Source organism: Paroedura picta, chromosome 8 (assembly GCF_049243985.1).
Source record: "Paroedura picta isolate Pp20150507F chromosome 8, Ppicta_v3.0, whole genome shotgun sequence".
NCBI classification, from domain to species: domain Eukaryota; kingdom Metazoa; phylum Chordata; class Lepidosauria; order Squamata; family Gekkonidae; genus Paroedura; species Paroedura picta.
In genome coordinates, this window is record NC_135376.1 from 34009525 (window position 1) to 34080780 (window position 71256).

A 71256-nucleotide genomic window follows, 5' to 3' on the forward strand; every position below is an offset into this window, starting at 1 on the left:
AGCCTTTTAAACCTCCCAGCTGGTGGGTAGACCAGGCAAGCTGTTAAGTTTGAATAGCTGTGAGCTATTATTGGTTGGTTTTGCTTTCCCCTACTTGGAAATGGGGGAGGCAATGAAATAGACAAGTGAGGTGGATCATAGACATTTAAACCTAACAGCTGACAGATGAACCTGTCCTGCTCCAGTAAATGTTCAAGAAAGGGCCTTCCCTGAACATTGGTTTGGGGGCTATGAATGAGGCCAAGTTCATGCTGAATTTGGCTCATGAACCGGTTCATGCCCATCTGTCTTGAGAGTAACAGTCATGAAATCAAGATTCTAAAGAAATGTGGATAAATTTTTGTAAACATGTAGGATTGTACTGCATCTATTTGAATATTTTATCACGTTTTATCCTGGTAATGGATGGATGCAAACACAAGAAGCCTGCTGGTTCAGGCCAACATTCCATCTGTTTCCCCTACTGTTCCCTTGAGTGGCCAACCAAATATCCTCACAGAGACCGAAATCTTCTGTTATTGCAGGGAATTGCAGTTAAGAGGACCAAACATTAATTGCCTAGCAGGAGGGCAGCAAATAGCCTGCAGGAAGAAAAACACCACACCAATATTTTTGGAAAATAAAGGCCACAGCTTTATTTACTCCTAGCAAGGAGAGTTGGCGTGGCATGAGGAAGAATCCTACAAAGAACCGGTCAGCAGACCGTGGATAATCAAGGTCTCAGATGGCGCCCTGGAGAACCAGCCTAGGCATAAGCCTATAGCATGGAAAGCTCCTTGCCATCTAAAACCCACACCCCAGGGAGGTGGGTTGACAGGGATCCATCGGACGTAAGACTCTGTCTGTCTTCCTAAACCACCTGGCAATGCGAGCCTGCCTACCCAGCCGGGTTGACATTTTGCTCGCATACGTGCCGATCTCTTAAAGAGACCCCCAATGACGGAGGAGAAACAGATATGCAAACCTGTTTCCTCCAAAAGGATTCTCCCCATGCCAACCCTCCGCTGTGACAAAACAGTATAAACCCTAACAAATAACCTCTAAATACATTCATTCGCAAACAAACCCGAGAAAAAATGGGGGGAGGGGGGGCAGCTTCTCGCAGCTGCGTTAAGGGAGGAAAGAGGCCGAGCACGCTTGCCCGGCCCCTTAAATAGGCGTCGGAAACACCCACTCCTCCCCCGCCCAAGAGGTGTGATGCGCCTCTACAGCCTCATCCAGAGGCACTTGCTGTAAGGCGCGTCAGAATAGACACGCCTTTCTTTGCTGCCGGCTCGCACCTCCGCGCCAGCAATGGAGGAGCCTCAGTGAGTCCTGGCTCTCATCATGCTTTGTGAAAGAAGGCCTTGGCACCTTGAATTCAATCCGTCATTTCAGTAATCTTCTAAACTCTTGAATTAGCTGGAAATTGCATTTACTGCAATTTACTGCACAGATAAGTATGGATGCTCACATCTCTAGATTTAAATACTTTAGAAGTAAATAATGTTTCTGCTGGTACAAGATGGAGAAGATGCTCTGTTTGCCTTTTTAAAGAGGCCTTGCCTGGGAATTGTATGACCAATAAGAACAGAAAAATAAAAATGAAAATCATGGATACAACTAGTAGGGCAATTGGGAATGATAATCCTTCCTGTTGCGTGTGCCAGTGGACCATCTAGAAGGTTCCAGCTCAATACAAGCAGAAGGGGAGGGTGACCAGTGGTAAGAGATCCCATAAGTCATAATTTGTATATTTAGTTAAGTGACTCCTCTCAATAAATCAAAATCAGCAAAGCAGAGGCTCCCAGAGGTTGGTCTGTTTTTGTTTTTGTTTTAATCTGGGGAAATCCTCAAATTTTGAGGGAAAATATGAAATTCTCCCCAAAAGAAAAACAACACTACATATACATTTCAAGATGTAGGGAGGGACAGGAGTCTTTAAAAAAAAATGGACAATGGGAATGAGGAAAAATGGGTAATTAGAAGGGTTTTGGTGGAGGTAGAACACCTAGTGAATGGGATGGTTGAAGGGGGGATCTGAGTTGATTAGCTGTTTAAATATGGAATGGAGGTTAAAAATCACAGGCACAGCAAGAGAGATAGAAACAGAGTTCAATAGGAGAAATAGGATGGGATTCTTCTCCTGCATGAGTTCTCACACATCTACCTCTTTAACCAGATACAAGTGCAGCCTTTAGGCTAAAAAGAAACTATAAAGGTAACTACTTAAAGTCTCTTTTCCAAAGAAAAAATGGATTAATGTAGTTGTAATTTGCTCTTATTGTACGAAAACTACATATTCTATTAATGAGGCTTCAGTCAAGGAAAGAACAGATATAACAACAAATTTATTATCTTTGGACATGCTGAAGTAATTGAGAGAATTGCTTTTAAAAGACTCCACATAGATTTCAGGATTGCTGGGATATTTTGATCTCTCTCTCTCTCACACACACACACACAGAGTAAATTCCATTTAGAAGGTTTACAGAGTATAGATGCCACCTAGTGCCCAGATATATGTATTTTTCAGATTCAGTGGTCAAAAATTAGAGTAGTCCTCATAACTGAAATGCTATCCAGAATGCATGAACTAAAGCAGACAACTTTCACACTTGTGGAATCTACGTTCAGAGCAGTTTTCAAGGTTTCGAAGGCCCTTGGCCAAATTAAACTCATGGGCTCACTGGGCTTCCATATTAGTGGATGGGCAGAGTGGGAGTATCAGCACACATGTCCCACTTGTGACTGGACACAGTGACTGCCCCAGAATGAGGAGCACTGTTTTTATAATGTGTCTGTCTTCTTTGATGAGCAAAGGACCACTGTCAGTGGCAGGCCCTGCACACAATCACCCTTTTTGTCTGCTAGATAAAGCACTTGTTTATAATCGCCCATTTTATCAGAAATGATAGAAAACCATACACCACACTAAATTCAGTGAATTTCAACAGCTCACTTCTGGATTCTTTTTTTTTTAATGCCTTCAGCAATTAGTAGATTTGATAATTTCAGGATACATACAATCTGATGGAATTTGTGGCAGATAAAAACCTAAAATCTAGGTTTTATGTGTGCCGATTCTACATTAAAGCTTCGGTTAATAAACTGTTGAGGACAAGACAGGCCAAATAAAAAACTGAAAATCAAGGTTGTAGTGCTGGTCTTCTGAGCACTCTTGAGAGAACACCCCCAGATTCACTGGCTGGGTGTCTGGATGCTGTGATAGAACGGTTCCAGCACAGCCATATGATGCTCAATCCCAAGAAAATGGCAGTCCTGTGGCTAGGGAGGAAATGGCTGGAAGAGGAAGTCCATCTTTCCCATCTTGATGGAATGCAACTGACAACTTCATGCTCCATCAGGAATCTGGAAGTGAGCTTCGATGCCTCCCTTACAATGGAGGCTCAGATCATGAATGTAGCATACCAGGCATGTTTCCATTTTTGCCAGGCAAAGATACTAGCTCCCTCTCTGACTCCAGAAAACCTAGCCAGAGTCATCCATGCAACCACCTCCAGGCTAGATTACTGCAACTTGCTCTACATGAAGTGTTTGTGCACAGGAGAACTCATAACTTGATTAAAACTTTGTTGGTCTTAAAGATGCTACTGGACTTAATACTACATATATTGTTCATAAAGTGACTAGGTAGCTAATGGTCAGGAACAGAACACCATGGAGTTTTAAATATTTTAACTGTGATTTCAGAATAAATGTACATGCAATGTGTATTGTGAACCACCAAGCCTACATGCAGGGAAGAACAGTATATAAGACCAATAAATACAATAAATTACGGTGCTCTCCATGTGCATACCCAGTGGAGTATGTGCAGCACATGTCAGTTAAAAAATGGAGTCATGTGTAATGAGTATGTAATGTGTAATTACGCCCTTGACATAATTGGGTGCTCTCGGGGCCTTGAGGAAGATATGAAGTTGACTCCGTTCTCTTCCTGCCTACCCATACCAGTTCACATCTGTTTCCAACCTAGAAGATGATTTGGTTCTTTATATGCCGTTTATCTCTACCAGGAGTCTCAAAGTGGCTTACAATTGCCTTCCCTTTCCTCTCCCCAAAACTGACACCCTGTAAGGTTGTTGAGGCTGAGAGAGCTCTGACAGGGCTGCTCTGTGAGAACAAGACTATCAGGGCTGCGAGAAGCCCAAGGCTGCATGCAGTGGAATTTGGAATCAAACCCAACTCACCAGATTAGAAATTGGCACTCCTAGCCACTACACCCAGCTGGATCTCTCATGAATTAAAAGTGAACCAAGGAAGAAAAATATTTTTAAATAAAAATCAAGAAAGAGCAAAAAAATGTGGTGAATTTTTGAAAACCAGATTCAAACCCATATACTTTAGGTGTATTTGTTGCGTGTGATATTCCAGCCATCCTTATCTCAGGTAGGAATTAGCAAACAAAATACATACAAAATTCTTTTTCTGCTGAAAAGTAAAATATATTCCTGATAGCCGGTAGCAATAGCCGTTGTTTTTTAAGGACTGTTAAAAATATTTATTTGCATATGAATAGTCTATGGAGCAGCATCTACATAGCAGTAACAAGAGCCTAAACACAGGTTCTGCCTTCATTCATTCTAGTAAGTAAACTGTTGACCTGCTCTTGCCTCACGGTTATAACAAACTACACCACATCCAGTCAAAATATTCGTCCAATGCTGCGTGACTGCTAATTGTTTGACCCATGATACACAGTAGAAATGCCATCTGCCAAAAAAAAAAAAAAACCCTCCACACAATAACTGTTCTAACCTTTCCGGCAAGAACATTAAATAGACATTACAACTTCTGGAGAAAGAAATTATTTTAAAAATACCCTACACCCTACACTGCTGACAGAGCCACTTTCTACCTGAAGGAACTGTGCCAAAATCAATGCTTAATATAAGGCATGCTTAATGAGAAAGCTTGTGGATTACAGTCACACACTGGGTTTTCTAAAAGCTTCTCCTGACAGGCTATTTAAATTACCCTGACCTTAAAGCAAATTTTCACATTAGGAGCTTTTATGAACACAGTGCATCAACAGCCCATCTGTGAGGTTGGTGAAACAAAAGTCATTAGACGCCGTCTAATGCAACTTAGCTACACAAATCAGATTGCTATTCCTGCTGAATAAAAGTCAGAACACTCATCGGTTGGTGCTCAAATTCAGGCCATTTGTTTAATACTAACAGATGCCCCAGCCCTCAACCCCACTAAGGTCAGAATGACAGCAGCACTTTCAAATGATGGTCAATCAGGCCAACTTAACCTGGTTGAGATGGCTGCGACTAGAACAGTTGCCTAGTCCTTTGCCCTTCACTGTCATGCCAATTTCTGGTTCCAAATTTAATGCACTATATAGATAATGAAGTCCTGATGAAGTCAGGTGTTTTCACCATTTATGGTCCTGTTTCACTGCCTTTGTTGCATCCAGATGACAGTAAAAGGCTAAAATAGGTTTCGCTTCTATGCACAACCCCCCGCTATCCTCTCCCTGAGTAGACGCTTGCCAACTTTTTTTTCCTGGCAAGACTGCTATGCTTTGAACAGCTGTGCGGTTAGCAAAAATTAGCAGATGAAGGCTTTCTAAGCAGTAGTGATGCAGCGGTGGGGGGAAACAATGTTCTGTGCTGAAGCTCTGCTTGTCATTCAGCTGCCAAATTAAAAAAAAAAAAGACCCTGGAGCTTTGCCAGAAATCTAGCTGGCAGCCTACTCCAACCGTTTGGCCCCAAACACTATTGGCATGACACGGGAAAAGTGGAAAGGAGATTGTAAGATCAGGGCAGGCACAAAAAATGCCATGTTGTAACGTCCTCCAGCCATGCTCAAGTTTAAATTTGACAGATCCTGATCTGGAGGCACCAGTTTCTTAACAACTTCAAGGGAATGAAACATTATGCATTATCTTCTTTAAAGCATAGGCTGCACTGGAGTTCATATACCCTTCTTGCTGGGCCTGCTGTTTTGCCACACAGTAGGTAGAGATGTTCATGAGTCCACCAGGACCATTCCTACAGACTCTCCCCTGCCTCTGAGCTGTTAAAGGAACAGGTTTGACTTTTAAGGCTACAGCTGCACACTTTGCATTGCATTAGGAAACAGTTATGTTTGCTAAGTAATAATTGCTAACTAATAATTGTTGGATTGTAGTTGTCATTAATGGATTTTATGGGGGGGTTAGAATGTTGTAACCCGCCACGAGCCGCAAGGGAGTGGCGGGCAATAAATCGAATACTAATACTAATACTAATAATAATAATATGTTGCATAAACTGGAATTAAACTATTTATTTTTCCCTTCCAACATGTAGACATTTTCACTGAACAGTGTAACAGCTGGCTGGGACTAATAATTCCTCTAATATTAACTGTTTAATTGATTCAGACTAAGCTTTTTTTGGGGAGGGGGGTCTTGTTCATTGTGGACCATATTTTGTGTTAAATCCAGCCAATTTTTTCACTGAGCCTTTCCCAATTCCCCTCCTTACCACCATCCCAATCTCAGGTGGAGTTGGTTCATGCACAAAGGTTGGCCAGAAAGAATGCCTCCTGCTTTTTCACCCCCCCCCCAAAAAAAAAAAAAAAAACCTGGATTCAACCATAGTGTTTTTTCTAACATTTCAAACAATTCAATTGAATCCCCAGGACTCAACAGGGTCATTGGTTTCTTATCTCATTACAAAGACTAACCAAATTCAGCTCTTGTATCTGCATTCATTACAACCCCGTCGTCATTTTATTTTGTTAGGGACAATAAGGCTGCAATGTTATGTAATGATATATGTATGTAATGTAACTTGGAATCTAAATCTCTGGTCTTAGGACAGGAGACTGAATCCAGCACAGCTGGTCACTTGTTGGGATGCTTCCATGCTTGGGTGGAGACAGATGGGGCTAGCAACAGTTCTCTTTTAATTTCTTCTATTCACAATGGGGAAAGCATTAGCCATTAATCACTAACCTTAATATTTTTATTTCCCTTGTGTTTTTGTGAATGGTAATTGAGCCTGAAGGACTGATAACTGTTATTCTAGCTAGATATTATGCTGAATATTAGTGGGATATATGCACGACACTGTTTCCTCATTTACTCTGCTCTTATATCTTCGCTGTGATGATCCGTATTTCATTGTCTGAGGAAGTATGCATGCACATGAAAGCTCACACCTAGAATAGCACTTTGTTGGTCTTAAAGGTACTGCTGGGCTTAAATCTTGTTCTCCATTTCAAACCATTTAACACGAAATCGATCAGTACATCTTAAATGTAGAGATGAACAGGACTGCCTTCCATGTAATACATTCAGGACCAAGGTATAAAGATGCTATATCCTGTCAACTGCAAACTATGCGGTTACAGAGAACTCCAGGCTCCTGCTGCCATAAGACTGAACATTCAGCCAAAGTACAAGATTAGGCAGAAGGTGGCCAGAAACAACACATTAAGATGTACTCCTTAAAGAAGGATTGAACAAATTCATCTAAAGCTTTGCAGTCAATACAGTACTTTCATCAGTATATAACGATTCTGGAAGGAAAGACTTCAGCATCACAGTATTTACGGAAATGCCATAAATATTACCTTTATTAAAAAGATCGATAAAAGGGGGAATTATTAACAAATAATTCAAACTTGTGTGTCCTGATATTCAAAGGCAATTTCACTCTACTTAGCCAGCCAGAATTGTCTTCTGGTGTGTTATCATTTGTGAAGCTCTCAGAAGGATGGCTGGTTACTACGGAAGGCAATGTCCTGGATTAAATCCATCTTTGGTCTGGTTCAGCAATGATTTCATTCATATTTCAAAGATAAGCAATTGCCAGGAGAAAGGTTTTCACCTCGAATTTCTGACCTTGGTCTGCTTCTCATTTAAAAATACTGAAAATCAAACATTCATACTAGGATCAAGGAACTCTTTTTAGTACATTGTAGCATAAAAAATTTAGTATGTATTAATTTCACTTTCAGTGGTCAAAGGACTTCATAAACATTGTGAAGTAGGCCATAGGTCAGAGGCAAAACATCTGCTTGGCATGCAGAAGATCCCACATTCAAACCCCTCCAATTAAAAAGATCAGGTAGCAGATTGTGTGAAAAACCTTCACCTGTGGTCCTTAACAGCCACTGCCAGTCAGAGTTAACAATACTAACCTTGATAGACTAATGGCCTGACTGACTATAAAGCAGCTTCAAGCACTGTTGTGAAACTAAAGCAGAGCAGTATTACTTCTTGTGCCCCCGAGAGGCATGAGTGGGTCAACTAGGTGAAGGGGGGGGGCAGCAACATTTGACCTCCTTAATCTTTGCAACTATGCTTTGTCAGCCTCCCCCCCCCAAAAAAAAAAAAAAAAAAAGAGGAGAAATTATCTGGAAAGCAACAATAAACCTTTGTTATCTCCAGTACAACAGAAGACTCAGGAATGTGTTTTAAGTGTATATAGGACCATGAGGAGTTATCTTTTGATTGAACTCTAGTACCCTTCTGATTACTCAAAGCTGTAGCTTCTTCCCTATGTCCATAACTCTGAAGGCAGGAAGATTCAGACTCTTTGCTGCTGTTCCTAAATAGGTTTCCAGAATTGGGAGATCATTGCTCTTGATGGATGCAGGCAGGATACAAAATTATAAATTGTACAGGGACCAGATGGTCCCTTCTTTGACCTGGATGTTAGCTATATAGGCCTCCTCTCTCTCACACACACTTTCACTCACACACCAGCTGTCCTTGTTCAGTCAGCTCCAATAATCATTTAACTCCAGGTCTGAGGAAAGATAATGGCTATTCATTAACAATGCACAAAGGCAGAGGGCTGGGTGAACAGCACATCCTATTCACCTTGAAGGCCGGCTCCTCTAGAGAATAGGGCCGAAAGTCTGCCTGATGCACACCCATATCTAGCCAATCCAGAAACAGCTGAGCTCATCACCTTCACTCTTGGCTCTCTGCCTGTATCAATGCTGCCTGAAGTTCAGCAGGTGCAAAAACGCCAAATTCAGTCACAATGCCACCAGTAATCAGATCATGAGGGGTGACATCAAAGGCTGGATTCCAGACGTCAATACCTGTGGGGGGGGGGAGCAAGAACAATCATGCTACAGACCAATTCATTTAGCAGTTCATTAGCCCAGCTAAACCAACTCCCCATTTATTGTAAGTAAAACAAAGGTTTGGAGCCCCAGTTCTACAAATTGGAGACATCTCATGAGGGCCAGAAGGTACATGCTTCAACCCTAAATAATCCATGGTCCAAAAATCAGTGAAAGAAGTTTAGAGTGCCATATAGAAAGGATGTAGGAAAGAACTTCCCTTATAGCCAGGAGTTCTAGGTAGGCAGACTATTCCTGCCCCTAAACTTGGGCAATCTGTTACCACAAAGTTAATGTTTCCTGAGTGACAGGATGTCTTCCTAGGAGAACAGAAGTGCCCAACACCTTTCATGCTATTCAAGTTTCTGATGCATCAGAGGACTCACAAGCCATCTTGTTTTGATTCAAGCAGCCGTAATGCAAAAACTGTAGATGCTGAACCAATAAAGCCTGGCATGTCTGTCTGTTAAATCAACAAGGACAGGGTGGCTGATGACATTCTATTAATCTCCCCACTTTTTTGCATCACCCTTCCAATGCTTCGGTACCTGGTGCTGCAACCCGTACTCCATTGATATCTGTCAGCTCCTGGCTTGGCCGCTCCTCAATAGCAATTTGTCCTCCATGTTGCAAACTCAGGTCGCACGAGGTTCGAGGTGCTGCCACATAGAAAGGAATCCCATGGTGCTTTGCAGCAATAGCCAATTGATAGGTGCCCACTTTGTTGGCAGTGTCTCCATTCGCAACAACTCTGTCTGCTCCCACAAATACAGCTGGGAAAAATAATAATAATAAAATTAGAATCCAAAGTTAAGATGCAGTTCTTTGTGTTTGCCAGGGCCAAATTATGCACCAAGCCTAGTAATCTGAAAACAATGATAAACAGGAGGGCTTGCAGTAGTGTAAAAAAATTGGGACTTCCCCCCATTGTGGAGAACACATCATAGTCATACTGATTCCTAGACATGCCTCTAAAACCCTGAATCAGGTAAATGTTCTCCCATCACAAAGGTCAATATTAGGTCAATATTCACAGATTGCCACAAGTGCAGAAAACTAGCAGCATACAAAGCCTGAGAATTTTGGGAACTCTATTTGACCTATTATGCACGGAGGGGAAGGTCACTAGTTCACCCTTGAAATTCTGCAGTCTGGTCAGGCTAGCAGTAGAACCAGAGCCTCACTGAAACAAATATCTACTTGATCCCTCTCAGCCCCCAACACTTGCTGAGCTGATAAACAGATGAGAAATTTCCTTCTCAAGACCCTTGGCCTCCTCCCTTGGCAGCCAGTCCATTCTTTGCATATATAGATGCTATATATGTACTCCCCACGGCCATGAGTTTCCCCGTTCAAGAACAAAGACCAGCTTGGAGCTTTCATCCCTCTCTCACACACACGCTGCCTAGGTTTACAAGGCTACTGTGAATATAAAATGGAAAAGAACACGTACAGCACCTTATTTATTTAGCATATTTCTATATCCTGCTTCAGACTCCTGCTCAAGGCAGCTTACTATTTCAAAGCTCAATATTGACACACAATCCTTTCTACACAAGACACATCAAAACTATGCATAAATCTGAAGCAGACCATTAGAAAGTTTATCAAAAAAGGCCTAATGAAATGCCTGGCATTTATCAGGAAATAAAGGTGTCAGATGAGCCTTGGGAGGGGAAGGTATCCAAAGACAAGGGGCCAGTACAGAAAATGCCCTGCTTCTAGTCACCAGCCACCTTACCTCTGAAAGCAGGGCCACTGAGAGCAGTGTGAGACACTGTGCAGTACATGAACTACGTTGTGTAAATGGAATCACCATCGCTTGTGGAGAATAGTGCACATACAATGGCAATGTGACTTTTGTTTGTTTGCACATGGAAATTATTTTTCCCCCAAAGAGAAAACAGATTTCTGCTTAAGGCAGAAGGTATGTTGGGAGCTGCTGTGGTGTTGAGGCTAAAGAAAATGAGCTGTGGCCCTGGAGATTCTTGAATCAGATCTCACTTCTACCTCCCACTGCAATATAGGATAATAAATACTGGCCTTACAGGTACACTGCAAGGATTAATGAGCTAGCATATGTGAGGAGCTTGAAGCATTGTAAAAGGGCTAAGTAAAATTCTATTCTGGCCAAACACTGTATTACAGTTCACCCTAGGCCCACATGTCCTTTCCCAAAGCAGCAGGCATGGTCAATGACCAAGGCAAGGAAAATAAATCCAGGTGAGTAAAGGGCGCTTGGAGACCCTCTCTCCCAAGCTTTGGGTCACCCACAGCAGCCATCTCAAATTATTTCCTTCCCAAATGCTGCACTTATGCTACTGCCATTAACAGCTGCTCAGAAGGCAAACCTCTCTCTGGAGACCAGCCCAATTGCTACACACTTGTATACGAGGTTGATTACTAAAGCAAGCTGCCCCCAATAAATTGCTGGCACAAGAAACAGTATGGAGACTGCTTAGCAGCCAAGCAAGGAAAAGTAGCTCCAAACTACTCACCCGACACCTTTTTCTCCTTCATGGTCACAGATGCCATGCTGTCAGCAATGAGCGTGGCAGGGATTTGCTCATACACTAACTCATAGGCAGTCAGGCGGGCCCCTTGATTATATGGCCGGGTCTCTGTGCAATAGACATGCTCCAGATGACTCATGGCATGCAGGGAGCGAATAATGCCTGCAAAGGAAGAACCATAAATAATAAAGAAAGAATGGGTCATGTGGGTACAAGAAGAGGAAAGCCAAAACCTGATACCATTGAAGGGATGACAACTGCACGGTTTCAGCAATACAGCTTGAACTCCCAGTTGTATATTCAAAGAATTTGCTTTGGCTCCAAGGGGAAATAAGTGAAGGAACTGGGAACTAAACAGCATGGAAGCCAAACTCCAAAGAAGTGCAATGGTGCTCCACTGTTTTTGCACTTGAATTTGGGAAATGCCTATTGTATACCTGGGGGTGTCACTTACCAAGTGCAGTGCCATAGCCAGCAGTGGCCAGTGAGCCTGTGTTGCAGTGCGTCAGGACCACCACCTTGTCCTGTTTTACTCGCTGCAGGAGGTGGCGTGCCCCATGTTCCCCGATGCTTCTGTTGTCTTTCAGGTCTTTCTCCAACATGGCTTCTGCCCAGCTGATCACACTATGATGAGACAGGGAGATATTTGGCATATCTTTAGTCAAAGGCCAGCCTGTGTTAAACACCATGACTTTTCACTGATGGCACTACGCCTTTGAAATGCCTTCTCCTTGCAAAATTTCCTGGCTGGTATCTATTCTGCTCTCTTTTAAGCATCAGATTGGAGCAATCCTGGGTAAAAATGCTTTTTACCCAGGATTTTAACAATAGGTTCAATCTTTTAATTTTTTATTTACAATCCAATTTTAGTTTGAGGACTGCTCCAAGGTTCACTCGTGATGCCAGATGTGTTATGCTCAAAGTTTTTATGTATTTTTATGCTTCCAGGCTTCACTGACTGGTTGAAAGTGGCCATTAATTTTAATGATTTTATATTTTTACAATTTTCGCTTGTGAGTCTTCTTCAGAGAGCCAGTTTGGTGTAGTGGTTAGGAGTGCGGACTTCTAATCTGGCATGCCGGGTTTGATTCTGCGCTCCCCCACATACAACCAGCTGGCTGACCTTGGGCTCGCCACAGCACTGGTAAAACTGTTCTGACTGAGCAGTGATATCAGGACCCTGGAGACCCAGGTTCGAATCACCATTCTGCCAACAAAACTTTCTGGGTAACCTCAAGTCAGTCACACACTCTCAACTTAAGCTACGTCATAAGTAAGTTGTTGAGGATAAAATGGAGGATGCTGTGAGCATAAAATGGAGGCAAGTAGGACCCCGTTGAAAAAGGCGGCAATGTAAAATTAAGTAAGTAAATGATGTCTATCTGTACCTGCCCAGACCATAAAAGGCTCCCCACCTCCACCCGCTTTGTCAGGGAGTTGTTATGGTTGCTAACGCAACCCAAATAACACCAGGAGCCAGTATGAAGGAAGGAAAGCAGATGACCGGGCAGCGAAAAATAAGGGGATGGGATTTCTGCTCCCTCATTAGTTTTCACAGGTCACTTCTTGTTCTCACCAGTAAGCTGAGGGAGAGAAGAGGAAGAAGCAAAGGGAATCCACACCTTTCTTGCAGACTCTCAGCAGTAACCCCGTCCCGCTTGGCCTCCTGGCGGACAAAGCAACCCAGTTCCTGAGCTGCCCGGGCCATGTTGACGGCTGTTGGTCGAGCGCTCACTAGGTAGTCCAGTGACTCTAACACAAAGTTTTCCAGATTGCGGACACTCGCTTCTGCATTTCCTTTCTTGTGCAGCTCCACTGCCAGGCTCAAACAACCTACAATGGCAATGGCTGGAGCACCTCTTACCTAAGAGGGAGAATGAAAGCATTTAAGGTACAAACAGCATTGGGAAACCAGCAAGTGCCAGACATTAGGGCTTATCCAAAACTGACAGCAACAGTTAACTGAAGAAGAAAGCAGGAGCAAGGGAGCATGGCACTAACTAGGGACTGTAGACCTCCTGCTGAAAAGACCTGCACACAAGAAATGGAGATATGGGTGATAGGCCAAGAATAGATGTTTCCAAGAATGCAGGCTGATATGATTAGAGGCAAAATGGACAAGATCATATAAGAACAGCTTATTCCAGGCCACTGACCAGTATCTCCCATCAGAAATGTGTATGTGCGGCTGAAAATCTTTTTGATCCTGCCCCTTAGAAAGAATATACACAGCATTTATGATGCCAGGCCATTCTGTGACACACAAAAATGCTGCACAATTTCTCTGATACAGAAGAGTAGGAAGTTTTTCAATGTTACTCATCCAAGGTAGGGCATGATATAGGGAGCTGCTTCCCAATTACCTCTATGTGGGAAATGTACTTTTATAACAGTATGCTGGTGTAGAGGAGACCCAGGCTGCAATTTCTACTGAGCCAACCTAGTTCATTGGAGATACCAGTATAATCACTTTTTCTCTGCCTGTCCCACCTCGCAAGGTTGCTGTGGGAGCAGAACAGGGGAGAGGAAAACCACAGACGCCAACCCAAGTGCCTTAGAGGAAGGGTGAGATAAAAACACAACAAAGAGCTTCACCTGTCCACTTATAATCATCTAATGATTCTAATCGGTTGAAATATATTTGTTCAACAGATTGATTGGTTTATGTGAACAAGGAGTTGCAAACCAAGCATTTTGGCCACAGTGAACAAAAAAATCTAGTTATCCTGTCCTCTTTCCAGAGAGATCTAGCTCTCCTCAATGCTTTCCTTATATCCTTTCCTACCTTCGCTTCAAAGTTTGGCCACATTCCTTTACCTTACTCAAAAGCCCTGTTCACAAACCACAGCAAAGACACATACATCTGTGTATATGGTGTATACTTGAAGCCCTGTTCGCATACTAGAGTAAGTAGTCATTCAACCCACACATAGGAGGACAGGGCATTTTCTAAGGGCCAATATGCTTTTGACCTTACAAATGAAAACAGGGACCAGTTCCTGGATAAAGGTGTGGCTTCAATCCCATATTCAGTTGTACAAGTGTTCAATGCAATATGAGAATTACTCAGCACAAAGATAATTAAAGTGTATGTTATGCATATATTGTGCACGTGTTTGTGAACAGTGATCCTTCCCGTTTTATATGTAAACTGAATTAGTATTGTATTACACTGCGTGCAGGTACAGCTGAACACGTGATGCTTTATTCACCCACTGCTCTCCTAGTTTCCTTTGTAAATTGAAAGTGTGTTGTCTCTTGTCTACTAGCTTGTGTGCACACAAGCGTGAACAAGGCTAAAGTCAACCCTGAATCCACCACCTCTTCCCCCCCCCCCCCCGGTCGAGCTCCTTTAATAGCATCACTCATTTACATTCACTGGACTCGGGGCTGTTCCTATCTTGGCCGTGAAAGCGTCACCTGTTGAATTACTGCCCATCATGCAGAACTAATACAGCGGCAACGCTTGCTTTACGCCAGTTCCCCAGCCCCAGGGCTGCACCTTCATGGCCAGGATGGCTTCCCAGCCCTGCCCAACGCCGCCAATGTCTTCGTAGAGGCTCTGCTGGGGCAGCAAGAGCTGGTTGAGGATTTGCAGGGAACCCCTGCGGTAGCGGATCGCCTCCAGACTCATGGCCGCTCGCTCGCTCGCTCGCTCGCCCTCCCTCCGCGGTGGCCTGAACGACGCAGCACGCCCAGCCGAGCAGGCAAAGCAAGGGCCCACGTGGCCGCCGCTGCCTTGTGACACCGGCTTCGCAGGGTCCTAGAGGAATCCCGTTCCTCGGCAAGCGTCGTGATACGTGAGATCGAGGGTACAAGTAAAAATGGAGCCGTGAGGCATCTTGAAAACGAACAGATGCACGAACTTCACACACAGTGAAGTTTATGCTTCAAGAAACCCGCTAGTCTTTAAGGCGGCAACACAAAAGATTCCTACCGGCATGAATTCAGTGGCACCAATGTTTTCTTCCCGCTTATGGCGACCCTATGCATTAATGTCCTGCAAAATGCCCCATCATTAACAGTCTCGCTCAGATTCAAATGGGTAGCTGTGTTGGTCTGAAGTAGCACAATAAAATCAGAGTCCAGTAGCACCTTTCAGACCAAGAAAGATTTATTCAGGGTGTGAGCTTTCGAGTGAAGAGTGCTTGCACTTGAAAGCTCACGCCCTAAATAAATCTTTATTATTCTTGCTCGGGTGTTGCAAATTGCAGGGACGGCCAAACTGGCAGGGGCTCCTGGGAACTGTAGTCTATAGACATCTGGAGAGCCATAGTTTGGTCGCCCTTGGCCTATAAGGATGCTAGTCCGCAGGTGGGAACCTAGCATCCAGGAAGTAGCAACACTGTAAAAAACGATACGGTGGCGGAAAGTGGCATGAAATCTCTGCTGGGCTACAGTGAACCTCATAGGGTTTTCAGGACAAGAGATGAACAGAGATGGTTGGCCACTGACTGTGTAGCAACCCTGGTTTCTCATCCAAGTACTAATCGGGGCTGACTCTGCTTAGTTTCTAAGTTCTGATGAGATCAGGCAAGTCTGCGTCATCCAGTTCAGAACAAAAGTAATATAACCACACTGATAAAACAAAATATTAAAACAATACATTTAAAACAACTAAAGCAATTGATACATCAACCAACAGAGTGTTCCTTCTATGTCCGTGCTCAGATTCCTCCAAATCTCTTCAAAACAATTCTGTTCTACAGTAAAGTGACCAGATTGTCCCACTTTTGAAGGGACATCTGGGGGTACCTGGCAAATTGTTCTTATGTTGAAATTAGATATATATATATATATATATATATATATATATATATATATATATATATATATATATATATATATATATTACAATACTCTTTTTGTGTTCTATGTGTTCTCTGAAACTTTTTGTTGCTCCATATAGACCAATTTTTTAATCAAGAACCCCCCCCCCCCGGTCAATGGTGTCCCGCTTTACCAATGTTAAAATCTGGTCACCTTATTCTACAGCCTCACCAGGAGCTGAATGATCACGCTAAAGAGCTCTACAGAAACCAACTGTGCTGTCCAAAATGGAGATAATCCTTCTAAGACAATTGAAGTCAATGGGTTTAGACAGATGTAACTCTGTTTAAGATTGCATGAAGTCTCAAAAGCCTATTCTTCCAGGCCTGGCACAATTTAGTTCTTGCTTCATTGCATTTACTAAATCATGGTTAAAATGATCAAGAATAGAATAAGCAAAGCCTACCATTGCAGAGCAATTTTTAAAGCATTTTTCATTCTCATTTGAAGTGTCAAAATCTAATTACTGTATCATAAAGCATGTACTGGTTGATTACAGAAAAAAAATCCAGCTGTTTTATTTTTTTAATAATCAAAGCTTATATTAATGCGGTAGCTCAGTTGATTTGACAGTGATTTTGAAGGAGGCATATGTTACAATTCATGAGCAATTTACTGGATTATTTCTAGAATGGTACTGCTCTCTTCAGTGGGATTTTATTTAGTTTATTTTGAATTGGGCTCACAAATATGCAATTGGGAGTGTTTTTAATCTGTTGCTATGATATGAAGCAAAGTCATTTTTTCTTACTGTCAGAGCAGAGGTTGAGATCAAATATGGCTCCAAAGGCCACAAGCGAGCCTCCTGAGTACAGGAAAGGAGTCACAGTGCTAGAGCACATGTTTGGCCTAGAGAAAATCCCTAGAGCAGTGGGTCTCAACTTTCCTAATGCCGCGACCCTTTAATACAGTTCCTCATGTTGTGGTGACCCCAGCCATAAAATTATGCAAGTGTTCTTTCACAGAAATTAAACTGAAACTGACCAATGGCGTGAAGATCCATTGTTCATTGTTCATGATTGAATATAAATTGTTTTTTTTTTCAGGGGTTTCTCAGTTCAGTTCTGCCTCTTGTCCCACCATGCCGATCTTGCTCTTTTCCACTGCTCCAGACAGACGAACGCTCTATCTCGATCTACTCCGCAAGGCTGTTGTGTAGATGCCCCCCCTGGCCAAGCTGCTTGCCCTGCTGCAACCCCTGTGAAAGGGTCATTTGACCCCCAAAGGGATCCCGAGCCCCAGGTTGCAAACCACCCCTAGTGCAATTTCAGACATATTTAATTAAAAGTAACTCATCTAATTGAGCTCAAAAAGACTGCTCCCTGGGACTTGGGTGGATGTTGCCAATCAGAGTAGACATTACAGCCTTGTTGTAAGGCTGCAGAATGAGCCTTAGAATCACATGCAGAATGAATTTTCAGGAACAAATAAAAAAAAATCAAGGATCACCGATAAATGGATTAGAAATCCAGATGGTCACATTATGTTTATCTGTTTGTTTAATTCCCTGCCATTCTATTCTGCCCTTTAGCAACTTATACAATCATTATATTGATATAACACATTTACTGGGCTTTTTTTCTTGTCCAAATGCCAATCCTCAGATGTCACAAAGGGCAGGCTGCAGTAACCAACTCAAAGAAATACATTAGCGAGAACTAATTACGTATTCTTTTTGTGCTGGAGTAACATAGTATTTCTAACTTGTAATTCCTGGATGTTATCTTCTGGATGCTTAGTCCAGAGGTTCAGGCTAGCAATAGAATGGCTTAGCAGATGGACAATGGAATACATAACGTTTCACATCTAGATCAGTCATTTGAATTCCATGCAGATCTCCATGATCTGAAAGCTGTTACCATCTGTTCAAAATGGGTTAGTCAAGTGGATTAATATCCTTTCACTTTGGACCTGTTGAAGGACAGATGCCACAAAATCAGCCATCACAATTAGCCTGCTTGTTGAAAGAAATGACATGGAGGCGACAAGCCAAATAGGTCTATAAAGTGAACTAATCTCACTTCAAACCTCCCACAGGATGTCCAGTTCGTACAATTACCACCGGATGGCAAATAAACATGCTGTATCTGAGACTGATTTGTCATTGTGCAGGTGGCAGAAGGGACAAATAAAATGAAAAATAACATATATCATAATCATTCTGTTTATACTAGAGGTCAGTATATGTCTTCCTGAGAATCCAGCTCAGAGTATATTCCAGCAGTTAAAAACTGTTCAGTCTTCAGATGTTTGTTGCTAGTTGAGGTAGCTTTTCTAAAATGCAGCTCTAACAAGACTGACTAGGCCAAGGTCAACCAGCTGGTTGCATGTGGAGGCATAGGGAATCAAACCCAACTCGCCAGGTTAGAAGCTGCTGCTCTTAACCACTCCTTTGGGCAACCTTCCCAGTACTTTGTCTGTGTTAAACTGCTCTTAATCAGGGTTAAACATAATTCTGTCAGGAATAAACCTCTGTCAAATCTAGACTCAGACTCATCAGTACAAAACTCTTCTCAGTCAAGGTCCTTCTCACCATTCAACTCTTAAGTCTTTCTCTGCTCAACTGATACTGTGTGTGTGTATAGGCACAATTTGCCCCTGAATTGGCAAATATTTGAAACTCAAAAGTCCTGAAGCTATATAAGTTGAGACATTGAAATATGTCTAGGCTAAAAGCTTTAAACTAAATAAATAGGACCAATAATTTAATATATCTCGATGATAAACTTGAACCATATTAAAAACAGTCCAAAATATACTTAATTTCCCCCAAAAATGTCTTTCACCCAAGCTTTGGGTCCCTAATGTTGTTATGGCTGGAGCCTTTTCATTTGGCTTGCTTAGTATACCAACACCAATGCTAGTAAAACATTTATCCTAACTTCCTGCAATGCAAAATCCTTATTTTACTGTTCTAGGGGCAAAATGACCATGGATTTCCAAAGAACACTGTAAAGGGAGGGGAGGCTGGTTTGAGGTATATGGGGGTGGAATTCATAACTTTGCTGTCTCGAGTGGTTCCCCCCCCCCCTTGCTGGAATTGTAAAACAGCTGCATAAAGGTGATGGAAAACTTCAAACTTGTAAGTACTATTAACAATCCGGATTGTGTGACAGGTGTATTCCATGTTCCTAAGACAGTACAGCATGCAACTGCATAGGAACACATTGCAGACTAATGACACTGGGCAATCAACAGACGACATTACAAGAAGGCTTCCCAACCTCCAGGTAGTCACTGGAGGTCTCCTGACATTACGAGTGAGTTTCAGGCAATAAGAGATCGGTTTCCCTGTAGAAAACGGCCACTTTGGAAGGGGGCCTCTGTGGCATTGCGTCTCACTGAAATCCCTCCCCTCCCCAAGCTTCGCCTCCAAAATTTCCAGCTATTTCCTAACCCGGAGCTGGGAAGGCTATTTGTGTTAATGTCCGCCTCGATCTACACTACGGGGTTCTTAGCCTCACGGCAATATGGGGGTAACTATCCAGGGTGGCCAGACGGTGGCTGTCCAGATTTCTATGAATTACAATTCCCATGAGCCCCTGGGACTTGTAGTCCATGGACATCCGGACAGCAGTAGTTTGGCCACCCCTATAGTCGCATCTGCAGAACCGTTTTTTCAGTGAGACAGAGGCAGCGCGCTCCAGCCAAGCCTCGGGTCGGAACTCTAAAAAGTGTAAAGAAATAAATGCTTAAAGCAAACAACAGCGCGAATGCCCCATTGAATCCAGACCCGCGTTAGAAGAGCTTGAATGCTGGGAGGGAGGCGAGATACTCGCAGGAGGCCAAGCGCTGCCGCGAGCAAAGAACAGAGCAGAGGCTCTCTGCGCACGCGCGCGAGAGCGGGGGAAACGTCGCCCGAAACAATCAGGACCTCCCGCCCCTTCCTTCTACGGCTATCCGTATCTATGGTTTCTCTGTGGAAATAGCTGGGCTCGAGATTCTCATTCTCCCGTCCGAGTTCTCGCGGGAGTTTCAGAGCCGGAAGCTCCACGTCGGTGAATTGGTCGTGGAGTGAACCTGGGATCCTCCGGTGGCTGCAGCCCGGAGAGGGAGCCGGCGCCATGGTGAGTCGGGGAGGCTCGCTGCGTCCTCGAGGGCGGTGCGGGTGGAACAGGTGCCGGGGAAGGGCTGAGGCCTGGCAGGGCGAGCAGTTGGGGGGCAGGCCTGCCCCACTTCTCCTCTCCACAGTGCTGGGGCGCGCTGCGCTCCTCCTGACTATCGCTGCTCTTCCAGGTCGTTTTTACTCCTTTTTGACGTACAGAGAAATGCAGTGGGTAAAGTGCAGAGAGAGCGCCGTGGTAACTGTTGTGATCGGTTGTAAACCTGTTGTTAACTTGGAACCCACTGCTACGACTTGTTATTATTGCACCATGATTCGGTGTATACCCTCCATGTTTTATGTAAACCGCCCTGAGCCTCACGGCTGGGCGGTATAGAAATATAATAAAATAATACTAATAATTTTTAGCTGGAAAAGAAAGTGTTTGGTGAAAGCCAAACACCTTATTGTGGCAGACGCTCTTGTGAGCCATGAAGTGAGAGAGAGCCACCAGTCTGTCAAACCTTTCAGTGTCTGGTCCAGGCCTGCCCATGTTGTCAGTTACCCAAAGTGTTGTGTTTCATCAGGCTGTAAAATAATCTCTCCAACCCACCAGGTTTTCTGTTGTTTCGTGCTCCTGATGAATTGGACTCTGATTAATGAAGCCTTACATTGCAATAAATCTGTTATTCTTTAAGGTGCTGTGGAGTAAGTTTTTCCTTAGTGTGAAGGACCTTGAGTGGGAAAATCCTTTGCCTGGTTTAGGCATCAAGTGGGCAGAGCCATTATCCATGAAAAGGGTGCCCATTGGGGGTGGGGGGGGGACAACAAGTACTTATTCTGTAATATTAGATTAATTTTTTAAAGAAAGTTTATATGTTGCCTCCCCAGAGAGCTGTTTGAATTGCTTTGCATATTCTTTTAGGGGCAATATGGTAGAGGAGAGGTGGGCGGGCTTATATCTGGTGCAGTCTAGTGAAAGTAGAATCTCTCTGGTTTCCTGATGCATTTAAATATAACAGACAAGAGAGCATACTTTTAAGGGATAACTAATTTGTGTTAATTCTAAACATGCACATTTACTTAAAAAGGGAGGATCATGCCAAGATTCATTGACTTTAGCATTCCTTACAAGAATCCTGGTAAGTGGTAGACACTGGACAACCTATTGGAAATTTGCTGGAACTCTACAGGTTCTAGCTGTCTGCTGCCTCTTTCTGTGTAGATCACAAATGTCAGGAACCATAATCTGAGGGTTTGCAATTTACTCCCTTGTGGAGTGGATCTCTGTTCTTAGTGAGAATGTACTTCTTGCCTTCCAGAAATTTTACATGGTTTTTGGTTCTGTCACGTTTTGCCAGAACAGCTCCCCAATGTTTTGTTACTTGAGGTTCTTTAACTGGAGACAACCTGGAGCCCAAACCATAAAGATTATCCCAATGCCATAAAGATTATCCTATTCTTTCTTTAGCTCTTCTGCTCATACTTTTGATACTTCCATATTTGCCACAGCTTGGGTTGAGTGCGAGGCATAGGGCACAAGACTACTCTGCTATTCTCAGTGGAAATTAAAAGAAGAACCAGCCTGTATCTTTAATCCCTCTGTAGGATATTTCCTAAACGTCTGTATCTAAAAACAGTTCACATCCGGCATAATTTTTATCCATTGATTATAGTGGATCTGTGAGAATGTGCTTTGTTATGTGTAAAAATAATGTTCTAGTAATGATAGACTGGTGCTATTCTGAGTATGAGCAGATAGAGGTCAGTGAGTTCCAGGTTCTATTTCCTAAACTAACGTGTCTTATTCAGTTAAATTACATTCTTAATCTCTTTTGCTCTTTTAGCCTCTTCGACTTGATATAAAGCGTAAACTAACAGCTAGATCCGACCGAGTGAAGAGTGTGGATTTGCATCCCACAGAGCCATGGATGTTGGCTAGCCTTTACAATGGTAGTGTCTGTGTTTGGAACCATGAAACACAGGTAAGGGTTCAGTGAACATCCATATGACCATCATTGACATTAGTCTCTTGGCAATGAAGAGTGAAAAGAAGTTTGAGGCATCAGGAATCTCCAGATTTCTGCTTGTAATAATTCTTGATGTACTGACAGGGTTTTGCTGCTTTTATTTATTTATTTATAATATTTATATACCGCCTTCCCCGGGGGCTCAGGGCGGTTTACAAGAAACAGGAAAGATACAGATAAATGTATGTTTCTTATAAAGACAGATTGCTTGATTCAATAGGCTATTCTGGGCTTCAGTACATTCCTCACCATCATAACAAGCAGTTGCAGGTTACTATAAGAAATTGTTATTAACTTAATCTGAAGATATTGGGTCTGATCCAAATATGTCACTGAATGCAGAAAAAATTTCCTGTGGCAAATCATAATTTCAGAATTGGAAAACATGGTTTGAGGGTTATTTCCGGTTATAGTATGACAAGAAATGACGGAGTATGGTATGGCTTGGAACACGTAAAAGAATTGTAGTGTATGAATAAGGAGATGGAGTGTCTTAGCCTAATATCTGTTTGTGTCATATTAAATCATGATTTGATATTAAAGGTAAGATGAGCCATAATGAACTTTTGCAGTGTGATCCTAAACAGAGTTGCAACCTTCTAGACCTATTGATTTCAGTAGTCTTAGAAGTGTGTAACTCTGTTTAGGATTTTATAGGTGCCTTTTGATTCTGGCAAAGGAAAAATAGCTGAAGACATTTAAAAAGTCATTTTGCATGAGTACAATTTAAAGTAAAATCTAAACTTCTATTTTCAGACTCTAGTGAAGACCTTTGAAGTATGTGACCTGCCAGTCAGAGCAGCAAAATTTGTGGCAAGGAAGAACTGGGTTGTTACAGGCGCTGTAAGTTGTCAATATTTTTCATCCTGTAGTTTGTCACTATTGGAATTTTGAAGCTAGCGATCACTGAAAGGTGTCTGTATTTGGATATTTGCTCCACTACCAATCTATTGAATTTTCAGACTGCTTTGATATAAATTTGGAGATGCTTGGTGAGGTTAAAAGGTGATGCAGTACAAAATATGGGGGTCGGGGAAACCCTTAATATATTTACGGAAGAATGGCATAATGATTAGCTTGGTGCATTGGTTAAGAGCAGTGGCTTCTAATCTGGCAAGCTGGGTTTGATTCCCCACTCCTTCACTTGCAGCCAACTGGATGGCCTTGGGCTAGTCATAGTCCTGTTAGAAGCTGTTCTCACAGCAGTTTCCCTCAGAGCTCAGCCTCGCCAACCTCACAGGGCATCTGTTGTGGGGAGAGAATTGGAAAGTGATTGTAAGCCACTTTGAGACTCCTTCAGGCAGTAAAAAGTGGGGTATAACAACCAATTCTTCAAGTGAATATGCTAATTTATTGACTACATGACTTTCATTGAAAAATGTGAAAACCCTTTAAAAGAACAAAAACCATTTTGGGGTTTGTCTAAGTGCTATATGTATGCTTAATCCATGTGTATAAAGTGATTTTCATTGGGTTTTGCTCTTCCATAGGATGACATGCAAATCAGAGTTTTCAACTACAACACATTAGAAAGAGTTCACATGTTTGAAGCACACTCAGATTACATCCGCTGTATTGCTGTACATCCTACACAATCTTTCATTCTAACCAGCAGTGGTATGAATTTAACTTCTTAGTTGTATTCTCTCATTTCCCCCCCATGTGGTCTGTTGTAGTTTTCTAATGTGAGGAAGTTGAACATGAGGTGCTTAGGACATAGACACTGGTTCAGATCCCGTTGAGTGTCAACAGAGCAACACTAGAAGGGAGAAAGGGGCATGCCAGTGTTTGTCCTTGTGTCCCTTACTTGCATACCCAAGGAATTGCTGAATGCCGCTGTGGGTTGGTAGGTGAATTTTCTCCAGGCCAGGCTGGATTCTGGAAAAAAATGTTGGGGGGGGAGAAATCACTTGGGTATGAAATTGGGGTCACTGTGGGTGGGCAGGTAGTTGTGAGTTTCTGCACTGTGCTGGGGGTTGGACTAGATGACCCTGGAGGTACCTTCCAACTCTAGATGTGAGCTTCCCTACTACAAACTTCCTGCTGTTGTGTGGTGTTCATCCTGTAAACATGGCCCCTGGTATTGGACACAAAGGACAGCAGTGTGGGACCATGGAGGCAGAGTGGAAGGGGAGAGGTTTTGAATTTTCTTCTGTGGGATTACTTCTAGGAAGAAGAAAGGGAAAGTTATCAAATCATTTTCCAAAGCACGTGGACATGACTTGTTCAGATGATGTGTCCCTAGCTGAAGAATATGAATAAATTAAATAAGAATACAGTCAAGAGTGCTAAAGTATTAGCACAAATTCTTTTTCATGGAAAAGATGAAAAACCTTTTCAAGAGGTCATGTTGCCAAGCAGAGCAACTAAATAAGAATTAAGTCTCTGAGCCACATGGAACTCTTCAAGCTGAATGGTCAAACCCAAATGATTTTGCCACTGAATTTACTGCATAAACTAACAGGCTTAAAATGTTTATAAAGTAGGTAATGAAAGACGATTAAAACCTTGCACTAACTATACTTTTCTCCTCTCCTAGATGACATGCTTATTAAACTCTGGGATTGGGACAAAAAATGGTCCTGTTCTCAAGTGTTTGAAGGGCACACTCATTACGTGATGCAGATTGTCATAAATCCTAAGGACAATAACCAGTTTGCTAGTGCCTCATTGGACAGGACGATCAAGGTACAATGAATACTTAGTAGAACGTTTTGATTGTAGATTGCTGTAGGATCTAAGCAAACTAGCACTCTCCAGAGGTGTAGGGAAATTGGTGTGGACTGTTGCTTATATTTCTTAATGCTTTGGATAGGGCTTATTTGTGGGGAGGGGTTGGCATTGATGTGTCCAGTATGAGAATTCATGCATATGGTATGATTGCCAGGGAAGTTCTGCTTAAAATAACATGTTAGCATGATTAACATGTTAGCCTTAACATTTATAACTGCTAGCCATGTAGATTATTGTCATGTTTTTATTTTCTGAATTAATTGTATGGTGTTATTAAGCAGCTTGTACATGTGCTGTGTCTTCCTCTGCTTATAACTTTCTGAAGACAAGTGTCTGAGGGCGGTTGTGTGTGTGTGTTCATGAAGAACTGATAACAGTCATTAAGCATAATTAATTTTATGTTCTTACAAGGTTTGGCAGCTTGGTTCTTCTTCACCCAACTTCACTTTGGAAGGCCATGAAAAGGGAGTAAATTGTATTGATTATTATAGTGGAGGGGATAAACCTTACCTAATTTCTGGAGCAGATGACCGCCTTGTTAAGATTTGGGATTATCAGGTATGTTCTGTCCTGTTGTTCCTAAAACCTTTTTGTGTATCATGAAATAGATGAATGGGGGCTATTGGAGGAGGGGCTAAATAAAAATTATGTGCAAGCATAGTTAAAAATCAATTGCTCCTATAAACTCTGCTGTTCCGTTTTTATGTTTACAAATATTTAATAAAAAGAATCTTTAAAAGTGTCTTTGTTCTGTTTTTCCCCCTTCTAGAATAAAACCTGTGTGCAAACTCTGGAAGGTCATGCACAGAATGTGTCCTGTGTTAGCTTCCACCCTGAGCTGCCCATAATCATTACTGGCTCTGAAGATGGTAAATTGACGTTTCATATTAATCTATAAACCACAAGAACTAGTTGTCATGTTTGTTTTATAATTCTGTTGTTGTTTTGGTAATCATGCGAACAGCTAGAGCTTTGCCATGAGTTGTGTTTTTTTAATATCTTTCAAATGTTTGCAAATTACTACAACTAATAACAAAAGTGCAAACATCACAGTTCTCTGCTGCAGTTGGCTGCCTTTGTTGCCATTCTTAGAGCACAAGCAAATTGTCATTCTAATGCATTTCAGTTCTTCCCCTTTTAATTTTAATCTCACAATTTTGCATTCCAAGGCTGTTCGTCATCTTTGCCCTTTGAGTCTCTCTCTCTACCCTAGGTAGCTGAAATTTAAAAAAAATCCTTCATGGGTCCTGTATTAGCATCTGCAAAAGGCATCTAAATAATATTGTGTACAATATCCCTGTTGATGTAGAATTCAGATCCAGGTGACTTTCCTCACTGTCGTCTTCTTTCTTTGCATAGGAACCGTTCGAATCTGGCATTCCAGCACATACCGTCTGGAAAGTACCCTGAACTATGGCATGGAGCGGGTGTGGTGTGTGGCAAGCCTAAGAGGCTCCAATAATGTGGCTCTGGGATACGACGAAGGAAGCATCATTGTTAAGGTAGTTACTCTTCTAAGAAATGTGCTTCTTCTCCACTGGTTGAATATTTAGACGCACGTGATAAAACCACAAACATTGCTTGGTAGACTCCATGGGAGGCTTAAATGTTAATTGCCAACATCAGCATGTTTTATGTAAATTGGGGTATTCAATGTGCGGGGAATTATGTGTTGACTTGCTCTTCCTTTATTGGTCTATTTGAATTAGCTTGGGCGCGAAGAACCTGCCATGTCTATGGATGCCAATGGAAAGATTATTTGGGCTAAACACTCAGAAATTCAGCAGGCTAACCTGAAGGCAATGGGAGACACAGAAATCAAAGATGGGGAGAGACTGCCTCTTGCTGTGAAAGATATGGGTAGCTGTGAAATATATCCTCAGACAATTCAGCACAATCCTAATGGGCGGTAAGGAATTTATTTTTCTGTAGATAATGCTTGATCCCATTTAAATTCCCTTTAGAGACATTTTGATGGTCCTGTGTGTGTTTTCCATATGTGTACCCCTAGAATGCTTCTTGCATGCTTAATTTTCTGTTGCTTTTTTCAAAAACCCTTTCCTAGGTTTGTAGTAGTATGCGGAGATGGCGAGTACATAATTTACACAGCTATGGCGCTGAGAAACAAAAGCTTTGGTTCTGCTCAAGAGTTTGCGTGGGCACATGATTCTTCAGAGTAAGTATTAACCACTTTGAAAATTGATATTGAAAGATGGCTGACAAATATAGCAAGCAAAGAAAAATTAAAGTGTGTATGTATATGTATGGCTGCCTTAGCATAACATGTGGCAGGGTGGTGTAGTCTGAGTGTTGTGTTGGAGCAATTCAAACTAACTCTTCTCCATTTTTCCTGGGGTCTCAGAAGATGGTAATGGTGGGAAATTAAGTAAACTCTTCTATGTAGGCCTGTGGATAAACCTTAGCAGCCTTTGTGTTAGTGCCAAATTTTAATCCTGGTTGAGCAAATTCATTTAAAATGAGTTATGTTGTTTTATACGTAGGTATGCAATCAGGGAAAGCAACAGCAGTGTCAAGATATTTAAGAACTTCAAAGAGAAGAAATCTTTTAAGCCGGACTTTGGAGCAGAAGGCATGTTATGAACTTTATTTCATCTCAGTGCTAAGATTTACTGTCTTGGGTGTTTGTTTTGAGGAGTGCTAAGTGTATACTCCCTACAGGTATCTACGGTGGGTTCTTACTTGGTGTTCGATCTGTCAATGGCTTGGCATTTTATGACTGGGAAAATACAGAACTGATTCGCAGAATTGAAATCCAGCCCAAACATGTGAGTTTTATTCTTGATAACATAATGCAGAACAAGGATCTCTTTTACAATTTGTACCTCTTTGGAGCAAAATAGACTTTCTTCAATAATTGATGTTGAAACCACTGTTTTTTCAGTGCATTCACAGGCTAATATACTTGCTGCAGCCCATATCTTTAAAGGCCTTTACTTGTTTCACTGTAGATTTTCTGGTCTGATTCTGGTGAACTCGTTTGTATAGCCACAGAAGAGTCCTTCTTCATTCTGAAATACCTTTCTGAGAAAGTTGCAGCAGCTCAGGAGACACATGAAGGAGTCACTGAAGATGGCATTGAAGATGCCTTTGAGGTAACCACTCCTGAGGACCATGAAGTAATAAGGGTCTGATACCAGTAGATACCAACAATAGTGAGAAAAATTGAAGATACTAACTGAAAGACATGTCTTGTTTTTCTTGCATACTAGTGTTGCTGCAGCAAAACAATGCTAGGCAGAATCTGTGGTCAGCTTTTAGGCATTTATAAAGATCTGTGATTTTATATAAATGTGTGTTGCTAGCATGTTTCTCAAGATAGCATATGCTTTAGCAGGCCTGGATGGCATAATGATTCAAGTAGTATAGCACAAGAGGAGGGACTGAAGTTTAAATCCCCACTGTTTCAGGTGGCTTTGGGTCAGTTGGTCTTGCTCAGTCTGTCCTACTTGACATGTCCTTGTTCTGCGGAATAAAATGGAAAGAGGAGCCACATAAAAAGTATGCCATCCAGTGCTTCCAGGAAGAAGATGGTCCTTTCCATTGGTTCACCTAGCACATCTGCCTCCTGGAATACCACCTCTCTATTACTGGTTAGACATTCTATAGCAGTGGTTCTCAACCTTTTCTTCTCCACAACCCCAACTTTGGCGCCGAAGCCCAGCAGGGACCCAGCCATAGGCGACCCCCCGCATGAGGGGGGCAAGGGCCCAGGGGAGGGGGCTGCTGCTGCTGCCGCTGCCATCACCGCATCCACATTGCTTGCTGTCCCACTCCAGGCCGGGCTTGGGTGCGTGTCTTGCTCCCTTGGATCGCCGCTTATCTCCTTTCTCCCTTCTTTAAACCACGGGGGGGGGGGGTGTCCACGAAGACCCTGCTGTAGAGTATGCGGGGCTTGCCAGACAGAGTCAGGTGGAATGGTGTGACTTTGGACCTGCGGGGAGAGGGAGTCACTTTCTTGCCAGCTCTGAAAGAGCTGAGCAAAGCATTTTGGTGCATTCCTCGGCAGGCGCAGGCGCAACCCTCCGGCCAGGCTGGGCAACTGCAGAAGGAGCCAGTGGGGCGCTGTAAACGCGTGCGCACATGCTTGTGCACAACAATCAAGGCGGCGTGGAGGATGCCATTGCCATGGTTCCATTGCCTTCACCCACCTCCACTGGCCGCTGAGAAAAAATCCACCCCACGGGACCCTATTTTCTTTGCCCATCCAATTGGTCTTTTCCCTTCCCCTCCTGGTTGTTACTTTCTCCATTTCTGTCCCGAAGGCACCTGTGTTCACCCTCCCAGTATCCCTGTAGGCAACCCAATAATGCTGATCATTATCTCGTGAGATTTTTGCAAAACCTGGCTTTGCACAAATATCACCGCCTCCCACTGGACAATGATGTCCATTGGGATATTTGTGCAAACCTAGGTTTTCCATTGGTTTCCTAAGGAAACTAAAGCATGCTTCGCTCTATGTTATAGATTTAATCTCTGTTTTAAAGGAAAGTACTTAAAGTTAGTAGGTTTTTATCATACCAAACCTCCACTGTGTAGAAGTCTTTGCTACCAGCAGTGCCATCCTAAGCAGGATTACACCCTTCTAAGCCTGTGGACTGAACTGGAAGGATATAACTGTGCTCAGGATGGCCCTATGCGACTAGTAAGTGACCTGCTGTTGTACTTCTTGTACCTTTGTTTTTGATGGATCCAATCCAAGTGAGTACTTAAGGTTATAATGTGCAAAAATGTATTCCCCCTAGGTCCTTGGTGAAATTCAGGAGATTGTGAAAACAGGATTATGGGTGGGTGACTGTTTTATTTATACCAGTTCGGTAAACAGGCTGAATTACTATGTTGGAGGAGAAATTGTCACAATTGCACATTTGGACAGGTGAGTTCTCTCATTGGAGCATCAGAAATACATTTTACTTGGTGTGAAAGGATTCTGTTAAATGTATCATCCTATTAATTGCATTTATCTGTGTTGTGTAATCCATCTTCAGTTCCACAGAACTTGAAGGCTGGTTGATTATCTTGTGTCAGAAGTCTGACTCGCAAGCCCTTCTCCTCAGCCCTTAGCTGACTTAAAGTTCACTAGCAGGGGGTGTGGAGGGGTGGAATTTGATATTTTTTTTAAAATACAGCTTTGACTGTATACCAGCTCGAGGTACTCTGGTTGGTGGCAATTGTAAATGTGGCTATCTGGAAACTGCAGAGTGAGTAACGCTAGTTTATAACACATTGAGTAGTGCTACACATGAGGCTACGAGCAGGTGGTAATACAGAGATGGCTAGCATTATGGACCTTTCCCATGGGAATGCTTTATAGATCTGTGACAGCTCACATGTACTCAGGCAATACATCTCCCTTGCTGCTCACACAAAAGGCTTTGAGCTTTCTGCCTCTTCCCCGTAGCTAGTTCTCTCCAGTGTGCTATTGCTGAGGGAAGTGGAGAAGCTCCAAAGTTCTGTGGCTGAAGCAAAATCCCTTCATGGATTCAGTTTGATTTCTGTATTAGGTGTCGAGCAATACAAAGCTTAACATCATACCATTTACATTGAGTGAAAAATATACTATATCAGACCAGTCAGCTGATTTCCTGAGCTTGACTTGCTTTAAATCATATCTCTGTTTATGGTTGCATTAAATTGATCTCTTTTTCTTCCATTGTTTAAAGGACCATGTATTTACTAGGGTACATCCCCAAAGACAACAGGCTTTACCTGGGTGACAAAGAATTAAACATAGTGAGTTATTCCTTGCTAGTCTCAGTGCTAGAATATCAGACTGCTGTGATGAGGAGAGATTTTAGCATGGCTGACAAAGTTCTACCCACAATTCCAAAGGAACAGAGGACCAGAGTTGCACACTTCCTTGAGAAGCAGGTAAAAACACTTGGGATCTGCCAGATAAAACCTTGGCTATGAAAACTAAAGTTGGAAGCCAATACCATAAATGGTTAAATATATCTGCAAATTAAACATATAAACACGCATGAATTCTTATAGTTTTTTTCAGAACAAGAGACAGTATGGATTTGGGACTAGATAAGTTAAAACACACTGATGCTTTAGAGCTACTTGATTGCTAAGAAAATTGTTCCACTGGTCTAATTATTCCAGGGATTCAAACAGCAAGCTCTAGCAGTTTCTACAGATCCTGAACATCGCTTTGAGCTTGCTCTTCAACTTGGAGAACTCAAGATTGCCTATCAGCTTGCTGTGGAAGCTGAGGTAAGTTAGCATCATGTTATAACCAGAGAAGGAGTTAATCTTAAGTTTCAGAAGAGTGGATTTGTATGATTGAAGTTGAGTTTTGGATGCACAGGAACAGAATGAACTCAGAATCATACAGAGTGGCAGAGACAGTAAAGGGCCATCTTGTCCAGACCCCCCCCCCCTTCTTGGAGACTTAAAAAACACACTCCTGACAGGTGCTCATCCAATCTCCTCCTAAAAACTTCCAACGCAGGAGACTACCACCATCAGAGGCAGCTTGTTCTATCTATGAACAGCCCTCACTGCCAGAAAGTGCCTTCTGATACTGAATTGGAACCTGCTTTCCCATAATTTGGGAAAACCCATTATTCCTAGTCCTTGTCTCTAAAGCTGTAGTAAACAAGTTAGCCACTTTTTCAACGTGTCTACCCTTTATGTAATTAAACACAGCTATCATATCCCCCTTTGCCCTCCCCTTCTCTGAGCTACACCCAATTCCTTCCACCCGTCTTTGTAAGGCATGGATTCCAGCCCACCAACCATCTTAGTCGCCTTTCTCTGAACACATTCCAATTTGTCAATATCCTCCTTGAACTGTGGTGCCCAGAACTGGACACAATATTCTAAATGAGGTTTAACCAATGCAGAATAGAGTGGTATTATAACTTCCCTTGCTCTAGATTCTATGCTCCTAGCAATGCAGCCTAGTATCGTATTAGCCTTCTTGCCATATCAAAACTGTTGGCTCATATTTAACTCCTGGGTTACTTTATGGCAGGCTTGAGCTGAAGTCAGAGAGGGACTCTGGAAGGATTCCTGCCTTGATCTCCCCTGTAATTAAATTTCAGTAGCCTTAACTGAGTGTGACTTTTTTTTAGAGGCATGCTTACTGTTCTAGGTGACATAATAAATTAACTATGTCTAAGTTAGTTGCAGCATACGGTTCAAAATATGATAACACACTTCAAAGGTTGAATTTTTCTCTGTCTACCCAGTCAGAGCAGAAGTGGAAGCAACTTGCTGAGCTTGCAATCAGTAAATGCCAGTTTGGCCTCGCCCAGGAATGCCTGCACAATGCACAAGACTATGGTGGCTTATTGCTTTTAGCGACGGCTTCAGGAAATATCAGCATGGTGAACAAGCTTGCCGAAGGAGCAGAAAAAGATGGAAAGAACAACGTAGCATTTATGAGCTACTTCCTGCAAGGAGGGTCAGTAGCAGTCAGTCTAGTGCAGTGGTCTGCAACCTTTTTCAGGCTGCGGACCGCCGCCAGCGGGGAGGGCGATCACCCGGCTGTGCATGCTGCGCATGCGCAGCCCGGGGTCGCGCATGTGCATTTGCACAATGCGCGGCCGCAGATGCGCATGCACGGCACTCCCACGCATGGCACAAACGAGCATACACGACCCAGCAGGTTTCTCCCTGTGTTTTTGTAAAGTACACTGAATTCTAGGGGATTGATTGGCTGTCTTGACAAAGGATTATCATTGGCTGTATTCGGTTGTGGCAGTCTACTGATGTAACATAATTGATTTTTGCTATATATTCCCGCTGTCACGTAAGGAATTCATAGTTTGAGGAAGAGTGCTTGCACTCGAAAGCTCACACCCTAAATAAATCTTCGTTGGTCTTAAAGGTGCTACTGGACCCTGATTTTATTGTGCTACTTCAGACCAATACGGCTACCCATTTGAATCTCTCCAAGCATCCTGTGATTGATTCTTGGCTCAGGTCTTGCAAACTGAGGGCTGTGATTTTTTTTATTGAGTCGATCCATTTTATGTTGGGTCTTCCTCCTTTCCAATGGCTCATCTTATCATGATGTGACCAAAAGCACAGTAGCCTCAGTTTCACTACCCTAGCTTTTAGGGAGAGTTCTAGGCTTGATTTGATCTAGAAGCAGCTCCCTTTCAAGAATTATGCCAGCATGGATATACTTTTATCACCATCACATCTATGCTGCTAAACATTATGCTGCTAAAATATTACACCAGAATAACAGTTGAATGAACATGTCTCCTAATTTATCTTTGTAGGCTTGATAGTTGTCTTGATCTCTTGATTAAAACCGGACGCTTACCAGAAGCTGCTTTCTTAGCGCGGACATATTTGCCAAGCCAGGTCTCCAGGTAACTCTCTGAAGTGTATTTAGAAGTAGTAGTTTGCTGATAACTATCTTACTTAAAGCAGATGTGTGTTCCATCTACAGGGTTGTGAAACTGTGGAGAGAAAATCTCTCTAAAGTCAACCAGAAAGCTGCTGAATCCTTGGCTGATCCTACAGAATATGAAAACTTGTTCCCTGGATTAAAGGAAGCTTTTGTTGCTGAAGAATATATCAAGCAAACACACACTGACTTGCGGCCTTCCAGTGAATATCCACTTGTCACTGTAAGTGGTTGCAAGTTGTGAACAAATGTATATGAGTCAGATATCAAAAAATTGAGGGCTGGGTTGAATTTGATTTACAGCAAGAACTTTCTGCATATCTAACAGTTTCATCTTTCTTTGGTAGCCCAATGAAGAGAGAAACATCCTGGAAGAAGCCAAAGGCTTTATACCACAAGTACAGGAAGCATCACAGGTCAGTGTTAATTGAATTCTGGGATAGCAAAGCATTGCTGCTGCATATTCCAAATCATAACAAGCCAGGTAGCCTGTGGCTCTCTATGTAGTTGTAAAATTTGCTCATCATGTCTGTATTTGAGATTCCTTTTGCTCTAATTTTGTTGGTTTTCTACACTTAACCTTTGAAACTGTCTTGAATGGCAGTGTAAAACATTGTGTCAATGAATATGTAATGGTACCTTTTTATTTTGGTTTATACAAACAACTTCTGTTGCAACAGACTTGCCTGGTTCCTGTCGCTTCAATAAATCAAATCACGTGCCAACTTGAACATTGTTCTATTTCTCTCTTTTGAGTTGCTGCAAGCACTCTGAAATAGCACTAAGCAGTGGAGAGCTCAAGCAATACAGGCATAATGATATTGGATGGGCCTTTTGTATGGAAGAACTGTTATTGCTTAGTTGCATAACAGCTGCGTCATTCAGAATATATATTTTGTGGGCATATACCTCAAACTTAAACTGTGGTCCACCTTTGCTAGACCCATTAAGCATTTTAAAGCCTTTTATTTTTCACCATAAGGAGTCTGAAGAGGAAGAGCTAGTTCCAACGGCTAAGCCTGTGCTAGTGCCGCCGGTTGCAGGGATGGACCGAATTGCAACAATAAGAGATGAAAAGGTAAAAACTCAAGCACACCAATCAGAAAAGCATCATCCAGTTGGGAGGCTCTTTTTCTGCCAGACATCTGTCTTTCCATTCTTTCACATTCACTTTGGCAGTTTCAAAACTGCACAGAATGATGGGGTACAATGATAAATGGCTTTGGTCATATCTCACGGGGGGAATCACAAAATCCAGTGCTCTTTCATTTAACTGAGTGGTAGTGAAATGTAAACATTCTGTACACATTCTGTGACCAAGAGCTTTCAGAAGTGTGCAATTTAAATGATTACATGCACCTAAGGATTTTTTTTGTAATATACAAACTTCGTACATCCTTGTATCTTGCTGGCTAACACATGGGAATTATTAAACCTGGAATACATGGCGTTTGCATGAGTATACTAATTCTAAACACTTACTGTGATTGTTTTTCTTACCCACACTCAGGCTGTTTTTACTCCTTGACATAAAGCTACCCCAAACCCCACCACTCAAAAAATCACAGCTACCATATCCTGCTTGCTGATATAGTAGAATCAAGAGGCAAATGTGAATGGTTAGCCATTCCTGTTCTCAGATTCTAGTTATTTCAATGCAGTCCTCGCTGGGTTCAGCATGTCTTACCTATTGGAGTGTAATTTAAGAGTATAATTCTCAACACAGCAAGTTCTCTCAAAGGAGTACTCTTTGACGTAGATCACTGATGGTAGGAATAAGTACAGTGACTCCCTACATCAGATAAAAACTACTCACCATATCCTGCTTATATGCAACAAGCCTAACCTGTAAGCTATTATTTTATTTAACTGCTTAAATATTACTTACAGCACTCTTAATTTGCTACAGATTTGTTGTATGATACACTTGTCCAGCTGCTTAACTTTCTATAACTACACTATAATATCCTTTGGCTTTATTATGGAATGCGAACTATACCTGCTATCTGTACAGTCTATAAAGCTGCTTTAATTACCACTGTAAGTTGTGTGTTGATGTCATCTGCTGAAGATGGTGGTAGCAAGCAAATTTCAGCTTTCCCATTCAGCAGAAAATAAGGTGTGAAAGTGAAGAAGGCCTCTTTCTTGATCCCAAGTTAGGAGGACTAGAGCTCTACAGTTATACACAATGCTTTGCTAAATACCAGGCATCTAACTCTGAACTTCCTGCTCTAGGCCCTATTGGAACTGGATGAAGATTTGGATAACTTAGACCTGGAGGATATTGATACTACCGATATTAATTTGGATGAAGAGATGTCCGACTGAGTCTTCTTAAAAATGACCAAATTTCTTATAAAATTGCTTATCCCTACACTCATTCATTTTTATACTTAAGTTGGGTAAACTAGGTAGGAACAGACATGTAAAGTGCATCAAATAATTCTTTTTTCTGTTGTTTAGATATTCTTAGATGCTGTTGCAAATTCCTTGTTCCCAAATAAATGTCTTTACAGTTTTGCCTCCTTTTCAATGTCTTGACTACTAAGTATTGTACCTGCAAAATTATGATTTTAATGAAAAAGGTAGAATACTTACTTGAACAAGCCAGTTATCTTTTATCCTGTGTGATATACAGTGACAATATTTTATTTACGTTCTATGTACATTTTACTTCAGATATTACATGAAATGGACCATGTGAATTGTTTTACGATACTTCAGATTGAGGCAAATTTTCTTGATAAACCTGAAGTGCCAGTTCAATATATCCAGCTCTTTGTACTTCTGTCTTCACAAATGCCTATAACAAATTAAAACATGAATGAAGCAGCTTGGGAAAAATTCAAAACTTAAGTATGAAGCCATTGTTCTAACTTAATTAGAAATTAAGCAGGTAAGCAGTTCTGACTTTCAACCTGGCCAGTTTTACAAGTCAGAACTTTGCTTACCTTCCTATGCTGCAACAAGTTACTTTCTTCTTGTCTTGAAGCTAGGTAAAGACAACTACTTTATGCTGTGTCACCCTACAATATTAATGCATTTTTCTAGGCTTTTTTGACATTCAAAAGCAGAAAACTATTAGATACCTTAATTAAATCTAATCCTTTGAGATCATGTTCTTGCGCTTCTCTTGCAGACTGGCAATCAGGATAGAGCATGTGATAAAGGGTAATCAAGCTTGTGGCATCATCTAACCTGGAAAAAGGTTCATTTATAATAAGTATCTAGGCATTCACATGAGGTAGCACAGCACTAAGATCTAGATTCACATCTGTTATTAACTAAATAGTAAATATAGATCAGCTCAGGAAAAAAGATTGCTCAAAATCAGCATTTTCAGGTCCAAACCACGGGACTTATATTGACCTGTATGGTTTTGTGACATTTGTAGTTCAGTTTTTCTATTTAGATACACATTAATCCCACCTTCATGCATACATTAGATGTTTCTGTTTAGGATTTTCTTTAAATTTTTAATAAGTTCCAAACCAAGCTTAATATGTCATTTACTTAGTACACAAGCTTGGGTAACTGACAGTGCTGTCCTATATAGAATTATCGTGGTCTAAATACCATTGTATGTGGATTGCATTGAGTTCTGTAGTTGGACATATCAGCTCAGGAGTAGTAAACCTGTGGTCCTCTAGATGTTCATGGACTATAATTCCCATGAGCCCCTGCCAGGCTCATGGGAATTGTAGTCCATGGACATCTGGAGGACCACAGGTTTACTACCCCTGCCTTAGCTCCTGCAAAGACCTGTCAGATATGTGCACAAATTCCTATTGACATTATTTAAGCCACTTTCCATACCATTTATACCATTAATAACTCTGCCAGCTGATCTTCACCCTTAAGACATTGTATAAGATTCTCATCAGAATTAAGACTTGACAGCTGTGTAGGCCCTATCTGTAAGTTACTTGTAATTTGTTCAACTTAGTGCAGTATCATTTACTCCCAATGATAGTATTCATTAAAGAACTATAGTCTGCTACCAGTCCCAGGTTACTCAAGGCCATATATTGCTTCTGTATCCTGAGAAAAACCCTTCTTTAGAGGTGTAGATAGAGTTCAATGTTTACAGCCACACCTACGCACAAATGCTAAGGACAGCAATGAGACCAGAACACAGACAAAAATTAAAAGTAAGCATAGAAAAGTTAAACAATTGAGTCACACCAATCTATTAAGCACAAGACAGAAGCCCAAAGTTTATGTGAAATCCATTTACAGCATTGTTCCTAATCACATTTTAAAAGTAGTACACCTGAAATGGCTTTTCATGAACCATTTAATACAATACTAACTACTGTAATAAACAAGTAACGTTTATGGAAATCCTTCTACATGTACATTTTTAACTTGTCAAGCATTACTTACAAATCCCGTTGAATCAGGTCTATCAGCAACCCATCTGTCCTCTTCATATTTACAAGATACCACACCATTCCTCCAAAGTGTCTCGTTGAACGCAGGTGGTCATACTTCACATGCTTATCAATGTCTTCATACGTACGATGGTGAATCTGCCCAAGAAAGAGTTGGAACATTAATGTCTGCTTTCTGGATTTAAATACATGTAGTTGTCTCTGTAATGACCCAAATACCCTTCTCCAATGTTAGGAACTCACCCTGATATAGTCAGGTGAATCCGGCTCAAATTGTATAAGGCAGCGATCAAGGAGCTCTTCATGACGGTCCTGACGAAACACCTCCTAAAAACAACAATTGTTGCTCTATTTCAATCCTCTTATTTCTCAAAAAAACCCAAACCCAAATCAGTAAAAGCAACATCCCAGTTCCAGACAGCTAGATGACAGACTTCAACTGATCACTAAGGAAAGTTATTGCTTTAAAAAATACACTATTTTCCTTATGGATAAATTTTACTTGAAATTGGAAGTAAATTGTCACATTTGGGAACGTTCTAGTGACAAACTGATTTCAAAGCAGTTAAAGGGCATTGTGTTAATATGCTGTAAATCTGAATCTTTCATAGAGTTCAACTTAGTATTTGCCTAAGGTTCTTACTTAAAAAAAAACTAAACTATTGGCCTTTAGGTAAAAATAGAACGAAAGCCACCAAACTTATTATTTGTTTTATAGCCCACCAAGCTAGCTCATGGTGAGTTACATATTTAAAAGCCTCACAATAAAACCCCAATAAGATAAAATTATCTCTCCCTGGCAGTGAAAATAACCTCCCTCCCCTCTCTAATCCGCAACTTCCCAAAAAACCCTGCCTTGGGATAGATGGTGATCAGGGAGCAGCAGATGTTGTAGCCGATTCAGGAGTGAGGGGCCTATATCTAATTGCCCTGGCCTTGCCCAAAGACTTAGTGGACGAGCTCCATCTTGCAGGCACTGCGGAACTGGGAAAGCATCGACAGAGCTCTCAGCTTCCCCAGGAGCTCATTCCACCAGGTCATGGTCAGGCGTACAGAAAAGGCCCTGGCCTGGGTTGAGACCCAGACGTACCTCTTCTGGACCAGGGAACAACAACAAGTTTTCACTCACCGAGTGAAGAGCACTGCGGGGAGCATAGGAGGGAGGGTAAGTGGGCCTGCAGATATGAGGGGCTCAGACTGCAGATGGCCTTAAAGTCCAGTACCAGAACCTTGAATCTGACCTGGGTTGCAGCTGGCAACCAATACAGCTGCCTCAGCATTGGCTGGCTATGGGCCATCCATGGTGTTAATGTGAAGACCCTAGCAACTGCATTTTGCACCAGCTTGCAATTTCCAGGCCAAGGACAAGGAAAGGCCAGCATACAGCGAGTTACAGAAATCCTGGAGGTGACCCATTGTACAGATCACTGTGGCCAAGTGATCTGAGGACAGATAGTGCGCTAGTAGCCTTGCCTGATGAAGATGGATAAATGCCAGATTGGCTACCCTCATGACCTGGGCCTCCATCAATAGAGAGGCTTCCAGAATCATACACAGGTGTCTGACATGCTCCCACCTCCAGTTTCATCTGGCAAGGTGAAATGCATATCCATTTTACTCCCTCCACTAGCAACTCCTGCATCCCATCATCCAGCAACCGCTCAATCTTGTCCCAGGTGAATCCCCCTCTCCTGGGGAATTTGGGCCTGCTGTTGGTGATGGGTAGAGGCATGCAGATTATGTTCTAAACATGGAAGACTTTGAAAACATTTGTCTGAATCTGATCCAACAGTATCCCAAGAATGATTCATTAAGAGTTTTATATGTCACATGCTCAGTCAAATTTAGTTATGATTGGGTCAGCAGTACAGGAGTGAAAATAAACATGGTAGAGAAACACTGACACAATGGAAACAGGAAAGAGGTTGCAAAACAAACTGACCAGGCCATGGACTTGCTGTTACCCATATGAAGTAAGTTAAATGACTTTCTCAAAGCCTACCAACATATTTTACCATAAGGTTCTCATCCTTAAATACAGGTGGAGCGGTAATTTCACGGCCTTCTCTTGGGAAGAAGATTTGTATCATCCTGTCCCGTTCCTCCCAACTGGCTTTGCGTAATACTCCGTTTGTTTCACGAACTACAATGAAACGTTCCTAAAATGAAAGGGAAAAGTAGAGTTGGAATTTTAATCATAGCTCTATTAATTCTTACTTATGAACTGCAGCAGAGTACTGAGTCTTAAGTTTGCACTCTGACCCATCATGCTACAAAATATTAATTTAACAAATGTAGCTATCCATCCTGAAACGAACTCAGCCCAAATAGGACTGCCATTTTAGTCAGGTAAAGGTATCCCCTGTGCAAGCACCGAGTCATGTCTGACCCCTGGGGTGACACCCTCCAGCATTTTCTTGGCAGACTCAATACAGGGTGGTTTGCCATTCCCTTCCCCAGTCATTACCATTTTACCCCCCAGCAAGCTGCCAGACAAAGAACTTAATTAAGGTTATATATCTTTATCATGCTCTTGGATTCTCAGCTAAAGGAATGGTAGAAGTCAGGAAGGCCTGGAGGATCACTGTCCATGGGGTCATGATGGGTCAGACACAACTTTGCACCTAATAACAACAACAATCTTTATCATAAAAATGGGATCCCCGAGATGCTGTGCTCCACACTCCTGCTGAGCCTATGAAGGTAGGAAAAATCCTTTTGCCTTGCTGAGATAGAAATCTAAAGGAATGAAATTCCCGGACTTGGAATCTTCCTCAGTCACACAACAAAACTAAAATGAAATAAAAGGAATTCTAATAAATGCATACAATGAAAAGATAAAAGCGCACTAATTTGCGCCAATACATCCAATGAATTTAATCCCACAGATATGTTGCTTTATTGGAAGTATTTTCCACTAACATAGTGGTAAAGTCTCTTACTTCAGCAGTAGGGTACCTACAAAGAAAAGCACCACTATTAGTGTAAGAGATCTATGGGATCCAATCCTATATAATTTTTCTTCAGAAATCTTGTCTTTATGCATAACAAATAAATCTCAAATTACTAAATTGACCAATATTGCTTTAATCAAGCATCAGCCCTAATTCAAACCAATTTCTTGAAGCAAATGTATCTCAGGTCTGTATAAAACTACTGGACAAAAGCCACAAAAATACTTTAAAAATGAAATAAAGATCTACTTTGTGCCTGACTTGAAATATTTAGCCTACGTTCTTCCTATGTACCATTATGCATATCCTCCCATTTGGTACCATTTCCTTTACATTTGTGGTCTAGTACATATAACAAACTAAGGGAAATTGGCTGTTTCCTCTTCAAGTACAAGTACAGGTCTATTAGTGAAATTACAAATCAAGCAGTTTGAGGCTATCAGGTAAGTCAAGCTGAGAGCAACTAACAAGACTCACACGGTGCAGAGTATCATATGTTATGTCTGTAAAAACATATTTGTAAGGCTCAGCTCCATCAAGAATCTTGTCTTCTGATAAAACATCATTCACTGGTTCCCGTTCACTTAATACAGGAGGCATTTCCAGTCTCTCTCTGGCTTTCTCAACAGCATTCCTCATAGCCTAAAAATAAAAGAAAAGGGGCTAATGGCAGTGAATCATTCAAGTCGCATGGGCACTTTAAAAGGAGCTCACCCACCATGGCAATAAGGCAGCCATGAAAAAAAGACACTGTCAGATCCTGACAACATCATTTCAAAGACAGAGATGTAAGTAATTATGTGTTATTAACAGCATTAAAATTTCAGAAGTATTTTTTATTGTTTTCTTTGCATTTTTAATAAAAGTGCTACATTTCTAATACGGCAACATCAAAACTTAACAACTGTTCCAAGCATTCGTGAAAAATACCAAATGCATACATTTTAGAGATTATAATTAAACTGGCTGGCCCTTGCCTAGATGGGAACTTTCAGGAAAAGTAGAGGTATATTTATTGATTTATTTATTTTATTTATATACCGCCCTCCCCGGAGGCTCGGGCACTTTAAAAGGAGTAAAAGGAGTACTTCCCACTGAATCCCAAGAAAATAAAAAGGCTGACATGGGCTCAAAAATGCTCTAGAAGTGTCAGGTAAAGGAAAAATGAGTTTGAAGAAAAATGACCCAGCTCAAGTCCTCAAGAGGAAAGTGTCTTGGAGAGGAAGATTCTTTGGGTGACAGTGAGAATAACAAACTGCTGACGCTGCCCACGATTCCTTACAGGCCTCAGCTTGTACACCGTCTATTACTAACTTCTATTCACAAAAGTACTTGTTTAGATGTTTCAGGACTGCAAATTCAGAAAATAAAAACTCCTTTTTGTTCTCTGATTGTTGTAACTGATTGATACAAAAAACAAAATTTTTGTTTGCAAACACAAACAAATGAGAGGAAAAATGGCAACTTTCCCATTATCACAGGTCCAGAAGACACTGGATTTTACTCAAGTACTTGACTGCATCTGGATCAATATGAGAGTCCCTGGTAATTTCTGATTTGGAGGGTTGTTTCAAATTCGCTTTACATGTTATACGAACATAAAAATGGTTATGTTGTATTGGTATTTTGGATAAATTTGACTGCTGATAAGGTAGTCAATGTTAGAATTCACACTGCTCATTCCACAGGCATACGGACTTCTGCCCATATAATACAACTGTTGCTACCTGCCTACAACAGCCTGAAATGCCAACTCTTGACTGAGCCATGGTTTATAAAAAGCTGATTCTAGAAGTATCCTGAAATGAAATATTTCTACAAGATTCATGATGTATACCTCCTCCAGTTGCAATTTTGTCATGAGCTTATACTTTGGAGGTTCAAGTTCCTTTTTTATGGGTTTAAACACCTTCTGGAGGTTCAGCCCTGTCATCTGGTACAGCAGGCTTTGAACTCTTTCATCCATGAAACTAGGCTTCTTAATGTTAGATTCGGTTTCATCTGAAAAACAAGGATTTAGTCCAAACTGCAGGAAAGGAGGAAATGTGATTGTTCAAATATTTATAAAAACAAAAGATTAAGGCAAAACAAATATAGCTTTAAACAGTAATAATCAATTCAAGCAATTGCCCACTGCAAGTGTTTTGCAGAAGATTAAAAATAGCATTGAAAGCCAACAATGTATCAATGTTATACTGAAGGGAGGAGGAGACCAAAGAAAAATCTTTCCATACAATAAAACATGTGCCATACTGGCAGACCACTCACTTTTTAAAACAGGAGGTGATTGCCCCCGACTGGGGGATATTCAACCAATAGGAAAAAGGCAGTGTGAGGACTCTGCCCAGCAACTGCTGACAAAACTGGACTGCCTTGTTTTGATGTAGAATATCCACCATGCTGAGAGAGGGCTATGTGACTACAGCTCCTTCACCAGGCAAATTGCCTTTGGCGAACTGCCTGTGCAAGGCCACGTCCTGGCCCCCAAGGATGGCTGCACAGGCAACCCCTTTGCCTAAGGGAGCACTGAGGGAGGTCAGCCATGGCAGTAGCTATGTTCCAGGCAAGCCCCAAGCAGCTTCTCCAGCGACAGATCATTGGCAGCCAAGCCCCTCAGTGGAACTCCTGCCATGCCGCATCTGCACCTCCTCCAGCAGTGATGACAACAAAGGGACCTGCTGCATTCTCTGCCACTCTTGGACAGGTGGCCAGGCTCCCAGCTCACATATGAAGAAGCACACCCCCTCTGTCTTCTAGGGGTTGCTCTTCTCTGGAAAGAAGTGCCTTTACACCCTCAGCCTGCAAGGCTGCCCAAGGACAGTTGGAGACTTCCCAGCACACAACACTGAGAGCTGGTGAGCAACATCATCTTGGGGGATGAGTAGAGAGTGCACAACATATGAACGGACTGTGTGCACCCTGTTCCCTCCTGTCTTCCTGCCTTGCCTGGGCCTACCATCAACCCCCCCCCCCCCATCATCATCATTGTGACCAACAGTAAACATGACAGAGATTGCAGAAAACAAACTACACACAGAGGCACCACTTTCATTGAAAAAGCACATGCCTGTTCGCTTTTCTCCCTTCCACCTTTGTGTTGGCATCCACCTTGGGAATCTTCTCACCATCACCACTCCCTTTGGAGCACAGTTGAGAGCAGGACACTAAAAGTTTGGGTTTGGTCTTCAACTTGCTGGAAGTCCTGCCATTGTCTGGCTTCTTCCCTATCCGGAGCTTTGGCAACAAAGCTGGTGGAAGACCCACTGCTCCCAGGAATTTTCCCACCCACACTCAGCAGCGGTTTTCACCTTCTCCAAATGTGGAGATTGCAGGTTTTGTGCCTTTCTTTTGCTGTGCTGTATGTATAATTGTATGTGTGAGGGCAAGAGCACATGTGAGAAAGAGCAGATTGCCAGGGCAAAATTGTATTCTGCCACCAGATTCCTATTGGTTCACCCTCCCTATTTGCCTGTCTCTTTGTCCAGACTGATTCCCACCCCCACCCTTCACACTCCCATTAAGCTTCTTGCTGGCTCAGATCCTAGCCCCAAGATTGCATTTTTTCACACCACAGACATTATTACGTCTCAAATAATTCTGAACACATAGCAACATGGAACCAAGGTAATTTCATAGGAATGTAGCCAAAATGCAACAGCTACATCCTAAACACAATGTGCAGAGTTATATGTGCTAACTGAGCATCCCTAACATTCCCTTTCTCAAATATGCTGGTCATAATCCTGCTTCTGGGGCCAGTTGAAAAAGCTTAAACCACACATGTGGAAGTGCTGCTGGCTCAGATGGAACAAATCATAGAATCCAACTCAATATCTTTATATAACAAAAAAATTAAGTAGCCAATTTTATTGCTGGCTCATATGTCAAAGTTGATTGTTAGAAGAATACACAGTGAAATTATGCCTTACGTGTATGAATGGGCAATCATGGATCAGGCAATCTTTTAATTTGGTCAGAAAATGCCACGTACTTGTGTGTTTCTTAATCGCATATTTTCTATCACATCCTCAGGAAAGGCAGACTACAAATAAAGGACATCAAATACCTTGCTTTAATTTCATCCTAGTTTCTACTGCCTGATTTTTCTGTAGCTGAGACTATTCATTCTGTTTCCTGTTGCCTGAATAGAAGGTGCACAGCCAATCTGAACAAACTACAAAAAACATTTTGCATAACCACAGACGGAGTGCTCTTTAAGGGAGCAGAAACTCGCAACGGGAGCGTAAGTTATAGGCGGGATGAGCCCGTCTGATCGAACAGGGCGGCTTCCCCATAGCCGAGTGTCCGCACGCTTTCTTCTTCCTCCTGGCAAGGCTGCTTTCAACATGCATACAAAAGAAAAGACTCACCCGCCTCCGAGCCCTGGCAGAGCTGCCGCCGTCCCCATGCGGCTCGGCTCAAGCACCACCATCTTGGGGCAAGAGACACTACAAAAGGCCGCCCGCTCTGTAAGCATCGGGTTACTCCCAGCGCCGCCATCATTCATTGACCCAGAAGAGCTTCCGTGGCTTCCGGAAGTCCGCGCATGGTATGCTGGGTAACGTAGTTTTGAAGTCAGTCGTCCTCTTCGACCGACTGTTGTGGCTGGAGGAGCTCTTTCTGGTACCTGATCCAGCCATTGATGATCTGCTTGTATTAGTGAAAAATGAGAGCGGGATTTTTTTGGCTTCTTGCTGTAGTTGTTAAAAATTAAACTAAAGTTTGTTTATCCCAGAAAGGGTTCAAGAAATATATTAAGACTACAGAGCAGAACGAAAAAGGAACAACGGCAAAATAAAGCTGCGGCTGCCGCAAAATAAATAAGTAAATCAGAATCCCCGCTCCAATAGACTACCTTTTGTGTGTGAAAGAGAAACAGAGGGGTGCATTCAAATAAAAACCTAATTTAGCAACAAACAACAACAGCAACAAAGAAAATTGAATTATTTTAATGCGGTGAAGCTGGCTGCTTGAACAAGGCTACCCTTTGCCAGTTTGGGTTTTTTACATTCTTGCTTTTTTACATTTGCGGCTGTTCTCACATATAAGAGGAAATGCAATACGTAAATGTCTTGCTCTGATAGGTCTTGATTTGGGTGCCCAGTTTTGGGGAAATTCCTGGCAATTTGGGGTTTGCCAGGCGGGTTGGGAGACAGGGAGGAACCTTGTTTGGAGTATGATGGTAAGAATTCCACCCCCCAAAAGCAGGTTTTGCCATTGGGGAGACCTCTCCGTGTTGCTCTTTTTCTTGGTTCAGGAATCATACAGGTATAGACACTTGCTTTAAAAACAAAACCTATTGAAGCTTACACATTTTGTATTCAAATTTCCCCTTTTCAGAAGACGTAGGTTCCAGCAGGGAAGGAATAGAGTGAGTCGTTCCTTTGTTTCTATATCTGGAGTTCAAATAAACAAGCTTATTTATATACACAAAAGCAGTGTGTAACAGTGGCCTCAGTCATTTCCCTTTCTCTCTTGCCGGCTTGAACATCCCACTGAAAGTGTAGTAGTTGCTGAAGTATACAGTTGTGCTGCACAAGGCTTCCTACTTGTCCAGTAATTCCTAGATTATGCACTGTGGAACTAATAGCCATCTAGAATCATAGAATCATAGAGTTGGAAAGGGCCATACAGGCCATCTAGTCCAACCCCCTGCTCAACGCAGGATCAGCCCTAAGCATCCTAAAGTTTCCAAGAAAAGTGTGTATCCAACCTTTGCTTGAAGACTTCCAGTGAGGGGGAGCTCACCACCTCCTTAGGCAGCCTATTCCACTGCTGAACTACTCTGACTGTGAAAAACTTTTTCCTGATATCTAGCCTATATCGTTGTACTTGAAGTTTAAACCCATTACTGCGTGTCCTCTCCTCTGCAGCCAGCAGAAACAGCATCCTGCCCTCCTCCAAGTGACAACCTTTCAAATACTTAAAGAGGGCTATCATGTCCCCTCTCAACCTCCTTTTCTCCAGGCTGAACATTCCCAAGTCCCTCAACCTATCTTCATAGGGCTTGGTCCCTTGGCCCCAGATCATCTTCGTCGCTCTCCTCTGTACCCTTTCAATTTTATCTACGTCCTTCTTGAAGTGAGGCCTCCAGAACTGCACACAATACTCCAGGTGTGGTCTGACCAGTGCCGTATACAATGGGACTATGACATCTTGTGATTTTGATGTGATGCCTCTGTTGATACAGCCCAAAATGGCATTTGCCTTTTTTACTGCTGCATCACACTGCCTGCTCATGTTTAGTTTACAATCCACAAGTACCCCAAGGTCTCGTTCACACACAGTGCTACCTAGAAGCGTATCCCCCATCCAGTAGGCATGCTTTTCATTTTTCTGACCCAGATGCAGAACTTTACACTTATCTTTATTAAATTGCATCTTGTTCTCATTTGCCCATTTTTCCATTGTGTTCAGATCTCGTTGAACTCTGTCTCTATCTTCCGGAGTATTTGCCAGTCCTCCCAATTTGGTGTCATCTGCAAACTTGATGAGTAGTCCCTCCACGCCCTCATCTAGATCATTAATAAATATGTTAAAAAGTACCGGGCCGAGCACCGAGCCCTGAGGTACCCCGCTACTCACCTCTCTCCAGTCTGATGAAACACCATTGACAACAACTCTTTGAGTGTGGTTCTCTAACCAATGCCCTATCCACCTAACTATCTGAAAATCCAGATTGCAGTCCTTCAACTTATCCATCAGAACATCATGGGGAACCTTGTCAAAAGCTTTACTAAAATCCAAGTAAATGACATCAACCGAATTTCCCCGATCCAGCAAACCTGTTACTTGGTCAAAAAACGAAACTAGGTTGGTCTGGCAGGACCTGTTGGAGACAAATCCATGCTGACTTCCTTGGATCACCAAACTGTCCTCCAGATGTTTGCAGATCGCTCCCTTTAATATCTGCTCCATTATCTTCCCCACAACAGAGGTCAGACTCACTGGTCTGTAGTTTCCCGGGTCATCCTTCCTCCCTTTTTTGAAGATCGGAATAACGTTTGCTCTTTTCCAGTCCTCCGGGACATCTCCAGTCCTTAAAGAGGTTCCGAAGATGATGGACAAGGGCTGTGCAAGTTCTCTGGAAAGTTCTTTGAGTACTCTCGGGTGCATTTCATCTGGACCAGGGGATTTGAACTCATCCAGTGCAGCTAAATGCCTCTCGACCACCTCTCTATCCATGTTAACCTGCCACCCAGACACTATCCTTTGGCTACAGCCATCTCTAGATGTGCCTAAACACTTTGACCTGTGGGAAAAAACTGATGTAAAATAGGCACTAAGCCTTTCTGCTTTCTCTGCATCTTTCGTTAGAGTTTGTCCATCTGCACCCAACAGTGGGCCTATTGCCTCCTTGACTTTACGTTTGCTCCTCACATAACTGAAAAATCTTTTCTTGTTACAATGGGCTTCCCTGGCCAATCTTAGCTCACTCTCAGCTTTGGCCTTTCTGATGATTGATCTACAGTGCCTAGTAACCTGTAGGTACTCTTCTTTAGAGCTCTGTCCTTCCCTCCATTTCCTGAACATTTTCCTTTTCTTTCTTAGTTCCTCTTGAAGTTCTCTGTTCATCCAAATAGGCTTCTTAGAGCTCCTGCAGTGTTTTCGTCTTTCTGGAATAGTCATTGATTGAGCATGCAATAGCTCTTGTTTGAGTAGCGCCCACCCTTCACATGCTCCCTTCCCTTCCAGCATTCTCGTCCATGGTATGACACTCATCATGTCTCTGAGTTTATTAAAGTTTGCCCTACGAAAATCCAACATCCGCGTCTGGCTACAAGCTTCCTTGGCTCCCCATCTCAAAAGGAATTCTATGAGGACATGGTCACTTCCCCCTAGGGTCCCCACCTCCTTCAACTCATCCACCAACTCTTGCCTGTTGGTCAGTATTAAGTCCAGTATGGCTGAACCTCTTGTGGGTTCATCTACCATTTGATAAAGTCTTCAGCCTCTGAGGTGCTGCCTCAGAATAAATTCCGATATGAGGAGGCTTTAAACAAACCATTGCCTTTTCCTCATCCTATTGTAATCCTCAGGTGCAAGGGAAATGCAAGGGAGAAGGACATGGCCAAGGCTGCTGTATAAATGAAGGACCCTCTTGTAAGAAAAGTGAAGTCTCCAGTGAACCCAAACAGATAAAGGTGCTCATTGTATCTCTGCATGATTCACTGTTCTGATTTGGTTTCTTTCCAGCCAGCTTTCTTTTAGGAGTGGAAAATCCTGTGATTGCCCTGGGTCTGATTGGGTATGAAAGACACTTAGAGCAGTGGTCCCCAACCTTTTTTCGGCTGGGGACCGGCAGGCTGAAGGCCACGCCCACGCAGCGCGCATGCGTGACCGCACCCGCGCTGCACGCATGCGCCCTGCGCAGCCGAAATCGCGCATGTGTGGCACTTTCGCGCATGCGCAATTTTGGCTGCGCAGGGCGCATGTGCGCATGCGCGGCCCTTATTCCCTCTCCCCCCCTCCCACAGTAATAAGCTTCCCGGGCACTGGTCCGCGGACCGCAGGTTGGGGACCACTGACTTAGAGACACAGCTTAGGATCTGCTCAGTGAAAGCTGAGAAATATGTTTTTTTTTGGGGGGGGGAATTCCCTTTCAGAAGGCTTAAGCCTAATTACTATTAGGGTTGCCAGCTTTGAGTTGGGAGATTCCTGGAGATTCGGGGGGGGGTGGAGCTTGGGGAGGATGGAGTTTGAGAAGGGAGAGACTGCCATGGGGTGCAATGGCATACTGTCCATCTTTCAAAATAGCAATTTTATCTACAGGAACAGACTGCTGTAGTCTAGAGATCAGCTGTAATTCTCAAAGATCCCCAGGTCCCATGTGGAGATTGGTAATGGGGGTTGACAGCTCTGGGTTGGAGAAATGCCTGATGATTTTGGGGACAGAGCCTGGGAAGGTAGGGTTGGGAGGGCATCACCAGGGGATAACGTTATACAGTGTCTCCTTCAAAACAGGAGGAACTGGTCTTGATCATCTGGATCAATTGCAATAACAAGAGATCTCCAGGTACCACCTCGAGGTTGGCAACCCCATTGGAAACCTACTGTGCCCTCTTGAGGGTATAATGTCATACAGTTCACTCCCCAGCCATTTTCTTCAGTGGAACTGGGCACTGTTGACTGGAGATCATTCCTAGTAATGCGAGATCTCCAGGCCCCATCTAGAGGCTGACAGCCCTACTGCTGAGGCCTTGTGTCAATGCTGATATATATATATATAAACAGCAAGGGAATAGCGAAGAGCTTGTTTTTCAGCTTTGGATGCAAGCGCCTTCTGGAGTGAGAGTTATACCCTATTAGGGAATTGGGAAGCTATTTGGCTATATGCCTAAAAGCCACTCCGGCCTCATACACGCATTTGGATGGCAACCCAGAGTTCACTTTAATTCACAGAAGTGCTTAGAAAAACAATAGAATTTATTAGGCTAGATCCAGGCAAGGTTAAATTCATATTCATTTTGTACTTGAGTGGTAACAGCTGCTAGGAGGATTAGCTTTGCTGGCATATGAAGCCAAGGTAATACTCTGTCTATATTTATATTGTAGATCCCAGAGTACAAAGCACATAGCACTTAGCAAGGAACATGCATTTACATCATGTCAGTGGATTCGGTGCTCCTGTTGATGCTTGTAGTGACAGGAAATCAGTTTGTAGCCGAAATGGGTCTGGCACGTTATCCACAGGCATGTCTACATGCCCACAAATAAGACCCACATTGGGATACTGTAGAAAGAAGATTTGTATGCCAGATTTACTGTTGAGACATTTGGGGAGGACAGAGAACCAAATGGCTTTTAATCTCCGTTCCAATCTAATAAAAAATATCAGTTTTACAGAGATTAAAATCAATATGGAGAAAGATTTTCAGTGGCTAACCATGAGGGCTGATTTTTCCTGGTGCTTGAATATATTTCCTCCAAAATAAACAACGGGTAGCCATCCACTTATGGATCCTGGATTTTTGTTATTTAAACAAGCCCCCTTTAAGCTTTCTGCACAAACAAACAGAAACAGTTGTTGTAACCCATTGAGAAACCACTAGCCAATGTGTGCCCTGGCCATAATCAAGAATGTCACTCAGGATTTTCCCACATTCTCATTTTACCCCTTAAGTTCCTGTTTCAGGGAGTGGGGGTAGGGTTCTATTCTGTGTGTCTTTTTCTCCCTCTAGTGGTCAATTCAACATCATGATTTTGCTGTAGATTTAAACTATGGGGGGGGGGGTACCTGTTTGTTGTTGAATCAACCACTAGAGGGAGCAAAACTCACACAGAACAGGCAAAACCCACTGAGACTGGAATTTAACAACCTGTAAAATTGGAATGTGGAAAAGCCCTTGATTGGCTTTGCGTGCTTCCGCATAAAGCCATGTATCAGCAAGCTGTAGAATTACAGTCATTTCATTGCATGCCCTCTAATTTTGGGCTAAAAGGCAAAAGAAAGATTGTCATGCCTCAATTGCTGCCATATTGAATAGTTGCATTGATTTACAATTTGTGGGTTGAAGAAACTTTGATGACATACAGCTGAGTGCAAGGTTCAAACTAGGATGAGTATTACAAACAGTGATGGAACCATGATGGTGGTGTCAACATTGTGCAGGGGTTAGAATGCTGGACTGGGAGACCGAAGTTTAAATTTCTGCTTTGCTATGGAAACTTGCTGGGTGACCTTGAGCCAGTCATTCTTTCTCAGCGCAATCTACCTTCAAGGCGGATGCTTTGAGTATCAAATGGATGAGAAGAGAATGATGCAGGCTGCTTTGGACCTTCCTATTTGGGAAGAAAAGAGGGATATAAATGTCTAAGTGCACAAATTAATTACAGAAACTGAAGCCAAAGAAAGGCCTTTCTTTATCAGTTCAATATGGGATTTATTGGCACAATTCGGGATGAGTGTTAAATCAGAAGCTTTTTTAGAATGGATTACTATCAATACAGGTGACAGTATTTAGAAGGGACACTGAAAAATTCTACAGCGTTAAATGGGAGCTTTTTAAGGATCACATGGAACCAACGGTACCGAAAAATGCTTAAAGTTTAGCTGGATCAGACACAAAATTCCCAGCTGCTCTTTATGAGGAAAGAGACTGGCCCATGTAAGATGACTGTATCTTCATATTTCATTGCATAGACTGTTGTAAAAAGAAAAAAGAAGTGCTTTGCTCTCTTGTTTCAGAAAAAAAGTTATGTGCTGGCAGTTTTGTGGGTTTTTCTTGTTCCTGAGGGATAATCTGGTTTAGGTTCGAAGCTGTTTCCACCCATCCAGAACCCTTAGTCTTATGGCAACTCTTTTATAAAGAAGACTCTGTGCTCAAATAATAAGGATGGAACTTTAAAAGATTCCAACCTCACTGAAAAGTTTCTGTTGTTTCTACTTGGATGGGAAATGCTACACTTAGTTGTTTGCCATTTCCATATTACTGGCATGAAAACCACAGCAGATTTTATCAAAGACCCTAGGAAATGTCAGGAATTGTTGAGACTGATACAATTGCCCTTGGCCAGCTATGGGGGCACTGTTTAGCTGACAGGTGATCACCTAATGGTGGATAGGGCAATCATTGTTCAGGTGGTTAATGTTCCATAATCCAGATTCATTGTCAAGAAAGAGCAAATTCTTCAGGTAAAATCAGGGTTGCCAACTTTTAGTTGTACCCTCAAGATGCATTTCCACACAACATTAAAAATAGCATTAGGCCAGCTGAGTGGCATAACGCTAAATAAAATTGCAGGTCCCAGCCACTCCTCCACCTTTTTTGCTGTCTCGCTGTGCCTCCATTTTGCGCTTCTCCCCTTCCACAAGTGCTGCTGGAAATGGTGGAAGAGAGCAACGTGATTTATATGTGACTCCCTTCTGCCTGTCAATCAAGCCAGGCAGCTAATCCCCTTTCTCCATGCTTTCAAGGTCCTGCGATACCCACTAATATTTTTTTAAACAGTTATGCGTTGAAATGCCTATGCTCATGGAATCATGAGTTTTGCTTCTTTTAAAAATAAATCTTGTTCCTAATTGTAGGGGGGGGAGCTTGGAGAGGCATGCTTTGGGCAATAACTTCAGGGGGGAATATTTTTTGCCTTTGCCTGCATGAATGAATGTCTACTCCTTGCTCCAGGCAATTCACTTTAAAAAAGCATTCCCGTCCCCAGGAGAAGGGAGAGGGAGGTGGATGCGAGGGTGGGACATTGGAGGTGGAGATAGCACTACTTTGCCTTCATACATTTTTTTGCCGGTGGCCTGCTAGTTGCTCTCTGGTAAGTAACACAACATATGTTGGTGAATCCACTTTTGGGGATTCACCAACTAGCACTTTTAAATGGCAGATGTAGCTGGCCGGTTGCTGCTTGGACACTGAATGTTGGCAACGCCATGTGGGAGGGAGTGGAATATAAAAACTACTTATGGTAAACATCCTAACCCCGCCTGAGGCGCCGCAGACTAAATAAAGCCATAAGGGCTTAGGGGGAGGAGTTAGGGCGGGCTCTGTCCGGGATGAGGAAGGGTGCCGATTGGCCCCTTCCTCCGGACAGACCATTGGCCCTGCCGATTCCCACCCTGCCGACAAGGAAGCAACTGCGAGCCGTGCGTAGCAAAGCGCATCCGACGCGTCAGGCCGCCGGCCACGGAGCCCCCGCCAGCCGCGCTGCCCGCGGATGCCGGGGGCTCCCTTGCCTAGTGCCCGCTGTATTGTTATTACAGCGGGCTTAATTACTAGTTACACTATATTTAAAGAGTGTGGAAATGCTCTCAGAATTACAGTTGATCTCCAGATGACAGAGATCAGCTTCCCTGGGGAAAATAGCTGCTTCAAAAGGTGGCCTCTATGGAAAGGAGCCCTACTGAGATCCCTTCCTTCCTCAAACTGTACACTTTGCAGGCTCCATTCCACACACACCCACCATGTCCAGTAATTTCCCAACCTGGAGTTGTCAACCTTCACCTAAACTCAGATTGCTTCTTTCCAGTCTTTACAAAAAATCAGCCAAAACAGCCATAATAATAATGGCGTTGTGGAATGGTAATAAAAGCTTATAAACAGGCTGGGTGGTAGGAACTGTGCTCCTTCTTCATAGGCTGTTAAATCCTCCTAGAGTCCTGGATAAAAATGTGCTCATAGTTTAAATAATGTCATGGGCTTGCATCCCATTAGCTTTTCAGTTGGCAGGGGAGTTCCAAGACATGCCATGAGTTGCAAGACTTGCATGGACTGGCAATGCAGCCTGGAGGGGAATCTGGCAAAAGCTCCCCTACTCTACCAGCAAAAAAGCTGATAGGACCCAAGGTAATGGGTCACAATTTCACAATTTCACTGGGCCTGGAAGAGACAGCACTTTTACACCAGGCCTATGGTTGAGGCCATGGCAGCCTGAGATCATGGGGACCTCTCTCCTCTCAATGGTTCTCCCTCCCTTCTTTGAGGCTGGGCATTTTGAACTGGCTTGCAGCCAATTCCTGCAGGCCAGTCTGAAGATGGCTAGGGTTGATGAGATGGGTGTTGTAGCTTTGTTTGATAGAGTTTCCCCCCCTTATTTTAGGATGTTTTAATCAATTTATGAATGTTTTTACCTACTGATATAAACTGCCTTGGAACCGCTTGTGGAGGGAGGTCTATAAATCAAATAATAAATTTAAAAATTAAAATGGTATGTTGTTATTTGCAAGCTGAAATTCTTATTTCTGTGAGTTCAACAATTGTTTACACTCCTTCAGAAACTGGCAGAGGAATCTATTCTGCAGAAACAAGTTTCTGAGGAATCATTTATTTTTCTTTTCATGTACAGTTTGACTTTCTCACTGGGATCCAAGGAAGATTATAAGTGTGATAAAAACTTTCAGTTGGTTAGTAAGCAGATTACAAAATATGATAACATCAGGTAATTGGTGAGCAGGTGACAAGTCGTGATAATATTTGAATCTAGCTGCAAAGAATCCTTGTAAGCCAAAGTAGTGTGTAGTGTAGCTGGCACAATGGCCACAACAATGAATGCAGTCTATCTGCTTAAGGCAGCCTTTCTCAACTTTTTCACCATTGAGAAACCCCTGAAACTTTCTTCAGGCTTTGAGAAACCCGAGATGTGGTGCAATGGTGCAGGATCTGGTTGGGAAGCACAGCTGTGTACACACCCACCCAGGGCTCCTCCCCTTCCCATCCCCTCCAGGCTCATCATCGGCTATTGAGGGGGGAAGGTTGACATGACCATATAGGGTCAGATCACCCAATAAATGTTTAACAGGTTTTTAAAAAAATATATTAAAAATTAATTCCCACCTATTCAGGAAACATCAAGAAGCCCCAGGGTTTCACAAAAAACTCGGTTGAGAAAGCCTGGCTAAGGCAAAATTAACTTTGCCAGGTCAGGATGGTCACAAAATGGACTGCCTTTTGTGGAGGCATTCAGTGCAACCCGAGCAAGTGTTTGCCTGAGTACCTAAGGGGTGGGATCCAGCCCCAGGATAATAATAAACAAAACCTCAACATATTGTTAGAAACAAGGCCATCTTTACCCTTTTTTCATTCTCTGTTGTTATAGTTGACTGGACCTAACACAGCCGCAAAAAAAACCCTGCTACACTTCCATCCCAGCCGTACTGATTAAAACTGACCCCCATTTCAAGTTTATAGAACATGTTAACCCTTGCCAAATCCTGGGGAGTTTTGCTTCCTAGCAGCTGGAGCCATTTGGATCACGTTCAACTAATCCACACCATGGCTTTGGGAGCTGTGTTTCTTCAGGCACACGCTGGGGGTTGGGGGGAAAGGCTGAAAAGATCTGCTGTCTTCTACTTGTGCATCTGCAGGATCCCTCCCAAAAGTACACACTCTGATTCTATAGGGATCTGAAGTCTAGAATTTTCTGAAGTGAAATTATTTCAGAAATGGCTATTTTGCTTTACTCTGATGTGATAAATTGAAATGTAAAATAAGCGTATGAGACTTAGTTGTGTCTCTTATTAATGATATATGTATTCAGAGCCACACTTGGTTTAAAATTATTTAATTTTCATCATTTTCATTTTGCAGCGTTTTTTATCCCACCTTTCTGACTTCATAATAGCCGATATTATGGCTAACCAACCTGTTTCCTTGTGCACTACGGGAAACCATTCAGCTTTCAGTGGAAGCCTTGTGTAATGCTATAGTCATGTGCCACACGAGCTTTCCAGGGCAAGAAGGTATCCTGGGCATGCTCTGGTGGGTAGATGTGTTGGTCTGCAGGAAAAGTGCAAGATTTTAATCCACCAGCACCTTAAAGTCCAACAAGATTTTCAGAGTATACGTGGCTGCAGCCCTTACCCAGCCACAAGACCATGACTGGCTCTTCCAGGGTCGTGGCTGTGAAGAAAGTGGTACAGCAGCTGCGCCTGGAAGCCAACATAAGCTGCATGGTTCCCCAGGTTGCAACTGATTTAAAGCAGTTCTGTCTGCAAAACACACCTCACGATGCCCTACTAACAGGAGCGTCTTCAAGAACAACAAAACCATTTAGACCGCCAAAAGTTTGCTCCTTTCTCTAACTGGGTGCCGCTCGGGGTCTTCTAACAACTCATCATATCTGTGTGTGTGGTGGATATGGAGACAAAGGAGAGTGGATTGGAACCTGTACAGAAATCTCACCTCAATGTGCCAACTTAGTTCTAGTCACACTCTTACTGTTGTCAAACCTGCCACCATCGACCTCTGTGAACAAATTACACGTTAATTGGAAGAACTTCTGTATCATGAGGAAAACAGTTTAATATTCAGCAATAAAAGGTAATGATATTTTTAAAAAGAATCTCAGAGCTTTCAACCATCAAACCTCCCTTCATCAGAGCAGCTTTTGGTCTCTAAACTGGTGCCCTGGAAATAGTCGTTTTGAGAACGAAAAGCATGGTAAATTACTGGCCATGGTATTATTTCCAAGAAGGAGCACCAGGGGGCACTGTCTTACTTCATGAGATGGGCCAAAGCTCTGGCAGCCCTGATTTCATTCACCAGAGAGTCTTTGCAAAATACATGCCTTTAAAAATATCTGTAGCACTTTTTTGTTTTTATTAAGAAGGCAAGCCATGAATTTGTGCAGTCTCTTCTACTCAATTTTTTAAAATAGCCCTCTAGCTGTTATTTTCTTGTTTGCTGTAGTTTGAATAAAAGTAACGTTTATGAGAGGGCCCAAAAAAGAGCAAGCTCAGCGTGCACTTCCTTTTGGTCTAAGGAATTCTAGATTGTTGCTACAGGGTTGGAAGAGAGAGGATAGGAATTTCCAGTTCCTGATATTATCAGAACATTCCTTATTGTGGAACAGAAAGGAATGGAAGCGCTAGTGCTCCCCCCCCCCCCTTTTCTAATGATCCTTTGCCATAATTCTGGGGCTTTGGCTGAAAGAAAGCATAAGAGAAATTTTAAGTCTAAGCAAAACATATATCGGAATAAATATTTATTACTGGCAGATAAACACTTAGGAGAACAATAAACATTCTTTTAGAGAACTAACTGCAAGTAATAGCACTTAGTGCGATCCTGGGAACACTTCCCTTGGAGTTATATTAGTTCCTTGCAGTGCATTCCACATGGGATGGCCCTTGAAAAGTGTTCAGAAAGTCCAGGTGGATGTTACAGCCAGGGTATCGACTTGTGTGGGCTGTGGGGACCATGTCACTCCAGCCCCGGAACATCTACACTGAAACAAAATCTGCAGCTGGTATTGCGTTTTAAAGGTCTATATGGCTGGTCCCGACATACTTGAAGGACCACCTGCCCTACCCAACTTCTGCAGTCGCCCTCTTCTTACCCAACCTCATTCAAGGCCATGCTTCAAGTGCCCCCCCCCCAAAACCCATGGCGATTAGGTAGGTGGCATTTTGGGAGAAGGCCTTCTCAGCTGTGGTACTAAAACACTGGAACTCTCCCACCAGACACACAGACAGACTCTCCTGTCCCCTTCTGTTGCCATCTTCTGCCAGCAGGTGAAGACTTTTTTTGCTTCATTTGACACTCCCTCGGTGATCCCTCCTTCCTTTCTTCCCAGTGTTTCAATTTTTGTTTTGGGGTTTTGATGTGTTTAATTTTAGCTCTGTATGATGTCTTTTTGCTGGCCTTATTCCTTGTAAGGTGTTGTCTTATTGTGTATGTATTTAATTTGTTAGCCACCTTGATGGCCCTGATGAGGGCCCAAAAGTTAGGGCACAAATTCTGCAAGCAGGGAGTGAAATCCTGAGCTCATTGGGTACGTGAAAGTGTGAATAATGACTTTAAAGGTAACAGATACATACACAGTCGGTAGCACAATCCTGTGCATATTAATTCAGAAGCAGATCACTGGTGCTCATTGGGGCTTGCTTCTCTGTACGCGGGATTGTCGTGTCCGTACTGTTCTCTGTTTGCAAACTGCAATCCTGGCTCAGTAAAAGTCCACATGGCTTATTTTTGGAAAAGATGATTAATGCATTTGTTAATTTATTCTATGTCAGTGTGAGGAAGTGTCCCAGATGATTGTGGGAAGTAAAGCCAGGATGTGTGTGGTCATAGCCGAAGGTCTTACCAGTGAACATTCATTAAAATATCCTTGGAATGGAAAATGAAATCCAATGAATGTTTAAACAATCCAATACATATGTCAGTGGTTGCTTTCTAAAGAGCACACTGGGGATGAATGAATCAGCCTCGCAAGATAAGGACTGCATCTCATAAGGAAGGCAAAGTGCAACCCAACAAACAAGGAAGCAAGGATGTGAATCTGCAGTCTTGCAGTCTGAGCCTGTACATGTCAACTTGGACACTAGTTACACTGCAGTCAACAGCCGTACTTCCACCACATTTCTATTCATCCCTTCCTCTAAGGCAGGGGTAGTCAACCTGTGGTCCTCCAGATGCCCATGGACTACAATTCCCATGAGCCCCTGCCAGTGTTTGCTGGCAGGGGCTCATGGAAATTGTAGTCCATGGACATCTGGAGGACCACAGGTTGACTACCCCTGCTCTAAGGAATTCAGGGTGGTGGACATTTTTCTCCATGTATTATTTTGTGTGGAATGAAAGTTAGAGATATTGTCTAGTTCAAGTCACTGAGCTTCATGGATGAGTGAGGATTTGAACTCCGATCTCCCCAGGCCTAGGTTACAGTTCAAACAATTCCATCACAATTTCATTATCCTGGGTAGGACTGCAGATGCGGTTAATGTTCTTTCTTTCTCTCTCTCAAGCACACACATGTACACATTCCACTCCTTTATAAGACTGAGGATACAGCTAGTATCTTTTACAACAGTGGTCCCCAACCCTCGGTCCGGGGACCAGTACCGGGCCGTGGCTCCTCCTCGTCCTCCTCCCTGGCTGCTGCCTCGGGGACTGCCCTGCCACTCTGCCACCAGCTCACCTTTGGTGCTCTCCGGCGGCCGCCATGGTTGGGGCTCCCCTTCAGCGTGGCACTGCGCAGCTGCAAGCAAGTGGAGCAGGGGCTCAGGCAGCAGCGTCCCTCGGCAAAAGACTATCCTCCCCCCCAGCCTCAGTAAAATTGTCAAGCGTTGACCGGTCCCCGGTGATAAAAAGGTTGGGGACCACTGCTTTACAAGACCAAGGATACAGCTAGTAAGCAACTGTGAGCAACTCATAGAATCGTAGAGTTGGAAAGGGTCATACAGGCCATCTAGTCCAACCCCCTCCTCAAAACAAGATCAGCCTAAAGCATCCAGGATAAGTATCTGTCCAGCCACAGCTTAAAAACTGCACCTCCTTAGGCAACCTATTCCATTGCAGTCTGCAGTCCTCCAGTTAACTCATCAGAACATCAAACAATACAATTTGAGGATGTGTTTGGACCACCTTTTGGAATATTTTAAAGGAACATGCACCAAATTTCAAACACGTATACAAGTTACACTTAGCTATATATTTTGCATTCAAGTCTTTGTACTACAATACAAAAATGCAAAGCAAGAACTAGTTCATTTCAGAGCCCATGAGTCTGTCTCCTCCAGATTTCTTGGTCAACACTTACACAAACTTTCCAGTTCAGTAAAAGTGTCTAAACTATTGATCACAACATCCAAAAGAGATATGCCCAGAATAAACACAGTACACCTGTGTATCACTTTTATATGTCCATGTGACTTACATTTTTTTCAATGTCTTTTTAAGCAAGGAAAGCCTTTTTTCATTAGCTGTCATTTCTTTTTATTAAGTTATGCCTTATCATGGTCAACCTTTGTGGGGGAAAAAAAAGAAAATAGAAAGAGTAAGACATCCTAAAGGAATTAATGGCGGGGGAGAGTTATCTTTTAACTTGAGCACAAGACAGATGCTCGGCAAAATGAAGGCTTCAAAGTCTTTGCTAATAGCCATGGGGATTGCAAAGCATTCCAGAGATCGGATTGGTGGGAGTGCATGTTCTGTTCAGGTAGTCTGACCATGTCATCTCAATGTCACACCGCAGGTCACATCTCTTCAGGAGAGACATTGGAGGTCGACACCCAGGTCTTGCTTTCACTGTGAACTTTTGAAGCAGCCTCTGGGGCCAGGAGTGGTTAGCCTTCTCAGGGGCTTGTCATTTCCTTATGCATTTCATTTCCCCCCCAAGTCAACTTCGATTAGGGGGAGTTTCATCTAAGTTTGAAAATGGTCCTGGGGATCTGGTGGAGATTAATGCACAGTATCTTTTTATAGCTTGCAGGTCACAGCAAAACAAAATAAACACAAGCCCCCCCTCCCACACTGAAAACCCTGGGTCACCTGCCAGCACAGTGCCTACTAGATAGCAAAAGGTGTAGTGAAGGTGTAGCCTAATTCCCGGGCAGTGTAATGCTTAAGATCAGCATTTTCTTCCCCCTGTATATGAAGACAAAGGTTGCTGACTGATGAGGGGAAATGGAGCTAAATTGTCCCATCCTTCTTCTGCTAGCAGACAGCTGCGTCTGCTGCTGGCCGAATAGGCACAAGAGGGGGTTGTTGCCCAATCCCCCATCCTCCATGTAGCTCTCTGTGCTGTGGTATGTTTAACTGAGGACCCACTGTCCTCAGCAGGGGATTTGGGGCATGGGGGGGGGGGTTGATGGGAGAAGGGCAAGACAGAAAAGATTTTCTGTGCCAACACTTTATGGGAGCTTTTCTGTAGGATCCAACACATTACTTTTAACTTTTGTTTTTGGCATGATAGCAACACTGATAAAAAAGACTTTTTGTTTAGTTATTGGATGAAATAGTGTCCAGCCTCACATTCATTATAATTGGAATCAATTAATTGCTTACAGCAGGAGGGATCCAATGGGTATTTTTCATACCTGAGTCAATTCAAATAATAAAAAGAATTCGCACTTCCTCATTTAATAGTTTTTTTTCTTTTTTAATAGTCACAATTACAATTCCTGACATAGAAACTTGTTTTAAATATAATATTTTAATTCTGACATTTATTCCGCCTTAATGATCAGTTCCCAGAAGACATGCTGAACAGAACCTTTTCCCTGCTGGCTTTGGAGTCCCTGCCTTCGGCTGTTGTCATTTAGATTAGCTTAATTCAATGACATGGTTGGCTGGTGGAGCTGAGGAGCACCATTACTGCTTTTCATGCAGCAAATCCAACAAATGCTTTGCTAACGCTGACTGGAGCCAAAACCAGCTTTCACAGTCACTTCAGGACCCTATATTCAGTGTTTCCTAAGGGATGCAGCGGATACAAGGCATGTATTCAGCCATTCCATTCTGCAGACATAGTGACAAATGAATAATGAGTCTCCTAATGTGCTGTGAAGTTCCCTCCCCCTTGCCAGTAAACAGGCATCCCCTCCTCTCCAGAGGAACTCAGGTAAGCTCTGTGGTGTTATTTCAGTGGGTCTCCAGTTCTCACGTGGAGGCTGGAACCCAGCATTGCTGGAGTAGCCAGCCACAGCTCCTCTCTGCAGCTCTGACATGCATCCTTTTTCTCCAGGGGAGGTGATGGGAACTGCTCTGTGTGAAGATGAGTGGTAATTTCCGTTTATTCTGATCATCTTCTGCCTGGAGGGTGGTACCTGCATGCTAGACCTGAGTGTTAAAGTTCACCTTTCTATTAAAGTCAATGGCAATTTTCACTTTCCGTCTTCTCTGTGGCCTGGAGGGGTGGACTTGAGTTAGAGGCTCCAAACTTTTGGTGTAATTTCAGGAACCTCTTCTCTAAAGACCCCCTATGTTTCAAGAATATTGGACCAGGGGGTCCAATTCTAGGAGCACCCAAATAGGGTGTCCCCTTCTGGACCCATTATATCCTATGGAGCTAGACTGAAGAATCTTTTCCCCGTCATAGGATAGAATGGGGCAGAATGGTGGAATGTATCAGTGATGAAAAATATTATGAAAAGGGGCCAGTAATTCATTCCAATGTCTCCCTCCCTCCCTTTGCAGGGTCCCATTTTGTCCCCAAAGGTTAGCTCATTAGCCAGCCTCCTGCCACAGGGCCACTCAGATAATTATGGTCTGAAGTAAATAAATAAATAAGTAAATAAATAAAACCAAAAATGCTATCATTTTTACAATAAAAACCAGAGCCAATTACTTAAAGATTTTTGTTATTGTTTTATATATTTTTATTGCTAATGGCTTAAAAATGTTAAACTGTTGTTGTAAACCACCTGGAGCCTGCTTGTGTGGAAATGAAATTATGAACGAACGAATGAATGAATGAACGCATATAAAAAGCAATTAATATGCTGGGCAGGAAGGAAGGACTTTAGTTCTTTGGCTTTTGGTTCTTGTTTGAAAGTGAGCCCTGACACCCTTACCATTGGCTGTCTTTTAGGCTGGACCCTGCAGACTGTGAATACAAGGCATTTGTGGAGGTACAACTTCCCCTCTGGCCTCATTCTCCTTTGATTTCTGAAAAGCCACTGCAGAGCTGGGAAATGAACCAGGAGGCTGCAGTGCCAAAGAGGAGCTGGTGAAATTGCTTCCCACTTCCCACTAGTTGAAGAAACTTGTTGGTACAAGGCCTAAACAGCTTGAGATGAAGAAAGGATTCGGCCCAGTTGTCCCTTCTTATTGCAGCTTCTCATGCTGTCTAGAACATAGTCAATGAAAATCCCCTGGCCCTGGCATCGGGTTTTCATTATCTGTAGTGGACTGCTGAGGAAGGCAGGGACGAGCCACCTCTCCAACTTTTTTCATGTATGTGTTATTTGTGTGTTTAGGGGATTTTTATGCCACCTTTCCAGATTCCTTCTAAATAAGGATAACAAATAAAATCAACATCATAAAATCAGAAAACATCAATTACAATTACATAAAAAAACAAAAACAAAAACCCTTCAGAATGATCCAATCACAAGCAGACTGTAAAATAGGATAAAAGGTTTTTTTAAAAAAATAATCCAAAAGCTAGGTAAAAATAAATGTTTTGGCTGGTGCCTAAAATACATTTGGTGAGGCATGCTCCTAAAAGCAAAGTTACCTATCTACAAAACAGATTGCCTACAAAAGGTGCCAGAAGAATGCCGTGTGAAACAGGGTATGGACACAAACCAAGATGAAGCATTTGAATGTGCTTGGGTCAAAAGCCTACACCTACATTCCCAAGGAGAAACAAATTGAGACATGCAGACTGAGCGAGGCATTTTTGTAGGACATCTTTGCCTTAGGACATAGTGGACACAGGATCCTTAATCCAAGAACTGAAACAACGAAGATATTTAAGTCAGTGCACATTAATGAGAAGGAAAAACCTATAGATACAGAAAAGATAACTTAAAAAAAAATCCGCACCAATAGATGAAAGCAGAGAACAGCAGCCAGGAGCAGTGTAACAGAACACCATGAACTTTACAAATGAAGCACCAGCAGAACCCCAAAAACCAGGAGAGGTCAGAAGATCAACCAGAGCGAACAAGGGAGTACCTCCAAGAAGATTCTCCTATCTATCCAAATCAGAGGCTGTGGCAGAACCTTCCACATAGGAAGACATGGAAGATGCCCAATAGCCAAACAGAAAAGTGAAAGACTGCAAATTGAAGCTCTGATTGGGGACCATGAACATTTACAGACCTGAACATTCACAGACCACACAAACATGAACATTCACAGACCTGCCTCCAGGCAAGAGAGCAGTAGGATGCAGATAGATGTTCTAAAAAGAATATCAGAAGACTTTACAGAAGAGGATGAACCTAAAGGACTATGCACACTAGATCTTGAGAAGGGATGTTGGCATATGTAAGATCTGTAGCATGCGTGGTTCAAAAACATATGAAGAATATCTTATAGGGGACATTTGAGGAGATGTCTATTTAGTATAGTGAGATTAGGAATTTCCTGATATTTTAAAAATAGTCTTTTCCTATGTGTTGATTGGCTTATTTGGAGACTTCCTGCTCTTTTGAGCATACTTCCTCACTACTTGCCTCCAGAACAGATTGGAGGGAAGGATGGATAGACCTCCCTGTGTTTCCTCTTTCTTTACGAAGTTGTTTTCTCATCTTAATAAACTATTTAAGTCTTATAGGCAGCCTGATGCTTTGGTCCTCTTTGCATATTTAAACTGTGCCAACAAAAAGAAGTGGGACCAAACACAAAATAGCTGCCATAGGTGACAGGGCCAACCACAAGATATCAGGGAGTGAGACTATGCACAACTCTAATAGTAACTCAAATATTTGGGGCAAAGGCTGTGCTTAACAGGATTTATTTTAAAATGAATATATTGTTTAAAAACATCGTCTTGCTAACACACAGCATGCTTCGGTCATGCTGTGAAGAAACCTGTGGTGTGGTGGCAGATGCTGCCAAAGTCATTACAAAAAACTGCAGCCAATCAGTTCTCCAACTGCTAATATGAAGCCCTGCTAGGGAAAAGCCATAACTAAGGCCACCCTCTTTCTAAAAAAAGAAACCTCAGTAGACACCAAGAACAGTATAGGCAAGGGGTCAGTCATTGTGCCCATGGGTGCCAGACTGGGGAATCTTGAACTGAGCAGCCCCTAGTGATGGCAATGGCTGATACAATCAGCAGTGTCTTTGTGCATGTGCAGTTTACGAAACCTCATACAAACTTGCTTGGCAGGCCTTTGTAGTTGTTCGGCATGATCTAAATACATCAGGCAGTTATCTCATGTGTGATCAACACCTTAGATTAGAACACAGTAAATTTGACTGTTGAGCAAGTTTGTGGGGAAAATGGCAACATCCCTCCTTATCACTGGATAAATCCCTCCATTAATCAGGGACTGCAGAGAGATCAGGGATTAGAGGTCTTCTAGCCTTACGCCAATGAATGCTGAAATCCAGAATGATGTAGAAATCCAATCCATGTGCACTTTTACACTTATTTATTTCTTATATTTATTTAAGGTATCTGTGTACTACTCTCTCTGAACATGTCTGGGGCTGTTTCTAAATGCCATGGAAAAATAAAACAGTATAATGAATTATATAACAGTAACACCAAAGCAGCCTAAACTTAGCACAAGAAGTATAAACCATTCTCAAGTTTGTCTCAAAAGAAGCCTACATAGAACGTCCTAACTTTAAATTCTCCCATGGTGAATTAAAAACAATAATTTGGGGACTTGGCACAAAATCTTTCTACACGAGAAACCATCAGAATATTGATTTCCCTCTCATTGTCCCATTTAAAAACATATGCACTAAATCAGGAGTAGTCAACCTGTGGTCCTCCAGATGTCCATGGACTACAATTCCCATGAGCCCCTGCCAGCAAATTGACATCTGGAGGACCACAGATTGACTACCCCTGCACTAACTCATTTCATGTGTTGGGGTTCACACGCATGTCCCTCCTGTGTATAAAAATCTAAGACTTGAAATTTCTTACATATAACCAAAGGGACATAATGTGGGATAAAATTTTCACCTACCGCATGCTATATAATGTGGCACAGTGTTAGAGACACAAAACCTATACAAGTGTTTGAATCATGCAGAATAAATGCAGATATTTTACATTAACCACGTATATCGAATCCATAGATATAACAGTTGCTTTTTGTGCCAATACCCCAGTTCTCTGCTACGTTTCCCTAATCCAAATGACATACTGTGGAGAAATTTGGTATCAGTTCATAATTGGCTACGCTAAAATAACAGAGACTGCAGTGCCCCTTTAGTTTTGACAGTCCAGACTGAATTTTTCCATGTGCAGCATTTTGTAGCATAAAATATCAATGCCTTCCTCTATTATTTGTCAGTTCTCAAAGCATCGGTCCTCTTTGAACTGATAGCCACAGTTAATGCAAACTATGTGTTGCTAAGAGAGACAGTTCCGGGATGCTGCTGCTAGAGCCAAACCTTTCCCAACGCGGAGTCTTTGGGCCCAGCAAATGCTGTGGTTTGTTTTATGATAATCAAAGGTGTCTCCAGAGCCAGCCCATCAAAGATAAAGCTGCGTGGCTGATCCTTTAAAGGTAATTTGCCTCTAGGTTCAGCTTGAATCGTTTTCATTCTGCACTGCTCAATTTGCCCTCATATGTTTCTCTTTTAGATAACATTACTTGTACAAATTCCAAACTAAGCTGGAGTAGTAGAACTTGGAAGGGGGGGAATCTTTATGGCAATTCTTATATAACGGAACTTTGCAGTCTCCATTTATCTTCTTGCATTTCACATGTGGGTTTTCCCCAAGTGTGTTCCTCCCCAGGGCTAAAGAGCTGTGATTGAGTAAATATCTGTAGCTGCCTTGTTGACGTGATTGCAGATCAAGTGTCTGTAAATATTGAAAAGCTGCAGTTAACTTACTCTTCCCTTTGTGCCATATATCTAAATGCAAGCATTTGAGGGGCAGGGAGAGAATGGGAGCCCCAGTGATGAAAGGCAGCATGTTGCCCATCCTCAGATACAGGCCTGAGGAGCAGAGTGGAAACGGGAGTGTAATCCACATACAGAAGATCCTGACCTGGAAATATTTGGTGAAGATGATGAACTGATTTTGGGAACAGGAATCCTTCATGGATAGCAGCTGAGCACCACCTAATCTCTTCTTGGGATTATACTTCCCTTTGGAAGTATTAATGACTTGCTTTAGTGCAGGGAGGACATTGCGTTGCTCATGAGCAAAAAAAACCATTTATTCAGCAGCAAGGACTTTGGTTCATACTACTCTTACCCATCATGCCACATGCTTTCTCAGATTCATACTGTAATATGTTTAAGGCAGCCCTTCTCCCCTCCCCCATGGCTCTTCCTGGAAAGAGAAGAGTGGATTTTTTTCTGAATGTGCATCTCACATGTTAGCACCATTCCTTTCCTCCATTAGCTGTCTTTGTATCTTTTTTATCCATTTGTGTAGCACTTGTGTTCTTAGGGAAAAGCTGCGGGGGGGGGGGAGTTGTACAACCTATTAAAATTACTAGCCTTTGAGCTGCACCATGTTTTGCCAGACACAGGGCTGACACAACAGATCACAGTGTACTGTCTGCAAAGTATCTCATGAATTGCAGGGCTTTTTCTTATCATCTCAGGTGTCTGACCCATTCTTCTTTCATAGCCTTTTTTCTGTTTTCAGTCATTAATCCTGTTGCTGTCATTAGAATAATAGAATCATAGTTGGAAGGGGTCCTACAGGCCATCTAGTCCAACCCCCTGCTCTACGCAGGATCAGCCCTAAGCACCCTAAAGCATCCAAGAAAAGTGTGTATCCAACCTTTGCTTGAAGACTGCCAGTGAGGGGGAGCTCACCACCTCCTTAGGCAGCCTATTCCACTGCTGAACTACTCTGACTGTGAAATTTTTTTTCCTGATATCTAGCCTATATCTGTCCTGTGACCCACGTCCTACTGAAACAACCTGTTCAGGGAAGTCCTTACATGATCATTGCCAATGATGAAGTGTGATCTTAGATGGATACCTGATTCATCACTCTGTTTTTCCCAATGTCAGGGAGCTGGGTCAGGGTCTTTGTCCTTGCACTATGGATACTTTTATGACCAATTCAGTGTTTGATCACAACTTATTGTATGTGCATTTTGTTCTTCTGCATGCCGTTATTTTCTCAGTGAGCTCAATCTTTGACAACTTTGAGTGGGTAGGGCATACCAGTGAGTGTTATGATGTATGATTTGCAAAGTAGCAAGGGAAAGGAGTAAGTCCTTCAGCTAATGCAGTAGATGGATTCTCTGGGTCTCCTTTCACATTGTAGTTTTAAATCAGTTATCTGTCACTGGCTCAACTCCGTGTAAAGTGACATGGGAATGGATGTTTCTGAGAGCATTTTAAAATCTGTTTAAGAACTGCATCTAATGTGGTCTGTTCATTTCAACCCACATTGCCTTTCAATCCCGCTTTTTCAGAAAATTCTATTTTCTATGATGGGGGAGGGGGACACTCAGAAGTGCCACATGCACAGACCTTTCCCACACCACACAAGAGCAACGCAGAAGCCCCCAAAATATCTGACGAGAGATATCGTTGTTTTTAAAAGGCTCAGCTCCACTTTGCAAATGGGGTACAAGCAGCTTGGTCTGAAAAGCATTAGCAACTGGGAGCCAAAAGGCATGTTTAAATAACACCCAAAAAGTTTGTTAGCAGCCAGCATCTAAAACAGATTGCAAATGCCAGGGTCTATGTCTGAAATGGCATTCTTTGGATGAATTCTGGATGCCTCATTTTGTATGCTTTTGAGTTGCTTTTGCACATGGGGTGGCTTCCGTTCTACTGGGGGCTTTTTGACCTGCCCCCCTGATGCTGGCACTGGCTTGTGAGAATTCTTTAAGCCATTTGGGACTTGCGGAGGAGGGCAAGGGAGAGCCTCCGCTTTGACGTCGCAAGTGCCTATCAGTTTCCCAAGGCTGATGCCTCCCGGCAGTTTCAGATCCTGCAGCTTCTCTCATTGCGGAGAGAGATAGAACCAGATTGCAAGCCCACCTGCCCACAGAAACAGACCTCAGTCACCATATTCCCTTTTTCTTAACTTCATGAGACGCCGCAATAATTATTTCAACCCCTTCACTCCAAAACACTTCTCTAGATGTTCTTAATCAGATCAAAACAGTTCACTGTTGGAGGAAATATCAAAGGTTGTCAGTTGAGCAGAGTATATATATATTTTCAATATGTCCTCAAAATATTAGTGTACTGATGGCTGGCAGAGAGCCAGCTTGGTGCAATTGTTAAGAACAGTGACCTCTAATTTGGAAAACCCAGTTTGATTCCCCAGTCCTCCACCCACAGCCTGCTGAGTAACCTTGGGCCAGTCACAGTTATCTCAGAGCTATCACGGCCTCACCTACCTTACAGGGTGTCTGTTGTGGGTAGAGGGAGAGAAAGTGATTGTAAGCTACTTTGAGATTCCTTCGGGTAGTGAGAAAGGTCAAAGCCAAGCAGGGGGAAAGCTGAAGAAGTGGATAGTTAGAGAATGATCTCAGGTTGATTTTTCACAGGCACACACATACACACACATCCCTGCTCCAGTTTGAATATCAGCCTAGAGCAAAACATCCATGTGGAAGCAACCAGATACCTGGAGTAGTTTTCCAAGGGGAAATTCTCGATTCCAAGGGGATGTTCTCATTGCTCTGTCTCTTCTGGTGTATCAATGTTGGGCAAGAACTGCTGATTTTATTTTGGGCTTTTGATTATCCACAAGGGTTTTTTAATTGTTCTGACTGTGATGTCTACCCATTCTTTGGATTGTAACTATTATTGCTTTAATTTATTCTTAGCTATTGTTGTAGATCGGGGTCCTCAACCCCCGGTCTGCAGCCCAGTACCGGGCTGCAAAGGCCATGGTACCGGGCCGCCAGCGGCCGCGCCTGCCTCCCCCCCCGCAGTGAGAGGGGGGGAAGAGGCAGGCACGGCTGCCGGCACGCCAGCGACGCAAACGCGCACGCGCAGAGCTGCCGTGCATGCTCTTTTGCGCCCCCTGCTGGCGAAAACGCGCACGCGCAGCAGCTCTGCGCATGCGCGTTAGCGCCACCTAGTGGCGAAAACACGCATGCGCTGCAACTACGCGTGCGCGTTTACGTGCAGCTACGCCGGCCGGGCCCCCGGCTCTCTTCCACCCTCGGAGGCGGTCCCCGACTACAAGAAGGTTGGGGACCGCTGTTGTAGATTAAAACTTTTTTTTTACGTCACTGATTTTTTAATTCTATTGCCTTGACTTTGATATCCCATGTCCATAGTACTTTTACAGTACAATCCGATGTAGAGTTACTCCAGTCTGTCCATTAATTTCAGTGGGTACAGACTAAAGTACTGTGCATAGAATTGGACTGCAAGTGTGGGATGGGATTGGTGGACAATTTACTGGCGTTGTATCTTTAAAAAAAAACTGTAAGAATCCTTGCCATTTGAGTTCAGACTAGGTGGAGAATAAATTTAGTAAATTCAAAGGGCATATTCAAGCCAAAATTAAGCACAGCTTAGTTCTAGGACTTCCAATGAGAGTTCAGCTCATGCTTCATTCTGTCTTGTGAAAATAAATGGAACTGAATGTACGTAATGACTGGATCATGACCTAAACCAGTTAAAAATAACAACACAGGAAGGTAACGTTTTGTGCTTATTGCATGATGAATCAGCCCCCTTGGCAAAGCTGCAAAGTATTTTCGAAAGACTCGGGAGCTTAAAGCAGTCTTGCTTGTGGTAAGCCTTGTTTGTGTTGAATCAGTGTGAGACACACACCCATATCCATTTATGTCCTGTTCCTTGGATCACATTAGCTGAGCAACAATCCATCAAGTGTTTTACAGCATAATGTGAAATAGTAAACACAATGTGGAAACAAACAGGCAGCCAGTGGAATTCATTGGACGATGTGAAACATATTCTCTCTTGTTTTCACCTGCCCCCAATTGGCCAACTGCATTTTGAATCAGTTGAAGTTTCAGAGGAATATTCAAGGACAGTCACACACAGCGTGAATACAACTGTCATGAAGGCATAACTTGAATGATGGTGATGATATTCTTTTATCCCAGTTGAAGGTGCAGCTGGTGAATGAGTATGAAGATGATTGCTTTAGACCAGGGGTAGTCAACCTGTGGCCCTCCAGATGTTCATGGACTACAATTCCCACAAGTCTTCAGGGGTAGTCAAACTGCAGCCCTCCAGATGTCCATGGACTACAATTCCCATGAGCCCCTGCCAGAGAACATGGGCAGGGGCTCATGGGAATTGTAGTCCATGAACATCTGGAGGGCCACAGGTTGACTACCCCTGCTTTAAACAATTTGTACCAGGGGTCTCAAACCATTTTGAGCATGTAGGTGCCTTAGATATTCTGACACAGGATAATGGACACACTCACAAAATGGCTGCTATAGGAGGCAACTCCAATGAAAAAATGTAAGGGAGGAAGGTTATTTATAACACTAGTAGTACTTCTT

At 42.7% G+C, this 71256-nt stretch overlaps 3 protein-coding genes and 1 pseudogene across 3 annotated transcripts; 2 read left to right on the plus strand and 2 right to left on the minus strand.

The window, feature by feature from the left end:
* Positions 1–7551: 7551 nt before the first annotated feature.
* On the minus strand, positions 7552–15314 carry MRI1 (methylthioribose-1-phosphate isomerase 1). Its single transcript, XM_077348951.1, has 6 exons — positions 15098–15314; positions 13218–13459; positions 12050–12219; positions 11581–11757; positions 9631–9855; positions 7552–9058 (listed from the first exon to the last, which is right to left on the minus strand). Exons 1-6 carry the CDS (start codon positions 15227–15229, stop codon positions 8925–8927), a joined length of 1080 nt encoding a protein of 359 aa, XP_077205066.1. The 5' UTR covers positions 15230–15314; the 3' UTR covers positions 7552–8924.
* A 4988-nt stretch (positions 15315–20302) lies between these two features.
* Positions 20303–36139, plus strand: COPB2 (coat protein complex I subunit beta 2). The gene is made up of 22 exons (XM_077348952.1): positions 20303–20492; positions 22315–22452; positions 23254–23340; positions 23988–24114; positions 25037–25185; positions 25642–25788; positions 26000–26099; positions 26590–26732; positions 26940–27139; positions 27296–27406; positions 27732–27820; positions 27910–28016; positions 28200–28343; positions 29994–30124; positions 30912–31119; positions 31357–31467; positions 32448–32662; positions 33489–33581; positions 33662–33842; positions 33967–34035; positions 34602–34697; positions 35855–36139. Exons 1-22 carry the CDS (start codon positions 20490–20492, stop codon positions 35945–35947), a joined length of 2742 nt encoding a protein of 913 aa, XP_077205067.1. The 5' UTR covers positions 20303–20489; the 3' UTR covers positions 35948–36139.
* Positions 36140–36217: 78 nt separating this feature from the next.
* MRPS22 (mitochondrial ribosomal protein S22) lies at positions 36218–45506 on the minus strand. Its single transcript, XM_077348953.1, has 8 exons — positions 45338–45506; positions 42805–42968; positions 41445–41609; positions 40029–40172; positions 38257–38340; positions 38006–38151; positions 36709–36817; positions 36218–36422 (listed from the first exon to the last, which is right to left on the minus strand). The coding sequence occupies exons 1-8, from the start codon at positions 45468–45470 to the stop codon at positions 36330–36332; spliced, it is 1038 nt and encodes a 345-aa protein (XP_077205068.1). The 5' UTR covers positions 45471–45506; the 3' UTR covers positions 36218–36329.
* Positions 45507–56286: 10780 nt separating this feature from the next.
* On the plus strand, positions 56287–56493 carry LOC143842616 (guanine nucleotide-binding protein G(I)/G(S)/G(O) subunit gamma-5 pseudogene; annotated as a pseudogene).
* The last annotated feature ends 14763 nt before the right edge of the window (positions 56494–71256 follow it).

Coding starts and splice junctions, on each gene's coding strand:
- MRI1 (XM_077348951.1), bottom strand. CDS start 15,229: ATGAGTCTGGAGGCGATCCGCTACCGCAGGGGTTCCCTGCAAATCCTC. Junction 12,220..13,217: donor GCTGAGAGTCTGCAAGAAAG/GTGTGGATTCCC, acceptor GTCTCATCATAG/TGTGATCAGCTGGGCAGAAG. Junction 9,059..9,630: donor AGTACGGGTTGCAGCACCAG/GTACCGAAGCAT, acceptor CCCCCCCCACAG/GTATTGACGTCTGGAATCCA.
- COPB2 (XM_077348952.1), top strand. Junction 25,186..25,641: donor CATTGGACAGGACGATCAAG/GTACAATGAATA, acceptor TGTTCTTACAAG/GTTTGGCAGCTTGGTTCTTC. Junction 28,344..29,993: donor GCATTGAAGATGCCTTTGAG/GTAACCACTCCT, acceptor TATTCCCCCTAG/GTCCTTGGTGAAATTCAGGA.
- MRPS22 (XM_077348953.1), bottom strand. CDS start 45,470: ATGATGGCGGCGCTGGGAGTAACCCGATGCTTACAGAGCGGGCGGCCT. Junction 42,969..45,337: donor CTGCCAGGGCTCGGAGGCGG/GTGAGTCTTTTC, acceptor CTTGTTTTTCAG/ATGAAACCGAATCTAACATT. Junction 40,173..41,444: donor CATATGATACTCTGCACCGT/GTGAGTCTTGTT, acceptor CTTTCATTTTAG/GAACGTTTCATTGTAGTTCG.